The sequence below is a fragment of the Schistocerca gregaria genome, chromosome 4 (genome assembly GCF_023897955.1).
Source record: "Schistocerca gregaria isolate iqSchGreg1 chromosome 4, iqSchGreg1.2, whole genome shotgun sequence".
Lineage (NCBI taxonomy): Eukaryota > Metazoa > Arthropoda > Insecta > Orthoptera > Acrididae > Schistocerca > Schistocerca gregaria.
Window position 1 is genome coordinate 304,414,486 of NC_064923.1, and position 72,089 is coordinate 304,486,574.

The 72,089-nt window shown below is 40.9% G+C and overlaps 1 protein-coding gene across 1 annotated transcript; it reads left to right on the plus strand.

Moving 5' to 3' along the window:
* Nucleotides 1–2,042: 2,042 nt before the first annotated feature.
* Nucleotides 2,043–51,869, plus strand: LOC126266640 (abl interactor 2). The gene is made up of 8 exons (XM_049971030.1): nucleotides 2,043–2,397; nucleotides 21,153–21,319; nucleotides 27,860–28,027; nucleotides 28,630–28,777; nucleotides 39,306–39,556; nucleotides 45,421–45,607; nucleotides 46,537–46,722; nucleotides 46,853–51,869. The coding sequence occupies exons 1-8, from the start codon at nucleotides 2,376–2,378 to the stop codon at nucleotides 47,014–47,016; spliced, it is 1,293 nt and encodes a 430-aa protein (XP_049826987.1). The 5' UTR covers nucleotides 2,043–2,375; the 3' UTR covers nucleotides 47,017–51,869.
* Nucleotides 51,870–72,089: the final 20,220 nt, after the last annotated feature.

The window sequence follows — 72,089 nt, forward strand, 5'->3', positions numbered from 1 at the left end:
GGGAAATGTCCAATTCCAATTTTCGTAGATTTAGTTGTAGATATTAGTGTTTCGGTATTGTCACTTATGGTTGACCTATATAGTGTCTGTTTCCCTATGATTTTGTTGGTGTAATTTTTTTTCTTTTTGTGCGTCATTTTGTGTTTTGGGATCGTGGTGTGGCGTTGGTTCTTTTTTTTTTTTTTTTTTTTTTTTGCTGTCATGTTTATCTTGTCGTCAGCCTAAAACCCCCAACTTCACGCAGTTGACCTGTTAGTTTGATTGTATTTTTGGAGGGAGATGTCATTGTCTTATTTATATGTACTGTATCTTCGTGTCTGTTGCTGTGTGTATGTAGTGACGTCATAGACACACTTAAAATAGCTATACCCGCCATATTGAGGACGTCATGGGTCAAAGCAGTGGGGTGGAATCGGACACTTCTGTATCAAAAGGTCTTTCAAACACTCTGTAAACCGTGATTTATCTGAAACCAAGTTTTTAATTGCTGGCAGTTTATTCAGTATTCAGTTTCCTGAATATTGGATCCCTTTTTGGACCAAGGTAAGTGATTTTAGATCTTTATGTAAATTGCTGTTCCTATTTTTAGTATTTATATTATGTATTGAGCTATTGCTTGGAAATACTTGCAATAAATTTCAATAAGCAATAAATATACTAGGAAGCAGTGGTTAGAATACAAAGTTCCTCATACAGGTTCCTACATGATATTCTTGAATTTATACCACAAACGATTTTTATTACACTCTTTTACATGCTACAAATTTTTGCTCTGTTTGATGAATTACTCCGGAATATGATCCCTTATGAAATAAAGAATGAAAGTATGTGAGCTTTTTATATTTATGTCTCCTATATCTTACATCATTCTCACTGCAAATACAGACTGGTTTAGATGCTTCATTAGTTCTCTGGTATGCCCTTCCCAACTTAATTTAGTATCGAGTTGTAGTCTCAGATATGTAACACTGTCAAACTTTTCGATCTGCATGTCTTCATATGTTATACACATGCTGTAGCTAGAGAAGTCGAGCAGTTTTCTAAAGCTCACATAAAACTTGGATTAGCATACTCCCACTTTCCCCAGTAGGCCTATCTTGTACAGGACAGGAGTAAACGAATCTGTCACATTACGTATATTTTTTGTTTATTACAAGTCTGTAAACTTATTCTATTAAGTGAGCAGCACAAGAAATTAAGCTTCGTATTTAACCTACAGTATTCAGTTTACATATTATTTCGCCATTAAAAACGTACGTTATTAACATTTTACTTAAACAGTGCTGTGGCGAAGTTCCGCGTACTTTCTATTGCAGCTGCGAATATAATTTCTAACAAGCGACCGATAACCTACACACATATAATATGAAACACTAATAATCGTTCTAACATCAACTGAAATGTACCTGCAGTTAATTTGATAAGGTTATGACACGATTCATACGACATTCCTACCATTTCGCACTACTCTCAGTTACACTATAATTAAACTGATGGATTCCAACTATGTCGTTACTTAACTGTAACCCTATCGGAGTATTCGCCAGTGAAAAATAACTTAACATTTATTGATAACAGTTAAAAATAACGGTTATCAAAGAATAATTGGAACCGCGATAACGGTTACTCCAGAAAAACCGTTTGGCCCACCACTAGTGGTTAGCTATCCCCAATAATACTTCCTGGCAGATTAAAACTGTGTGCCGGACCGAGACTCGTATCTTGCAGGAGAGCTTTTGTTAAGTTTGGAAGGTAGGAGACGAGATACTGGCAGAAGTAAAGCTGTGAGGACGGAGCATGAGTCGTGCTTGGGTAGCTCAGTTTGTAGAGCACTTGCCCGCGAAAGGCAAAGGTCCCGAGTTCGAGTCTCGGTCCTGCACACAGTTTTAATGTGCCAGGAAGTTTCACATCAGCGCACACTCCGCTGCAGAGTGAAAATCTCATTCGATCCCCAATGCCAGTGATCTCTATACTAATCACACAGATCACTGAGCTAACACCCTTGATATCATCCTTGCCTAGGCTCAACAGTGCCTAAGACCTTTGCTTTTGTATCACTTGACAACAGGAGTATCGTTGAAATGGATGTTGTTGATGGCTGTCAGGTGGTTGCGATGTGTAGAAAAACATTGTGATTGTTAACACACTGTGATTACAGTGAGAAGTACGCTGAGTTATGAAAGTGATGGCTAGTAGTGTGCTATTAGGAATAATGTTATTGTGAAAGTGAATGTTTTTCACGTGTGATAATTGTATGCTGTGTACGTGACAGGGAAGGGCGGGGTTTCAATTGGTCATACTTCCGCTGTTGGCTTTATCTATCCATTATTAGTGTCCATTTGATGTAGTAACCAGTCAACAAAGCAATCGACAAGATGTGTTCTGTAATACATCCTGGTAAGTGTCCAAAGTTTTTCTGTCGCTTTTATGTTTGTATTATACGTAGGCGTTCGGAGGGAGGCACTGCTTGTTTATGAGGTTGAAATGAATACCGTTAGACAGTATTGTTAGTGAATGCTGACTTTTTATTTAATATCGTATCTACTACTGCTCACCTATAATGAGCTTTGAGGGAGAATAAAAGCCTTGTTTGTCCAGAAAGGGACGGATATTGAAAGATTCGTTAACGAAGGAGAGTTTGGTTCCTTGTATTTTTAAGATCCTTTCAGTCATTTGCAGAAGTGCCTATACTTTTGTTGTAACCAAAGATGATCGAAGGAAAGTTGTTTAAAGTTTAACATCCCGCCGAGGGTGACGCCTCACAGAGGGTGATGCCTGTAGAGACGGAATCCAAGTTCAAATATATTCCCTAAAGTATGTTTCCATAATCAGTATTAGCAAAATGTCCAAAAAATCGGTTGTTGTATTGTTGCAAGTTTAACGCATCGATTCAATTTCTATCAGTAGATACTGACAATTTACAGTCCTTCTGAAGTTCTCTCCTGCTCTCATATACATTATAAGTTTATATTATTAATCAGTCTCAACCAGAGCTGGGTATGCCCCTATTATTTTAATGATATTTACATTGATTTATGTACTGTTGAAGCAAAAACGTTCATGTTCTTGCAGAAATACCCGCCAGATTTTCTTGAAAGGTGTTTCATCTTTGCTCAGATGGATGTAGATAAGTTGGGTGTAGACGATAGTCAAGGAACTTCTGCTCACTTGTGGTACCTTACAGAGTAACATCAGTAATCCAGATTTTGAACCTTTTACATGTCTCCATAGTGTTTCCAACAAGCTCGTATCAATTGAAAGTATTACAGATATAAGAGAAAAAGGTGGCATTGTGTCATACCTTTCTTTGGTTATGACATTCATGATGATATCAGAACTAACAGTTATTATGATATCAGAACTAACAGTTATTTTTCACTTCCTGTGCTTTATATTCCAATGACTCTGTACCCAGTAGAACATTTATCAACCAGTTATACCTTTCAGACATATTTTGTGCAAATAGGGCCCATATAATTCTCATCTGCTACATGATCAGTAACTTAAAGTAATAATTCATACTTGCACATTTGTAGCTTGTGGAGTTCCTTTGGTTGTCTTTTAAGAATTACTTCTACCTCATTTTAATTCCATGAAAAGTGTTTACATTTAACTAATTTTTCGTCTCTTTCCATATTGCCTGACTAACTTCACTTATTAAATAATTACATTTCTTCACTCTTTTTCTTGTAAAAGAAGGTAGTGCCACTTTATGTAATATTTGTGTTATGTCCCCTGTCTGTTCAAATCTGCTACAACTAATTTTTGTATTGATCAGTGTGCAGTGTTGTTTAATCTTTCTAATTTATCTCAAAAGGTTTTAATTTTTAATTTGTTTCTTGAATAGAACACATTCCCTGTCAAGTTTTCTTGCAGTGACACAGAATTTGGCATGGACATCATTAAAACAAAGGTGTTTCTTGTTGTGGTGGGATCTTCTCATGAAATTTCAATCACCAACTTTCTCCTCCAAATATGAAAATATTTTGTTGATTCTGAACTACGTAGGGAGAAATGATCAGGGCTTGCATGCAAAGATATATGTGCTCTTTTTTTTTCACATGCTGTTCTAGAGTGGACCAATAGAGGTGGTTAAGTAAATACCCTGCTAGGCACTTAAGTGTTATTTGCAGAGTATCAATGTGGATGCAGATATTTCACTTCTTTTCCAGGGATATCCACTAGGCTGTGTTGCTTTTTTCCTATTTCATCTTCGCCATCATCTCGAAGCTAGCCATTCATCTTCTACTGTATTCATTTCCTCATTCTCAATTCCTGCTTTTCTCCAGTTTTAATCTGCAGACATTATGGTCAGAAACCACATGTGCACCTGGAAACATTTAAGCAGTTAAGAATCTGGTTTTGAAATATTAATGTTATAATTATGTTAGTACTAAGCTCTCTCTCTCTCTCTCCCCCTCCCTCCCTCCCCCCCCCCCCCCCCCCCAAATCCAATAAATACCCCTATCAGGGATCAAACATGCTATTGACAATATGAAAAAAGGAACTGCTCTAGGTAGAGGTGATCTGTCATTCGATATTTTAAAACTGATGGATCAGGAATCTGTAAAGCATTTAAAACCAAACTGAGCGAGGTGGCATAACGGTTAGCACACTGGAGTCACATTTGGGAGGACAACAGTTCAAAAACAGTATCCGGCCATCCTGATTTAAGTTTTCATGAGTTTCCTGAAATCGCTTTAAGCAAATGTCAGGATGTTTCCTTTGAAAGGGCACGGCCGACTTCCTTTTCCATCCTTCCCTAATCTGATGGGACTGATGACCTCACTGTTTGGTCCACTTGTCCAAATCAACCAACCATTTAGCTCAAATATTTTAAAGTTGTTTGCACTGTGGAACATTATCAAGAGATTGGAATAAAGCCAAAATAGTCATAACACATTCTAAAGATATGAAGAACTACTTTGCCCCTATCAGTCTCCTGTACACACTGTACAAAGTTTTTACTAGAATTTTGATTACTGGAATGAGCGTCACATTTGATTTGGCTCAATGTATTGAGCAAGCTGTGTTTCACACAAGATTTAGCACAGTTTATTGTATCCTCACTCTCTGTGAAACAATTAACAGTTGGAACAAATGAGTTAGTGCCATCAACCTCTTTGCCTTGCCTTTTTTAGATTTTGAAAATGCATTAAATTGAATCAGTCATCCAGCTGTGTCTGAGGCTCTAAGGAATAGAACAGGTTAATTATTAAAATCTTTTATTTTCTTTATTGTTGCACACTGATTCAGAGAGAGTTATTTAATTGACTGAGATGACTGTGAACATATCTGAAACCTTCTGGCGCCTCTAGGCCTCTCCCATATGTTCAGCCTTCATATTTGTCAGCCATAAGCTTTTGTATCTCAGAAGTACACCTTTAAGCTAATGGTCAATATTTTTGTTACTTAAATAGTTCGCTTCCAATCATGAACTGCATAAACCTCCCATCACCCAGTTGATGAATGCTGGAACAGTTCCATCATTGAGGCCATGGCCAGTTCATAGTGTGCCTTAAAACTCCCTCACTGTTCATGCGTTAGGTGCTTGTCCTAACAGGCATGTCCCAAATGATATAGATTAAAAAGAAGGAATTTACTGTTGTGGTCTCAGTCCAAAGACCAATTTGATGCATATCTCCATGCTACTTTAGTCTGTGCAAGCCTCTCCAACTCTGTGTAACCACTACAACCTAGATCCAGTTGAACAAGCTTACTATATTCAAAGGGTGGTCTCCCTCGACAGTTTTTACCAGACACACTTCCTTCCATTACGAAGTTGACAATTCAGTTGTACCTCAGGATGTGGCCTGTTAACCAATCCATTCTTGTAGTCGTGTTGAGCCATCAGTTTCTTTTTCTCTATTCAGACCAGTACTTCATTTGTTATTTGATATACTTAGATCTATTCTTCACAATTATTTTTCAGCACCACATCTTGAAAGTTTCTGTTCTCCTGTTATCTGAACAGCGTATGGGTCATTCCATTGCAACTCATGTTACAAAGTGATGTTTATATTATAAGTTTTGGACAATTAACAGAAATAAATGTTTCTATTAAATATTTTTTATACCTCAAAACATACTTTATATGGAATTCTCTATAAACCTAGAACACATACCATATTTATAAAAAAAATCTTCTAATTATTCTTGTAACTCCAAGAAATGGCTTTTGCATATGATAAAGAAAATACAGAAGTTGTCTGCTCTGTTTTATGTGATCATTTCTTGTAAGTTTTACACACAGTACCAGAAGATCTTATAAGTATTTTTAACAAAGTTCCTAACATTTAATCTCCAATAAAATAAATATTAAAACATAATGAACAGGTAACTTGCATTACAACATATGGCAACTCATGTTACATTGTCACAGATCACAGCCAAACTCGAAATAACCACGGGAATTTACAACACTTGGAGGGCTCACTTTTATGACGAGTTTGTCTTTAGTGTGGTATATGTCATCTTTAATTTCAGGCCACTTCCAAAACTTCCCACCTTTCATCATAACATCAACTTTATTAACTCATCATTTTCAATTTCAGTAACATTACCAGAAAAATATGAATTGTCATATTTTACCATCACCCAGTCATCTACTTGTAGGCCTATATCTAGTGATTGTTCTGTTCTGTTAGTGCTTTCCTCTGCATCTGATGTAGTAGTGTGTCCTACAACTTCATTATGATAGAGTTCCTAGTGATGGATTTTAGAAATGTTCAAGAAAGGCTTGCAGTTCTTGATTAAAGCCGAGAGATGTAGTGTTTTGCTTCTTTGGCTAAAGTCTCCTTCACCCTTAAGAACTGCTGTCACATTAGAAGAAGAATTCAACAATGCTTTTACAAAATCTGTAGCATTGTTTACAACACATTTCCTGCTTTTCACACGAGACCAAACTTGGCGTTTAGCAGCCCCACCAATTTCATCCACTGCCCCATCCCATGAAAAGTCGCAAAGTACTTCCATGTAATTCTTGTGGCATGACTCTCACTTAGAACTTTTATAGCCTCTGCAATATATCTGTTTTTTAACTGAGAAGCAGGACCATCTGACCAGATTGTAACTTCTCTAATATTTTTTGGTAGTTCTTCAAGAAGTCTTATCAACATAGGGAATGACAGTGTTTTGTGTGGTCCAGATTATCAGATACCAACACATAGGGGTGAGAAGTACCTGAATGCCGAATCATGGCAGTAAAAATACTAATTTGATTCTGCTGCTAATGTGCTCTTTGAATTTCATCTTGACTTACTCATGTAAAATTTTCAGAAAAATCGATTTGCATCATGGCAGTTAGCATCGTAGAAGGCAGCGATTCCTTATCACTCAGATAGTTCTTTGATTGTTCTCTCTTAAAGTAGCAGTGCTATAAAAATTCAAGTCGCATGGTAAGAATATGATTAATAAGATTCTGTAACATACCTTCTTCCTCTACTTTCAAAATTCTGCCATCACTCTCCTGCCACACATGCCATTTCACGTTGTACTCTTGTACACCAGTACATAAGTCAAGAAGTTTAATTGCCAATAAATCATTACATTTCATGCACTTTCCCAACCAACAATCAGCTGTAGGCTCTGCACATAGAAAAAATTCTGGCCAGTTATTGGTGTACTTTGATATTTGAGGCACTACACTATGAAGAGAGTTAATAGCACAGATGAAATTCTAGTGATACCAGCAGAGACACACATGTGGAGGTTTATTGGCAAGCGTGACATGTTTGGGTCTTAATTCGGTGAGTTTACTGGAACTACGGAAGCGTCCGATCCCGCCCGTCTGCTTTGACCCATGACGTCACAAATATGGTGGAAACGACCATAAACCACAATTCCAATATGGCGCATATAAAATCGTTACATACACATTATGGAGACGAAAATACATTGAAAAACAAACACACACACATTCCACATAAAGCCGAATGACATTAACGGGACAAGCGCGAGAAATTGGGGGCTTTTGGGTGGGGACAAAGTAAATATAAACAAATTTAGACACCCACCCCCATACAAAACCACACAAAATGATGCAAAAAACCGACATCACAAAACTCCCCAAATACCACTAAACATAGTATCATCTGGAATTGGACACTTCCCTTGACCTACATAGCTCACGATTCCATAAACTGGGACCAAACACTTTCCTTGTCCTATATAGCTCAAAAACATCTCCTGATACCAATACCAACATTCACAGCCACACATTGGGATCGAACACTTACCTTGGCCTATGTAGCTCAACAGCAGCTCCCAATCCCATAAATTGGGATCGAACACTTGACCTATACAGCTCAACAGCAGCTCACGATCGCATAAATTAGGATCAAACACTTCCCTTGACCTATATATCTCAAAAACATCTCCTGAACCCATACCAACATTCACAACCACACATTTCAATAAAACACTTCCCTCAACAGCAACACACAACACATACACTAAAAACAAAAATAGAAACTTACCACAAAAAAGTTCTGGTGCCACAAACTAGGTTGGCCACCACAATCACACAAAGGCACGTGCGCGCCCACACATATGCGCACACATACCAACGAAAAAATACTCAACCAAAAGAAAGACCCGCCCCACCCACGGACGCTTCTGTCGACCCAGTTTACTTTTACCATTCAGTTTCCCATTTTCTTCACAAAACATTGCATGGGCTTCTTTCAAAGAAAACATCAAGTGTTGTACTTGCAACTTACTCTTACCTTTCTCATCCTTTACAGTTACAACGTCTTTGCGTCCAGGGGCCTGTCTGCTAATGTCATCCCTTTCATAGAATTTGCTCTCTGCGCTTATTATTTCATCACATATTTTTTGTTCAGAGATTCTTTCTACTTCTAAAGGTTCAACAAATTTATGATACAACTTTCCAATAACACATTTTTGTTTTCTGGCTGATGCTGGAAGTACATATTTCACTTTTGATATGGCTTTTCTCAATGAAGACCTATTATTATATGGTGGGGAGGCAGAACTACTTGGTGTAGCTGAAGATGCTTCCTTTAACCGCTTCCTGTACTTGGCGACTGTTTCTCTAACATTCCATTTCCTGTCTGCAGCAATCCTTTCTCGTTCTCAGTTACTAAAACATTTTTTCCTGTTCCTGCTTCTTTTCCTGAATTTTTTCATAGTTTCCTTGTGTTTGATTTTACGCTCTTCATATCTGCCTTCTTCTTCTCATCTTTTCAGCTGCACTTAAGGGGATACGGAACGATGAAAATGACAAAATTAATGTTTTTTTATTACTATAATAAAATTATTTGGAATTTCCTGAATAAAATAAATGAAGTTTCATCCTCCCAAGTGAATTCTAAGTGTGCTTTTTATCGCTACAAAGTTGACATGCCGCGTAAATGGTTTTAGCGACTTGGTGTGTCACCTCTGATGGCGCCGCTAGATGGCTGCAAGGAGGGTATCTTTGCGGAATTAGACAGTGTTTTATTTTCCAACGTTGTATGGCTTTATCTCTGTGACAAATGACTGTTCATATCGGTAAACATATATGCTACACCATGTGTGTTGACTTGTGGAGTTTGCTTTGTGTTGTTTAGCTGTTCAATTTTGCGTATTTGACAAATTTTATTCGTACCTGTTTTACGTATTTGGTTTGTGGATATCAATATGCCCTGTTTCAGCTATCAAGTGTTTGAGAAAAGGCACAATGAGTGGAAGAAGAAATCTTTTGTTGTTTTGAAAGGAGATGCTGCTCAGGCTGCTTCACCGATTACTTCAAATGAATGTGATAGAACTTCTTCGAGCAAGAAACTTTGTGACAGCAAAGAAAAATTTGAAAACTATGAAAGTGATAGTAATGATGTGAATGAAATAATTAACATTTCCTTGCTCTCTAATATTTTGAAACATAATGTTTTATGCCAAGTTTGCAAAGAAAGAGGACTGGAATTGAAAATAACTTCACACATTGGTTTGGCATGTAAAATGTTATTGAAGTGTAACAGATGTGCTGCAGAAGTTTTGTTTTCTAATTCTAACAGTATTCCTCGTAGTAGTAATAGTGGAAAGAAGGTGTATGATTATAAATGTTAGGCTAGTGTATGGATTGCGTTGCATTGGCAAGGGCAGTGCAGCAGGGACAATGTTATGAGGAATTATGAACTTGCCAAAACCACCAACCAAGTTTGGATTTTATAATGAATTGGTGGGATCTTCTGCTGAAGATATTGCTCAAGCAACAATGAAGAAAACTGCCGGAGAAGCTGTGACAGATAATGGGAATTGTAGAGATTTAACTATTGCTTTAGATGGATCATGCCAACGTAGAGGTCATAAATCTCTAAATGGAGCTGTGACAGCTATCAGTGGAGACAGTTACAAAGTAATTGTTGTTGGTATTCTCTCAAAACATTGTAGATGTAAGGGCAATACCAAGGACCAACATAGTGAAAGTTGTGAAGCAAATTTTCACGCCACGGGTGGAGCGATGGAAGTAGAGGGAGTGAAAGCAATATTTTCCACATCACAGGAGTGGTATAATGTATGCTACACTAACTATTTAGGAGATGGTGATTCTAAGGGATATACCTTATGGCAATGAAATTCACATTAAAAAACAGGGAGTGCATTGGACATGTGCAGAAGCGCATGGGGGCTCGCTTGAGCAAACTAAAGCAGACATTAGGATTCCAGAAGCTTAGTGATGGTAAGACCCTTGGAGGAAGAGGAAGATTGGCAGATGAAACAATTGACAGGCTGCAGATGTATTATGGGTGTGCAATTAGGCAAAACACAAGAAGCATTGAGCATATAAGGAGAGCAGTATGGGCATTATTTGTTCATACTGCATCAACAAATGAGCACCCACAACATGCACTGTGCCCCACAGGTGAAGACTCATGGTGCAAGTACCAATCAGGAAAGGAATATTCCCATAAAAATAGTTTTCCAAATGCTGTAATTGATGTAATGAAGCCCATATTCAGAGATTTATGACAGCCAAGTTTATTGGAAAAGTTTTTACATGGGAAAACACAAAAATCCAAATGAAAGAGTAAATAATTTAATTTGGAATAGGGTTCCCAAAGAGTGTTTGTACAGATAAAAACATTGCATTTTGGAGTGTATGATGCAATGGCAACATACAATGAAGGAAACATTATCAAATGTGATGTGCTGAAACGTTTAGGTTTCCAACCAGGACACAACACCATTTCCACAATGCGCCTAATTGATGAAGAAAGACCAAGAGGTGCAGGAAGAATAGACAAAAGCCTACAACATGCAGCAAAAGGGAAAAAACAGACCAGTGGAAAGGAAACTAACACTGGAAAAAAATGAGGATGCTGATAATCCATCATATGGGGCAGGAATGTATTAAAAAACTGTGGAAGCCATTTCCCATAACTTTAAAATTTTCATCTTTGAGGAACATTTTCTCAAAAGATTATGCTTATCCATTACGGATATTTTAGAACCGTGACTGTATATTGAATATAAATAAGTTATACACAACTGCAATCAGTCACTTTTTTTGAATAATAATGTTTTATTACATGAACCGGTTTTCGAACCTTTTCAGGTTCATCTTCAGATGGTTTTGGGTGGATCAACTGATCAATTGACTTCATGGCAGCTGAGGAGAGCTCCGCCTACCATCCTCCAAGGCAGCCATAGGTTTGAAGATGGTTATATAAAGATAACCAAAACCGGTCACCTATGTTATTGAGACATAAGTGTTGTGGTCAAGACTGACCTTTTCCCAATTCCACACCACTACAATCGCCCCAATGAAAAAAGTTACTACATCCATCACACCAGGTCCCGGAGCTAACGATTCTACGGATTGTCAGGCACTTTACACTCATGGTACAAATCGATCTTAGTGACGGAAAGACAATTAAGTTACCGGAAAACAATGAAAATACGTGTACGAAAAATTAGGCCTACTCGCGACAATGTAAATAGTGGTACAGAAGTTTATTACTGGAAATTACTTAAGAGATGACGATACTCTACAGACATAAAGGGACAGCAAACGTATTTAGCACACTAAACTATAAGTAAATACGCTTAAAATTGCGGTATGAAGTTTAATCTGAAAGCTCCAAAGTTCGGCCTGGCCGCGATATGTAAACAGAACGAACTTTACGTGATTACTGTGAAAATACGCGAGTGAGACAAAAACCTTTAATGGTACGCTTGAAGAGCACTATAGTTAACGTAATAAATTAGTTTAAAGTGTTAAAAACAATTTATTACTACTTGAATTACTTATCTTGTATGAGAGCTGTGACTCAGACGTCCGCATAGCAGGCGCAGGCCTACTGTCGTCTAAATGAGACTGAAGGCTAGAAGAGCGCATCTTCCCCCTCTCAATAACTGACTTAATGGCCGCCCAAAACCACTCTGGTATTTGTACAAGCCCTGGTATCATAATTTTTAAACTCAACACTGTGGTTCACTACTAAATGATTGTACCCCTGCTGACCCAACTATAAGCAGAAAATGCGTCTGAAATTATAGAACTACCCTCTTCTATGAAATCCTCAATCAATCTCACTAATTCCCTTTTTGTCTGCCCCTCCAAAACCCTAAATACACATTCTGAACACCCCCCCCCCTCGATACCACAGCCCCCACACCCATAAACCAACCACAGACTTACTCCTCCCATTGTTTCTCTTCCCAAACTGCGCTTCAACTTCCACAACCACCTCAGGCCCACCCAACTTGCCCCTGCACTTAAGATATTCCGAACACACCTCACAACAAAAGAAAACCAATCAAGCACCATCCTCTCGCTCACACCCACCTCGTGCGCACAGAAACTGTGAGAGGATTTATAACAAAAAATGATAAGTTATTAACACAATTTCTCACATGCCCAACCTAGACTTCTCGAACCAGGAACCTCACCTAATGGAGCACCATAGGTTAACTTCCCTACAACACCTCCACATATAGCCGTCCCTGGTCCGAGATGCCGGAGCTTTAGTAAGTCGCATTTCTTCCCGGCACGCAGAACACTTTTGACCACTTCAGCCAACAGACTAAATAGTTGAAGCACTGTCCCCCATCAGCGCACACAAACACAAACTTTTGATTTTGTCAGTCAATCCATACCTACCAAAGACATAAACAAAGTAATTTTAAAAAATCACACACGATGAACAGAAAACAACACTGCAATAACTTAGGCATAAGAAAAACTAAATAGTTAACTCACTGAAAAATATTCCTCTAACCGCACAGTCAACACCAAAACCACACATGTCAAAGGCTACAACGCAACTGAACCCAATATGTCACATAAAAAAACGTGACCCATATACACACCACCAGAGAGCACTACCAACCGCAACAAAATGCCATCTATACACACACTACACATGCAAATTAAACCCAAAACACCACATAACATGCAACCCATAAACACACCACCAGAGAGAACCACAGACCACATCAAAACGACACCTACAAACACGCCACTCTCACAAACTAAACTCCACGCCGTCGTGACGTCACATACCACAACAGGATTACATCACGTGTCAAAGCCGATGGGTGGAATTGGACACTTCTGTTGACCCTAATCTCTCTTACCTATCTCAATAATTTCCTGTATTTCATACAATAGATAATCCAGGATGGAATAATGACAATGTTATGAAAAGGACAGTTGCTACTCAGCATATAGTGGAGAAACTGAGCTGCAGCTAGGTAAAATGAATATATTGTCAAACAAAGCTGTCAGCCATACAGGCCTTCGTCAGAATTAAACACACACACAACCACAACCACAGAGACTGGCTGCCAAGACCAGACTGCAAGCAGCAGCACATGATGGGAGAAACAAGAAGCTGGATGGTGAGGGTGAGGAGGAGGCTGGGGCAGAGTGTGGGAGGGTTAGCAGGGTAGGGGTGGGGAACAGAAAGTGCTGCTTGTGGGAGCATGAGAGACGTAAACAGACTGTGGGTGCGTTGGTGGAATAGAGGGCTGTGTAGTGTTGGAATAGGAACAGGGAAACCCCCGGGTTCCCGGGTTCGATTCCCACCGGTGTCAGGGATTTTCTCTGTCTCGTGATGACTGGGCATTGTGTGATGTCCTTAGTTTAGTTAGGTTTAAGTAGCTTTAAGTTCTAGGGGACTGATGACCATAGATGTTAAGTCCCATAGTGCTCAGAGCCATTTGAGCCATTAGGAACAGGGAAGTTGATAGGTGGGTGTGGACAATGACTAATGAAGGTCGAGGCCAGGAGGGTTACGGGAACATAGGATACATTGTAGGGGGAGTTCCAACATGCAAAATTCAGAAAAGCGGGTGTTGGTGGGAACAGTCCAAATGGCACAGGCTCTGAAGCAGTCATTGAAATCAAGAATGTCATGTTGGGTGATGTGCTCAGCAACTGAGTGGGCCACCTGCTTCTTAGACACAGTTTGTCGGTGGCCATTAATGCGGAGGGACAGCTTGTTTGTTGTCATATCCACATAGAATGCCAAACAGTGGTTGCAGATAAGCTTGTAGATCACATAACTGGTGTCACAGGTAGCCGTGCCTTTGAGAAAGTCAATGCTTGTGACTGGACTGGAGTAGGTGGTGGTTGGAGGATGTCTATTGCAGAGATGTGAACTATGAGACAAGGAGTTGAGTGTGGGGGTTTTGTAGGGATAGACAAGAATATTGTGTGGGTTTGATGTATGGCAGAATACCACTGTGGGTTGGGTGGGCAGGATAGTGGGTAGGACATACCTCATTTCAAGGTGCGACGACAGTAGCCGAGCTGGAGAATGTGATTCAGTTGCTCCAGTCTGGGGTGATATTGAGTCGCAAAGGGAATATCCCACTGTTGCTGGAAGGTAGGACTTCAGGATGTAGCCTGAGACTGGAGTGATAAGGCAAGGGAGATCTGTTTTGTACAAGGTTGGGAGGATAATTACGGTCTCTAAAGGCCAGAGTGAGACCCTCGGTTTATTTCGAGAGGGACTGCTCATCAGTATGGATGCAACGGCCACATGTAGCTAGGCTGTATGGAAGGGACTTCTCGGTATGGAATGGGCGGCGGCTGTCACAGTGGAGCTATTGGTAGTGGTTGGCAGGTTTGATATGAATGCAGGCACTGATTTAGCCATCTTTGAGGTAGAGGTCGACGTGGAGGTAGGTGGCTTGTTGGGTTAAGGAGGACCAAGTGAAGCAAATGGGGGAGAAGGTGTTGAGAATTTTACAGGTGGAAATGAGGTATTGCTAGGATGTTTGTGCCTGATTGAGGTGGTTCTGCAAGACCGTGTTATTGAAGTTTAAGGATGGGGGCAGCTGAACAGATGGAGATCATTGTGGAAGGAAGAGTGGCAGCTGGAGATGGGTACTTTTATTGTAAGGCCATTTGGGGGGATTTGATGAACCAAGCAATAATGCAAGAACAGTATGTAAGAATGGGTTCCAGCTAGGGATAAGGAAACTTCTATAGACGCAAATGGAAGGAGCATGGATTCATGGTGGGGGATAAAAATACATAAATACATCCAAAAAGTTCCCAAAAATAGACGAAAATCACAAAAAGGGTGAAGTGGATAAAGTATGGAGCAGCAGATGAAATCTGAGATAGTGGGCCTATAGTGAAATGCGAAAACCAACTGCAATTGATGTGAAAACACTATGTGATCAAAGGAAAAAAAAAAAAAAGATAGTAAAGTGGGTTGCAGGTCTATGGGTGGGTAAGTGTGAAGAAGGGGGACGACAGATGGGATTGGCCTGTGTGAAGTTAGTATGTAAGGATTGGAATTGAGAGGAGAAGGAGTAAGGGGGAGGGAGGGGAGGGGGAAGGGTTTGGTAGGGTGAGATACAAGTTCATGTGGCCTTGGAAGGTACAGAAAATAACATGTGAAAATAGGTGAAAGTGCCACAGGAAGAGTGAGTTAAAGGTCTAGGATTAATGACATTGGTGAGAGTAATATGGGGCATGAGATGCTGCAACAATAATCAGCGCAGTCCAGTAGCCATCCGGTGCACGCTCATGAGACAGTTGATACAGTGTGGCTCGTAAGTAGTGGTGTGCAGTGCAGTTTGGATGGTGACAAATGACACATGGGAAAGGAGAAAAAGGAGGACAGACACCGAGTATAGTAAAGCATTAGAAAATAGCAATAAGGAAAAACAGCACTGGGTTACAAGATGGAAGGAAAGCTGCCAGGCAAAATCAAATAATGGAGAATACCGGTTGGAATAATGTCAATGTTCTGAAAAGGATAGCTGCTACTCACCATGTAAAAGAAATGCAGAGTCACAGATAGACTCACAATATTAAAACACACACACACTCAAATGTAATTCATACATACATGACCACAGTCTCTGACAGCCAAGGCCAGATTGCAAGCAGCAGCGCATGATGGGAGAGGCAAAGTGAGTGGTGGGGATAAGGAGGAGGCTGGGACAGAGAATAGGGGGCATAGCAGGATAGTAGTGGCAGATCGTAAATTGCTGCTTGTGAGAGCATACAGTATGAGGAGGGGAGAGGGTAGGGCAGGTAGGCAGTTGGGAGGCTAGATGGTGGGCAGGAGGGGGAGGGGCAGCGGAAAAGGAAAGAAATAGAAAGGCAGTGAGTGCGTTAGTGGAGTAGAGGGCTGTGTAGTGATGGAATGGGGACAGGGAAGGACATAGGTGGATAAATGACAATGACTGATGAAGATTTAGACCAGGATGGTTGCGGGAAGACAGGATATATTGTAGGGAGAGTTCCTACCTGTGCAGTTCAGAAAACCCTGTGTTGGTGGGAAGCATACACATGGCACAGGTTGTGCAATCCCAGATTCCTGGATCCCATATCGCACATTGTAACTCTTGCCCTCCAGGAACTAGAGCAGCATGCAGAACGCCACCTCAAAAAACTCTCCACTCTGTTCTCTTCCTACTCCCGCATTGGACCACCACCTCTACCACAACCGCCAAACCTCCCACACAACCCGTCATAGCTGACAAACTCTGCCTTGCAGAACCACTACATTTACCCCACCCTCAAAAACTCCCTTCTATTGCCATACAGAATCCAAAACCTTAACAGACCTTAAAACAGTGATGAACCTTCCCTCCAAAAGCCTTAGATCCACAAAAGTATCAGTCCATTCCAAAGGCATCAGCTCTTGCCCCACTCCCAAATTCAGTCACATAGCACATGTTTAAAACCTTCTGTCCTCCTCCCAGTCCCTAGAAACACTCCAACAACCCTATCTATCAGTCTCAAACAAAGACCAGGGTTGCTCCCTGCCTGACTCGGTTCACTCCCACATCCAACTGTAAGCCACCCCCAACACCCTAAATTACCTGCTATTAACTTCCAAGAATTTCGTAATCTCATACCTTGCATCACCATCATTCTCCAAATACCACAACATGTGAGCTATACTTACATCCGCAGAAAGAACAGCAATCCATCATCTAAAAACTGACCCCGATCTTATAATAATACATCACTGTTGTTTTGAACTGCAAGGATTACCAGGCAGAAGGACTCCACCAGCTGTCACATTCATCCACCTACAAACCCTGGCACAGAGACCCCATTGCAGAAATCTAACAGGATCTCCTGTCTCTCCTCAAATCCTTAGGTTCATTGTTGAACCTCCCCTTGGAGTCCATCTGTCTCCTCACCCTAGCACTCGCACCTTCTAAATGTTTCCTGAAGTCCTTAAATCCAAACATCCAGCGTGTCCCTTTGAGGTCGGTTACTGTGTCCCCACTAAGAGAATCTCTGCTCTCCTAGGCCAACACCTTCAGCTTGTTAACTGCAACCTAGCCACCTATATACCAACCATTTGCTCCACCGACTCTCCGCAGTTCCTGTTCATTAACTACATGATGCCCTATTTGTCACTATTGATGCCCTCCCTTTACACTAACATCCCTAATGCCCATGGACTTGCTACTATTGAAAACTATCTTACCCAATTCCCCCTAGTCTCCATGACTTACTACATCCTCAATCACAATTACTTCTCTCTTGAAGGCATCACCTACAAACAAATCTGTGGTACAGCATGGCACCATTCTATGCCTACCTACTCATGAATCATCTAGAGGAATCTTTTCTAACCATCCAAACCCCTCACCTGGTTCAGATTCACTGATGACATCTTTATGATCTGGTTAGAGTATGAGGACACACTACTCACATTCCTCCAGAACCTCAACACCAAATCCCCCATTTGCTTCACTCGTTCCTCCTCAACCCAACAAGCCACCTTCCTCAATGTTGACCTCCAGCTCAAAGATGGCTACATCAGTACCTACCAACCACCAGCAGTACCTCCACTGTGACAGCTGCCACCCGATCCATACCAATAAGTCGCTTTCATTCAGCCTAGCTACCTGTGGGCGTTGCATCCATAGTGATGCGCAGTCCCTCTCGAAATAAACCAAGGGTCTCACTGAGGCCTTCACAGGCTGTATTTATCCTCCAAACCTCGTACAAAAACAGATCTCCCATGCCTTATCTTTCCAGTCGCCCACCACCTCCCAAAGTCCCACCTTCCAGCCACAGAAGAGCATTCCCCTTGTGACTCAGCACCACTAAGGACTGGAGCAACTGAATCACATTGTCCACCAGTGCTTTTGCTACCTGTTGTCAAATTCTGAAATGATGAATGTCCTAGCCACTACCCTGCCCACTCAACCCACAATGGTATTCCGATGCATAACGAACCCGCACAATATCCTATCCCTATGCAACCATTGCTCCCAAATCCTAGCCTCATGGACAATCTCTCTTTAATAGACATAGATGCTGTTCCATACTTCCTCACCATTGCCTACTCCAGTCCAGTCACAAGCATTACTGATCCCATGAAAGGCACGGCTACTGATGATACCAGTTGTGTGATCTACAAGTTAAGCTGCAGCCAGTGGTTGCTGTATTCTATGCGGATATGACAACCAACACGCTGTGTGCCTGCATGAATGTTTACTGACAGATTGTGGCTAAGAAGCAGCTGGATCACTCAAGTTCTGAGCACGCTGCTGAAGACGATGTTCTTGATTGTAGTGACTGCTTCAGAGTCTGTGCCACCTGGATCCATCCCACCAACTCCAGTTTTTCTGAGTTACTTAGGGGGGAACTCTCCCTACAATGTGTCCTATGTTCCCGTAACTTTCCTGGCCTCAATCTTCATTAGTCTTTCTCCTTTATCCGCCTATCCCCTTCCCTGTTCCCATTCCATCTCTTACTCATTATATTCTGCCTCCTGTATTACTCCAAAATGAGTTTTTGTTGATAACACTGTACCAACCTGATCGCAAGTCCTGTCCTTCCTGCCACTGCACTTCACTAATTCTCACTATATCGAACTTCACCTATCCATTTACCTTTTTACACTGTCAAACCTGCCAATCTCATTAAGACCTCAAATATTCCACTCATTGAATGATAGAATGCTAGCTTTGTTTTTCTGATGATGACATCCTCCTGACCAGTCCCCACCCAGAGACTGGAATTGGGGACTATTTTACTTGCAGAATGTTATACCATAGCAGATTCCATCATCATTAAGCCATACATTAGAGTTGCATGCCTTCAGGTCGAAAGAAGCTATAATTTTTTCTTGCTTTGAACCATTTGCAGTACCAGCAGAATGAACCAGATCAGTAAGTCAGCAATCCGGTTGTGTCTGTAGCTATTGAAAGGCTGTTGCACCTCTTCAGGAACTGTGGGTTATTCTGGCCTCTCCATAGATGCACCTCCACTGTGCCTACAGTACAGTATTGTTGAGTAAGCAAGCCACCCACTCCAGCAAGGTCGGTGGTGCACAGGAAGGAAGAAGTAGTTTAGAGAAACTACAGAATTCTAAGATGCTAGGGTTGATATTAAATCTGTCGCTTTTTTGTATGTGTTTAATATTAACTAACGGTGCCTCAGAAATTTGAAGTGTGTAATTTTTTGTATTATAGAGTCATTCTTATCTTGTCTTCATAATGGAATGTTAATTAAGAAAATTATTATTATTTTGTAATAAAACATTTTTGATTAGGGTTCAACTTAGCCTAAATAGAAGGATTGTTTTTGTTCAATGGATGAAATATTATATTTAGCACTTTCTCTTCTTTCACAACAAAAAATGGAAGAAAACAGACATATTAAATTCTCTTTCAGTGTTTTACTGGGTTAGTATATATACAGGGTGGAACATTTTAATCCATAATGGGGAATAACCTGGGACATAAATGAGATACAGCAAAATGTATCATGTAAAAGTTGTAGGTGGCAAAGAGGGTCATACATTGCTGCTAATGGCCATGACCTTGAACATGATATCTGAGGGGATTTGAAGGTTGAAGCTATTTTTTTAAGTCAGAGCCCTAGTATTTGATTTAAAATTTGAAAAGAACGGCAAATTTTACATATAAAATTATGCTTTATTCAAGGTCAAGGCAAGTTTCTGTGAATGGGAAATAAGCAAAGAATGTTTTTAGTTCTAGAAGCGTTAATTCAAGAATAGATGCAGCAAAATACAATATTACATACAAATTGGAGGGGCATAAGGAGTCACATACCATTAGTAGTAACCATGATCTCAAGTTAATTATTGAAGGTCATTCGAAGATTGAGTTTTGTTTAATGGAAACCTCTATTTGTGAAGTTGAAGTTGGATCTGGAAAGAGCAAAGAGAGGTTTGAAGTTTTAGTTGTAATTAACATGTTTATTGGCAAAAATAAATTCATGGCAACATGTAAATGTTGTTTTGACATTTGCAAGACAGAACATACAAAAATAAAACATAGATCATTGATTTATAAGTCCTTGAGTGAGTCCCCTCACTTCTCATTCCTTGGGATGCCCCTTGCAATTTGGGTCTAACATTGTATTGTGCTGTATCCCTCCTTTATTCTGAGTTAGTCCCTACTAGAAGTAAAAACTCATTTCCTTATTTGACCTTCATGAAACCTTGCCATGACCTTGAATAATACATTTTTTAATATGTAAAATTTGGTGCTCTTTTGAAGTCTTAAATCAAATATTAGGGTTCCTATCTTCAAACTATTTTTTTTTTTTTAAAAAAAACCTCCAAATCACATTGTAGGTCAGAGCCATTCGTAGCAATGTGTGACCTTCTTAATTTTACAAGTGTTTTGTTCCATTTTATTATTATTGTTTTGTTTTATCACATGTTTTCATATTTCCTGCCCAGTAAATATGGATGCCAACCGAGAATCTGGATTAGGTAGTGACTCCGACAACATGGCTGATCTTGCAGCCTTACTGCAAACGGAAATTCCAGAGGGCCGCAGTAGCCTTGCTGATAGCCACACAAATCTGGAGAGAGTTGCTGAATATTGTGAGGCTAACTACTTTCAGGTACTTGTAATTGTCCTCTAAGATCAGAAAATATTTTTTGACACTACATGTAAATACTTAGTCATCAAATATTCCCAATTTTAATTTATTGTTTACATTAAATATTCATTATTTAGGAAGTAAGTCATTCATTAGGTTTTTTGAAAGCATGATACACTTACAGTTTTATCAACTGCTGTTTCCATTGTGGACAGAGCTGTTGGTATTCATTTGATTTACAGAATAGAAGCATGCTAAAATTGATTAATTGCTAGATATTCTCTTGCTAATGAGAAAGTGGTTGAATTACCGATCTTGAACCACTGGAGTTCTTCCACAATTATTGATCCACGTTTCTTGGATTAAAATGCTCTGGTCACTAGTTAAGTAGTAATTTCACTGACACATTTCTCAATATTAATTATCTGTGGGAACATTTGCTGAGTTCTAGTCAGTAACAGATTAAGAAAAATATTAGCATATTGTTACATAACAAATGAAAAAACATACAGATATGGTTTATGCATATACATCACGTGGTTCAACAGGTGGTGACATTTGACCAAGATAAAGATCAGAAATAATGAAAAGTACATGTGTGAGTTATTGCAATGTCAGCACAGAAAGGTATTAAAAACAGGATAAAGGAAAATGGCTATTCGTAGTGTAAAGCTCTGTAAAAAGTACCCAGATATAAATATAATACTGTGTGTGGATTGCAATATAAAATAGGAACTTCAGTGGCTATTCTGAAAGATAGCACACTCACATAATAAAATGTATAAAATTGAACATCATTCATCTTTCATCATTCTGGATCAGTGGTGCTCTAAGAAATTTGAAGAAGAGAAAAAGTCATGTGAACACTGAACCAAAAACTGAGCAGAGACTGGGGATATGCCATTACCAATTTATGAATATACACTCCTGGAAATAGAAATAAGAACACCGTGAATTCATTGTCTCAGGAAGGGGAAACTTTATTGACACATTCCTGGGGTCAGATACATCACACGATCACACTGACAGAACCACAGACACATAGACACAGGCAACAGAGCATGCACAATGTCGGCACTAGTACAGTGTATATCTACCTTTCGCAGCAATGCAGGCTGCTATTCTCCCATGGAGACGATCGTAGAGATGCTGGATGTAGTCCTGTGGAACGGCTTGCCATGCCATTTCCACCTGGCGCCTCAGTTGGACCAGCGTTCGTGCTGGACGTGCTGACCGCGTGAGACGATGCTTCATCCAGTCCCAAATATGCTCAATGGGGGACAGATCCGGAGATCTTGCTGGCCAGGGTAATTGACTTAAACCTTCTAGAGCACGTTGGATGGCACGGGATACATGCGGACGTTCATTGTCCTGTTGGAACAGCAAGTTCTCTTGCCGGTTTAGGAATGGTAGAACGATGGGTTCGATGACGGTTTGGATGTACCGTGCACTATTCAGTGTCCCCTCGATGATCACCAGAGGTGTACGGCCAGTGTAGGAGATCGCTCCCCACACCATGATGCCGGGTGTTGGCCCTGTGTGCCTCGGTCGTATTCAGTCCTGATTGTGGCGCTCACCTGCACGGCGCCAAACACGCATATGACCATCATTGGCACCAAGGCAGAAGCGACTCTCATCGCTGAAGACGACACGTCTCCATTCGTCCCTCCATTCACGCCTGTCGCGACACCACTGGAGACGGGCTGCACGATGGTGGGGCGTGAGCGGAAGACGGCCTAACGTTGTGCGGGACCGTAGCCCAGCTTCATGGAGACGGTTGCGAATGGTCCTCGCCGATACCCCAGGAGCAACAGTGTCCCTAATTTGCTGGGACGTGACGGTGTGGTCCCCTACGGCACTGCGTAGGATCCTACGGTCTTGGCGTGCATCCGTGTGTCGCTGCGGTCCGGTCCCAGGTCGACGGGCACGTGCACCTTCTGCCGACCACTGGCGACAACATCTATGTACTGTGGAGACCTCACGTGCCACGTGTTGAGTAATTCGGCGGTACGTCCACCCGGCCTCCCGCATGCCCACTATACGCCCTCTCTCAAAGTCCGTCAACTGCACATACGGTTCACGTCCACGCTGTCACGGCATGCTACCAGTGTTAAAGACTGCGATGGAGCTCCGTATGCCACGGCAAACTGGCTGACACTGATGGCGGCGGTGCACAAATGCTGCGCAGCTAGCGCCATTCAACGGCCAACACCGCGGTTCCTGGTGTGTCTGCTGTGCCTTGCGTGTGATCATTGCTTGTACAGCCCTCTCGCAGTGTCTGGAGCAAGTATGGTAGGTCTGACACACCGGTGTCAATGTGTTCTTTTTTCCATTTCCAGGAGTGTAATTTAATGGTCTAACAAAGAAAACCAATTTTTGGTAATACATTGTAATTGGATAGATAAAAAATCTACTCGTCAAGCAGCGCTGTCTTGCATAAAAAATGATCCCATCCACACATCCACACTGTTAGAGAGCTGGAATGATGTGGTTGCACAAAAGACACTCATAGCGCTTACCAGTGACTATTCAGCTAACAGGACCAGAAGCCTCTGTCTCTTCGAAAAAATACGGACCTGTGATAAATGATGCCGTAAACCTGCACGACACACTGACCTTTTCAGGATGAAGTGGTACTGGTTGATTTGTGTGTTGATTTTCTGTTGCCCATATTCAGCATCCTGTCAGATGGAAGTGGGCTTCATCTGTTCACAAAATCTTTCTCTGCCAATCATTGTCCTTTTCCATGTGAGCAAGGAATTCTAAAGCAAAGGTCTCTCATGCTGGCAGGTGGACAGGAAGCAACTTGGGCACATTAGTAATTTTGAATGAATATCAAAGGATGATGTTTAGGATTTTACGCGCCGTGCTCGTGGGTATGTCCAATGTTTGGACAATTCTCTGTGCACTACATGTTTGCACACCACCACTCGTCTCCTCCTGCATTGCTGTGGCCACTGATTCCACTGACGATGAATCAATTCGTTTCCTCCCTCTACCAAGCTGCACAGCAAAAGAACCCGTCTTTTCAAATTTCTCAATCATTTCTCCAGACCCACGGCAGTCATAGGGCCAATGCCCTTCTTTTTTTTTCCCTCCCCAAACCCTTCAGTTTCCTGAAAATCAGATATCTTTATGCTACACCCACATATCAACTTGTATTAACTGTACATGGCCCTGTTAAATGTTTGCTTGCAGTCATATTGATGTCATCATTCTCTCAATCAAAAGATCTGTTTTTGGAGCATCTAGTTCCTTTGCGGCTTACTTTTCTTGGTAATTTGCATGTCTGTTCCCAGAGTGAGATTTTCAGTCTGTAGTGAGATTTTCATTCTGTAGTGGAGTGTGTGCTGATATGAAACTTCCTTAAAGCTGCATGCCACACTGAAACTCGAACTTGGGACCATCTCCTTTTGTGGGCAAGTGCTGTGCCAACTAATGACTCACAATCCATCCAGACAGGTTTACTTTTCTGTGAGCATTTAAAATAGGTTCAACATAGTTCATGTTTACACTGCACACACAAGCCGATTCCTGCACAGTAAACAACCAACTCCAGAAATTAGGTGCCATGTCTACCAACATGGTCACTTGACTGGACAATAAATGAGGCGCTCAGATCTGCAAGGCCTACAGCATACTGCCATCTATCCCACACTTAAGTTAACACCAGAGAAACCAGTGATATAGATTTTTTGTGAATTATCTTGTTTACAATGTTGGGATTACAGCACAGATGAACCTGACTCACCATAAGATCACTAGTTTTCAGAAGTATGAATAAATGCTGCAGTCTCACATTTTGATGGTGATGTGCTTTAGGCCATTATGATTCTCACAAGGGAAACTCCCCATCACCTCCCTCCCCCCCCCCCCCCCCCCCCCACACACACACACACAGATTTAGGTAGTAAGAGGGCCCAGTGGACCAGTGGACAGCCTGTCAAAAACTGAACACAGATAAAGCATGAAAACAGAAAGAAACTGTATGGAACCATGAAAGTGAAATGGAAACATTGAATGGTTCAAGCTTAAGAACAACATCGAGCACAGACGAACAGGCATGACATTGTGGTTACGTGGTGTCAGAGTTGGACTACAAACTGGACGAGCCTGTGTTCAAAGCTCCATCACTTCATTTTTCTTTTGTTTTTCTTCACAAAATTATGAACTGTCTGTTCATTCATTGCCGTGTCTGTTTGTTGTGCTCAAATTTACGTCTGTGTCGTATTTAATATTCACTTGCAACAGCAAATGGCATTTGAATGGGAACAACAAACATTTGATGACAAGGTGACAAGTCAACCAAATCGTCCACTGGAAAACACACATGGTGTGTAATACACGCCATTAGTGACGGTACATGTGTCATATGGTAGGAATCTCTTATCGACGCACCTATCTTGTACGTCTGATGAGTTAGTGAAATTTGCCTCCTTGTCCGATTTAGGTGTTTGTATGAATGTGAATCTGATACTCGCAAGGAAATGATGAAAATATAATAGTTTGTCACATAAGCTGCAACAAATGTACACAACAGTTTCACAATCACAGAGTTTTCTTTGTGATATATCAAAACGTATGTTTTTAAAATTTTTGAAAGTTTTGTTTCTTGAATTCCGTTGTCGTAACATTGTTCACACTCTTTTATTTGTTGTTTTCATTTAAGTGAGATATCTGTGTGGTATCTCGCCTGCTCTCACCATACATCACATTTCTTTGCAAAGTAATCTATTCTTACCACATGACTCATATTCTATCACCAATCTATACTATGACAATTGCCAATACTACAGAAAGAGAATCAATGTATACAAAGACAACTGCCAAGACTACAGAAAGTGAATAAACATTTACAGTCGCCGGATGGACAGTGGGTAATTACGTGAAAAAAGTAAACAAAAAAAGTGAAAAAAAGTTTAAAAAATATTAAAAAATTGAACACTGCTCATCCACTTTGCAGTCCAAAACTGTGACCACTTAACCATGACGCCATAGCTATCTAAGGACACTTGAAGTTGTACTTGTTAAGCTTGGACCATTCGTTATTTCTATTTTACTTTGCTTTCTCACAGTTCTGTACACCTTCTTCCTGTTTCCATGATTGATCTGTGCTCAGTTTTTGATGGGCTTTCTGCTGGACCGTCTTACCACTAAATCTGAGAGGGGGGGAGGGGGGGGGGGCAATGGAGAATTTCCCTTGTCGGCACCTCAAATGGTATGCTGTTTGATAAACTTCATAACTTAATATACTATAACTCATTCAGATCCCCACAAAATAGGTTTACTGTCAGTACAACATTAGCATACTCTGATGTCTGATCTAATTTTACTACAGTACACAATGAGTGAACTAGCATATCTGAGGAGTGGTCTATCCTCTAGCAGGATTTATGCTGAGTTAATGGGGTAGAGGTGTGCTTGCAATCCTGATGCGAGTTTCATGGAGTCCAGTAGTGTGGCAGATTTAAGTGCCGTATCTTTCAAATTGCAGTATCTATTTTATGCCTAACAGCCTTCAAAGAAAAGTAACCAATTAATCCACAAGGTGTCACAAGTTAAGGTGTTCATATGCTCTTGTGCTCCTTTACAGTAGCTGACACTGGTACCGATATCGTAGCATAATGTGAAAGGAGAAGTAAAACTGATTGCAGAATAATATTGTGTTTGAGTCCTTAGTTTACACTTGCTTACACTTAGTTTACTTGTCACTCTAAGAAGACTCTTGTCATTGTGGTTTATAGGAGCAGCTGTTTTGATAGATGTCAGAAGGTGGTATGTTTCTGTGGACAGATATTCACTCATTTTCAGTTTGATTGTAAGGAACTGTTGTGGTCTAGCTTTGTACAAGATATGCGAAAAAATTGAGTGGTGTCTCATTCCCAAATCTGAAACTGGTGCAGTTATTATGAGAGTAATTTAGGTTCGTTTCTACAGATATCATGCTGCATGTGTAATATTTCTGATTTCTTCTTTGTAGCTGTAGATTTTAACAAATTTCTCTCTCACCAATGTTGTACAAAATGTAATCGTGAGGTTACATACAATTTTTATAGGAAACAGTAAGGTAACATCAGCTGCTGCCTTTTACCATTATGAAGACATAACACTTTATTTTTGTCTAGAAATGAACTTTAAATTCTGAATATGCCCTTGTTTTTTATAAATGGAAGTAGTCCCCAACTTGAAGGTTGGTTTGGACACCAAGTGCTTTACTAGACACAGTGGAGACACGGAAAATGCCTTTGCATTCCTCCAACCTGTGAACTGACTTACCACCCAGCAACAAGAGGACCTACAGTTCAATATGGATTCCAAACCACTATGGCAGTAAATAGGGTTGTATGTGTAAATCATTGGCAGAGCCGAAATAAATGATAACTGTCAGAAACATTTGAATGACCAACTGAGGATTTAGCCTAAACCTTCAGTTTTAGATTTCCCAACAATCCACATTATGCTTGTTCTTTAATATCTTTATTTTTTATTATAAACATTCATATTTGTAAATGTTTTCTGTGTTCCATGCTTCAATGTTTGTAAAGATATTACTATTTTCAGTCTGATAACAAGCGTGCTGCTTTGGAGGAGACAAAGAACTACACCACCCAAAGCCTGGCAAGTGTGGCGTATCAGATCAACACATTAGCGTACAATTTTCTGCATCTTCTTGATTTGCAGACTGCACAGCTGGCAGAAATGGAAAGTCAGATGAATCACATTGCTCAGGTAAAATGCTAGTTCCTCTGAATAATTAGTTATCTGAGAATATTTGAAATTTTGGCAAATAGATAAGTCCTGATAATTAAGGAAAGTATTTCGAAAGTTGGAACAGTAAAGGGGATTTTATGATCATTTGTAAATGAGATTAATTGTATGAAAAGCTTCCTGAGTACTGAATATCTTACTTCATTTAAATGTCATATTAATGTAAATAATTTTTTACAAAATCTTGTATATATCTCTGCTTCTCTAATCTTGTTACTCTTGTGAAATAACCTCCCATAGAACAGTGTGACATGCTATTATTCTGTAGAAATACAGCAAAATATTTGAACTAATAATCAAGCAGAAGTATTTTCTCATATTCTGACATGTTTTTTCTCCTTTTACCTGGTTCCTTATTGACATTTTACCTTAAATCCTGAATAGTTTAATTTTTTTAAATATTCTTCCTCTAGTTTGTTGCATGCTTTTTGTTTTTATGCGCATCTTTTGCTGCTTGATAATTTTTCTCTGTGTGTATTTGATTGCAGTTCTATTTTGCAAATTTTATTTGTAGATGGAGAAGCTTCATTTATTACATAATAGAGTATATATTTTTATTTCAGACTGTAATGATTCACAAAGAGAAAGTAGCTCGCCGTGAGATTGGTGTTTTGACAGCCAATAAAACATCAGCGCGACAGTACAAAATCATTGCTCCTGCCAATCCAGAAAAGCCTATAAAATATGTTCGCAAACCTATTGATTACACAGGTAAGATATACTGTAGTGCCTACAGCAATTTCATTGTCTTGTACATTAGAGACCTAGGACATGCAGTAGAACTGGGAGTCAATGACTTTCAAACTTAATACCTTCATTTATTGAAATAATGTGCCTTTCGTTGACATCAGATTGTTTCTTAATTTCAACTGTTAATTGCATATTTTATAGAGCTTTAACAGAAACTAATACCTCTCCTTTTATTCTATCTTCTAGCTTTCTGTGTAGTAACTTCCTGACGAAAATAGTAATGTAAACTGCAAGACTTAGTTTATTACATTTGTCTATTGTCTCTGTCAGTTGTAATCTACAGTAGCAGCTGCATTAAACTTCTGGTGGACACGTCTGCTGATTTTACGTGAGTGGGTGTGCCACGACATTTACACTACAGTTTTGTCTTTACACAATAATTGTTGTTAGACAAACCAGATTGTTAAACATGAAAGAAAACAGCTTGTCATTGCATTATTTATTTGTTATTCATTTACATAAGGTATAAATAAGTAAAAAAAAAACAGTCACATTGTTAAAGTAGTTTACATCAGTAGACAGAACAAATCCACAGCAACAATTATTGCACATTGGCTTTGTCCTGACATTTCTTTGTCATCCACATTGGTGATATATTGCAGGTTCGGGTTTATCAAGAATTGGTTCTCCTTAACAGGGATGGCTAGAGGACAAATGTAAGGATGTAGAAGCTTATCTCACTAGGGGTAAGATAGATACTGCCTACAGGAAAATTAAAGAGACCTTTGGAGAGAAGAGAACCACGTGTATGAATATCAAGAGCTCAGATGGCAACCGAGTTCTAAGAAAAGAAGGGAAGGCAGAAAAGTGGAAGGAGTATATAGAAGGTTTATATAAGGGTGATGTACTTGAGGACAATATTATGGAAATGGAAGAGGATGTAGATGAAGACGAAATGGGAGATACGATACTGCGTAAAGAATTTGACAGAGCACTGAAAGACCTGAGTCGAAACAAGGCCCCGGAGTAGACAACATTCCATTAGAACTACTGACGGCCTTGGGAGAGCCAGTCATGACAAAACTCTACCAGCTGGTGAGCAAGATGTATGAGACAGGCGAAATACCCTCAGACTTCAAGAAGAATATAATAATTCCAATCCCAAAGAAAGCAGGTGCTGACAGATGTGAAAATTACCGAACTATCAGTTTAATAAGTCACAGCTGCAAAATACTAACGCGAATTCTTTACAGACGAATGGAAAAACTGGTAGATGCGGACCTCGGGGAGGATCAGTTTGGATTCCGTCGAAATGTTGGAACACGTGAGGCAATACTGACCTTAAGACTTATCTTAGAAGAAAGATTAAGAAAAGGCAAACCTACGTTTCTAGTATTTGTAGACTTAGAGAAAGCTTTTGACAATGTTGACTGGAATACTCTTTTTCAAATTCTAAAGGTGGCAGGGGTAAAATACAGGGAGCGAAAGGCTATTTACAATTTGTACAGAAACCAGGTGGCAGTCATAAGAGTCGAGGGGCATGAAAGGGAAGCAGTGGTTGGGAAAGGAGTGAGACAGGGTTGTAGCCTCTCCCCGATATTATTCAATCTGTATATTGAGCAAGCAGTAAAGGAAACAAAAGAGAAATTTGGAGTAGGTATTAAAATTCATAGAGACGAAGTAAAAACTTTGAGGTTCGCCGATGACATTGTAATTGTATCAGAGACGGCAAAGGACTTGGAAGAGCAGTTGAATGGAATGGACAGTGTCTTGAAAGGAGGATATAAGATGAACATCAACAAAAGCAAAACGAGGATAATGGAATGTAGTCAAATTAAATTGGGTGATGCTGAGGGAATTAGATTAGGAAAAGAGACACTTAAAGTAGTAAAGGAGTTTTGCTATTTAGGAAGTAAAATAACTGATGATGGTCGAAGTAGAGAGGATATAAAATGTAGACTAGCAATGGCAAGGAAAGCGTTTCTGAAGAAGAGAAATTTGTTAACATCGAATATAGATTTAAGTGTCAGGAAATCATTTCTGAAAATATTTGTTTGGAGTGTAGCCATGTATGGAAGTGAAACATGGACGATAACTAGTTTGGACAAGAAGAGAATAGAAGCTTTCGAAATGTGGTGCTACAGAAGAATACTGAAGATAAGGTGGATAGATCATGTAACTAATGAGGAGGTATTGAATAGGATTGGGGAGAAGAGAAGTTTGTGGCACAACTTGACTAGAAGAAGGGATCGGTTGGTAGGACATGTTTTGAGACATCAAGGGATCACAAATTTAGCATTGGAGGGCAGTGTGGAGGGTAAAAATCGTAGAGGGAGACCGAGAGATGAGTACACTAAGCAGATTCAGAAGGATGTAGGTTGTAGTAGGTACTGGGAGATGAAGCAGCTTGCACAGGATAGAGTAGCATGGAGAGCTGCATCAAACCAGTCTCAGGACTGAAGACAACAACAACAACATCTGACTCTTTCTAGAAGTTTTTGTATGTCCTTCGGAAGGTTTGTTAGTTTTGCTCTTAGTTCTAGGTGAGCGTTCGTAAGACTATACAATAGTTTTTCTGAAACAGCTGTCACCTATCTTCATTATCTGGATTGTTGCTTCTAAAAATGATGATTAGATTAAGTCCTGCAATATGAAGATGTCGGTAGAATAATGCATGTGGCCATCATCTGGTTATTCTGGCTGTTGTATAGATGCACACATCTGACCCACACTATCCACCACTCCATTGATTCTATTGTAGTCTAAATTTACTGCTGATTTTCCAGTATAGACATCATTTGCATTTGCATTATGCATTGTAGAGAGGAGAATAATGGTTTTTTGTGTGACAATCAGAGGTTTGTAGAAATCATACTGAAAGCCATTGAGTGTAATTTTGATATTCTTAGTGCTACTAGCCTGATATTTAGGGGTTTTCCTTCTTTTTCCAAAAGTGCTGATGCCAGATAACTTGTTATCCAGCGGATTCTGAGCTAGGCTATAGCTTTGTAATAGGTATCAGTCGTAACATTCCTATTCGTGCTGTCCATGAGAATTAGCAGTCTTATATAAGTCTGCAAGCTTTCATGGCTGTTGTCATTGAAGTTAAAATCTTCTGGGTTGTTAGGCTGCAGCATGTTTCTTGAAACAATAGACATTTTGGCACCTCTGCTGGGATCTTCTTCAGGATCTTGTGATGTCCGCTCTCTATAGTGGACATCACAAGATCATGAGAAGATCCGAACAGAGAGTTCAAAATGTCGATCATTTGAAGAAATATATGGCCTAACAACACAGAGAATTTTAGCTTCGATCTTCAGCTTAATTTGACTTTAGGTGTAGCCCAGCCAACTGCCGTGTGCCCTTCGAAATTAGCAAGTAAAATGTATTTGCATCACTAAGGACGTATATTTTGATAGTGTACTTCACCCACTTATGTGGAATGTAGTGTACAAACCCAGTGGCCTCTAAAAGTCTGCAATATTTTATCAGTTGCAACAGATTTGCTGACGGTACAGTGGGAAATCCAGTTATTTATAAATTTTTGGTGAAACTCACAGAGAGATGCCAAATTATCTGTAGATTTTCATTCAGTTGTTTCTTCTATATTGTCAAACCTAACTGTTTTAAGAAGAAAACTAAAATGTTTGTAACTGAAAAGTGATTGTAAGATAGACATACCAGTGCCCATGGATGCCCACAGTTCCCTGCAGCTCGCAGGTTAAAAACAGTGCTCCAAAAGAAACATGATTTTCTTCTAATATATGTATCTGCAGTCTCAAGCTCGAGAACAGTTCAGGTAAAATTCTGATCATATTTTAGCTCTTGTTTTTCCTGCAGCTAGGGGCTGATTACTACGAATAGTTTCGCTGTCTTTCAGTATAAAATGTGTAGTTACCTGCTGTACCCATAATGTGCAGCACTCTTCTGTCTGTCATCTCACACCTGCGACTGTTCAGATTCACTACTGTGGTAGGATTCAGTATCTTCCATATCGAAATAACTACACACTACACACATTGTAACTTCTTCATCCATGCACCTGCCATTCAAAAACAAGTAATGGGCTGCCTGTAACACCCTTTGAAATCCCACACCATTTGCCAGAGAGTAGCTGGAGCCAGACTAGGGAATTAGTGCCCAACGTGTATGTTGCCATTAACAACACAGCACGAACAGCTGCATTTGCCAGTGATCTGGGGAGGGATCCTATTTTTCCAATGTTTTGAATAGGCACAGTGTTATTATTTCTGGTGTTATTGTTTGGGGAGCCATTGGGTATAACTTCATGTCACAGCTGGTAGAGATTGAGGGAGCTCTGACAGCACAGTGCTAGGTCATGGGCATCTTCCATCCTGATGTGTTACCTCTCATGTGATAGTGTTGTGGTGTCAAGTTTCAACTTGGACATTGCTCATTCGCACATGGCATATGTCTCTATGAACTGTGTGCATGTTGAAGTACTCCCATGGCCAGCAGTAGTCCCGTGTCTGTCCCTGGCAGAATGTGTAGGACCAGCTCAGATGTCAGCTCTGTCCCAGTGCCAGTATCCAGGATATCAAGAATCAGTTATGACATTTGTGGGCCACCTTGCCTCAGGAGAGGATACAATCCCACCCTTCCCATCTGAATCAGTGCGTGTGTGCAGGATAGAGCGCATGCAACATCATACTGATGTATGGAATCATATCGCCAATTCTTTGTAAATTTCATGCAATTTTGTAATCAGTGAAATAACATTTATACACCCTTGGAGTAAGTTTCGTTACATTTTCTTGCCCCCCTTCTGGATGCTTCACTTTTTTTCTGAGGCAGTATATTTCACTGGTGAAAAGTAAAGTCATATGACATTGTTGCATGGGAGTCACCAAAGGGCAAGCTCAACCACCTAACAGGAAAGGTTTTTCTTTACTTCAAGTACAATGGCACCTTTTCTTGAGGAAGTGTAACGGTTTTGTGTTCTAAGTGTGTGTGATAAATGTAGGTGACCGTATATGGTTGTATATTCTAGTTTCATGACTGTGTTGGAGGGAAGGGAAAGGATGAAACCTTGTGCCATCACACAGTCTTCTTATCTCAAATAGCACCAAGGGAGCCACCAGGCTTAAAACACGCATTTGGCGAATGGATCACCATCAACTGTGTCACATTCTCCCATTTCATGGGACACTGCAGAGAGGTTTCGAATTTAATTCACGAACTATATGCCACCAGGAACTTTATGCCACCACCCCTTCTCCCCTTTTTGCTGGGAAGGCAGAGGGAAAGCGGCCAACAGTATGTTATGTGGTGAATGCAGGCAGTTATCCATCCAAGTACTGCCTACGTCGAACACTGCTTACCTTCAGTTATTGGATGATGACCACTATATGCAATGAGGCTAGGCAGTTGGCTGTAGGAAGCTGCAACTTTCATCTAGAGTGCAACTTGTGGGCCCAGCACTTTGGGCCTAGTCATGAAACTGATTAGCAAAATGTTTAGCTAGCCACCTGGTACTTTGTAGCCCTGCTCATATGTAGTCTTCTGCAACAGAGAAGTATGAATGTTTTATGTGCCAGTCAGAATTATTAACATTAATGATGCTGAACTCAACAATCTGAATTGGCTTCTGAGTTTTCCGTATCCCTGCTCTTCTTTATTGCATTTGAAAGGCCAGCCTAGACACTTTTCAGTAAGTGGTACCCAAGACTAAAAATGCTTGTAATAAACATCACACTTAATTTTTGAGAGATGTACATATCCAAATAGTTCCATCACACCTTCCCTTGGCTAGGCTGCTCAACAGTTTCTAGAAAGCTTTAAGTCAAACTGAAATGAGATACAGTAAACTAAATGTTATACAGATTTTGTTTTTCATAAAATTCCCTATTTGTTTATGTTATAACTACAAATCATAACTGAGTCCGAGTCTAGCGGCTGCTGGCTGGCTGGCCACTTAGGTGGCGCTGCTTCTGCATGGCTGGCAGACAGCGCCGCATGTAGAGCACATGCGCAACTGCGTGGTGTCACTTTTCCCCCTTTGAAGTTTTTGCACAGGTCTTGATGGAGGCGGCCTATAGATTGCTAAAGTCCATAGGTGTTGTTTGACTGCCCGTAAAGTCTCGAGGAGGCGGCTTCCCTTATGGACGGAAGTGTCCCTGATGATAACAGGTCGAGATGACAGGAGATGTGGGGGTCGAATCTGCTGGGGCCCCAGTCACCAATCTGCCCATTGCAGCACGTCTGGTTGCTATAACAGGAGACATGAGCAATGTGTCCACGTCCGTAGGAGAAGGAGGCAAGGAGAGTTGCTCCACAGATGATGGTCATTTGGTTCGTGCATGGGCACGTCTCCTGATGGCGTCAGTTCTTGCGCTGGCACCGATATGATGGTGAGAGGACTGCGTGGTGAGTAATGAGAGATTCCAGGATCCCGAGCATCAGGTAGAGCCAACGGTGGTGTAGCGGCATCCGTAACAGGCGTTGCCGGCACACGAGGCCGAAGCTGGTCCGAATGACATACTGCAGCACCCAAGTCCGTCTGGTTTTCATACAGGCGTTGTCCACGGTGTCGTAAGATGCGGCCAGGACTCCATTTTGGCTGCGTACCATATCCCCGTACCCATACAAGATCACCGGCTGTGAACTGGCCAAGCGAAGGCACCCGTGGCCGTGAGATGGAAGGCCGCAGAAGATGAAGTAGTATGCGGGGCTGTTGGGCATGGAAGAGCTCAGCCAGGCTGCGGTCGCCCATGGGGGTGAAACGGTAAGAAGCCAGAAATTGGAGAAGCGCAAAGCGTAGTAGTTCTGCAACAGATCAGAAGTCTTAGCGGACGGACGATCTGGCCAACCATTCTGAATACAGTGTAAAACACAGGAGAGGGTAGGGGCAGAACCCATAGCAGTCGCCAGCCGGTCCCCGGTGATGGAGAAACCGTCCACAACCCGCTGCTCGGCAACATCCAGGTGGAAACACAAAAGTTCGTCCCTATTGAATGCCAGATCAGGACCCATGGGAAGGCGAGACATTGCATCAGCATTTGATGTTGAACTGTCGGCCGGAAATTAATCTCATAATTGAAACGACACAAGTAAAGAGCCCAACACTGGAGTTGGTGTGCAGCCTTGTCGGGAAGTGACATTGATGGATGAAACAAGGAAACAAGCGGTTTGTGATCTGTAACAAGATGAAATTTGGATCCATAGAGAAAAACACCAAACTTATGAAGAGCACAACTAATGGCCAAAGCTTCTTTTTCAATTTGAGAATACTTTTGTTGGGCATCCGTGAGCATTTTGGAGGCATAAGCATTGGGTTGTTCAGAACCGTCAGAAAAACTGTGTGCAAGGACTGCACCGACCCCGTATTGAGAGGCGTCCGTGGCAAGAACAAGATGTTGGCCAGGTCGATAAGTAGCCAGGCACGGGGCCTGTTTCAGTATAGTCTTCAATTTCTGGAAAGCCATATCGCAGGACGCGGACCAGTGAAAAGGCACGTTTTTATGCAGCAGGCAATGCAACGGTTGAGCTACCGAAGTAGCAGACAGTAAAAACTTGTGATAGTATGCTATTTTCCCGAAGAAGGCCTGCAGTTCCTAAACAGATGTAGGGCAAGGAAGGGCATCGATCGCAGCAACAGTTTGCTGAAGTGGACGAATACCATCCCAAGAGAGTTGAAACCCCAAATACGTGATAGATGCCTGAAAAAAATTTTGATTTCTGAAGATTACACTTAAGACCGGCAGTCTGTAAGACATGAGAAAGGGTGCGGAGATTTTGAAGATGTTCATCAGTGGTGGAGCCAGTGACAACAATGTCGTCCATGTAATTTATAAACCCAGGGACAGTGAGCAATAATTGTTCCAAGAATCGCTGAAAGAGAGCAGGGGCACTGGCAACCCCGAATGGCAATCGTGTTGGTATTGATAGAGGCCGAAATGCGTGTTAAGGACCAGGAACTGCCGGGAAGCAGCGTCGAGAGTAAGTTGATAATAAGCTTCTGACAGGTCAAGTTTAGAAAAATACTGGCCTCCAGCAAGTTTAGTGAACAATTCTTCAGGTCGAGGCATAGGGTGGGTGTTGATGAGGCATTGAACATTTACAGTGGCTTTGAAATCGCCACAGAGATGAATATGACCATTTGGCTTAGCAATGACAACAGGAGAGGAGCACTCACTGGAAGTGACAGGAAGCAAGACCCCTGAAGCAGTGAGACGATCCAGCTCCCATTTGACCTGATCACGAAGGGCCGCAGGAATGGGCCGAGCCCGAAAAAACTTAGGCCGAGCAGTGGGTTTGAGCGTGATATGAGCTTCAAAGTCGTTTGCACGGCCTAACCCAGGAGGAAAAAAAGAGACAAAAATGTCATCGACAAGGAATCTAATTGAGCATAAGGAATAGCATCAGAGACGATATTGGCAGTGTCATCTATGGAGAACCCAAAAATGCGAAAGGCATCGAAACTGAAAGATTCTCTGCATTACTATGGTCAACCACAAATACGGGATCAGCGCGGAACGACTTATTTGTAAGATACCTCAGCATCAAATTGTCCCAAGAGAGAAATCTTCTATTTATTTTAAGTCTGTAATTGCCTAGTGACAGGTGACAGGATTGGAGAACCCAACTGAAAATACGTCTGAGAATTGATGATAGTGGCAGCAGAACCAGTATCCACCTGCATGAGAACATCCCATCCTCATCGCCAATCGTTACAACTTCAAGTTGAACAAATATATTTCAAGGACGACGCAATACATGAAATTCACAGATCAAGTACACAAAGTGAGACACGTGTACACTTTAACAGTCAAATCATAACTGAGTCCGAGTCTAGCAGCCGCTGGTTGGCTGGCCGCTTTGGTGGCGCTGCTGCTGCTGCATGGCTGGCAGACAGCGCCACATGTAGAGGACGCGCATAACTGCGTGGCGGCACTTTGAAAGATCGGCGAGTCACAACAGTTCACTTACAGATGTCCAACAAAATACAAGATAAGTGTTTAGTTTCCCATTTTGAAGCAACAAGACTGGCACATTTTATCCTACCTAGCTCGAGCCTACTGAAACCTTAATTATGTGGCAGATATAGCATGGTGTTAAACATCTCTCATTTGTGTAGCAATTCAAAGGAAGAATCATTGTACGGTCTTAGTTGATGAAACAATATCAGAAGTTCAAATTAAATATTTTGCCTTCTGTGTTAGTTCTGTGTTTCAGCATAAATATGATAACTGAGTGACTGACTTTTACATGTTTTAATGTTTGAAATTTCACGTTTTATATTACAGGAGATATTTGCTTGCTACTGCCAGCTCAGGTAATATGCACTCGTTTCTTTACACACTTGATAAGCGGAAATAATTTCCTACTTGTGTTATCATATTTTTAAGCAGCTGCAGTAATTGCTGTTGCAATAGAATTGCGGGAACTTGTTCCCCTCTATGTTTATCTGTTTCTTGTAGTCTATGTACTCTTATACACTTTTAGGCTTACGAACTTTTGCCAGTAAATTGTTTCTAGGCTGTATAAAACATGTATATGGGAGCATATGTTACTAAAATTGCTGATTCACTGCACCGAATTCTTGTTAATTTGTGCAAATTCTCAGCATCTAATAATTTTGCTGTTAGTGAGATACTGAACTATTCAATCTTATAACTTCTATCTTTCTACACATACTGGTCTGTGAGTAATAATTGTATTGCTATATGAGTGGGCTAAAATATTTTGAATGAAAAGTTACTTCTCAGCACAATATTTCTTCTGCTTTCTTTTGAGTTGAAAGTTGTAATACTGTCTCACTTTTGTAACACTGCCCCCCAAGAAGCCTGGTTTCAGAAACTGAAAATTACACTCAACACTTTGTTTGGGCATTTGAAGATGCCTGTGAATTACTAGGAAAAATTGGATGACACAAATTAATTATTAATATAAAAAAATTCATCTTTTTTTGGGCTTTTATGCTGCTTGGTGCCTTGTATGTTTGTTATCAAGTGATGCACCGTTATATAGATAATTAAATTCGTAAGGTAATATAGACCAAGATTTGTGCTGTATATGAAGGGGTTACATGAACAAGAGGATCCAGTTGTGACCATAGTTCTTTTCTCTCTCTCTCTCTCTCTCTCTCTCTCTCTCTCTCTCTCTCTCTCTCTTTTTTTTTGCACAGACTTGTACGCAGTGAATTCAGTGTTGATAAGTCAGACTGAGTAACAGTGTTAAGATTTCTTTATTCATTGGTAGTGTTTCCTAATGCTTTCATGTTACGTTTGATAGGACTAGATGAGTTACACTAAAAAAATTAATATGTTGACTTTTGTTGAATATGTGGTCATTTATTATGAACAACTATAAAGTTAAAAGCTGATCAGTTTAGCAAGGGTGCCAGTTAAAATCTCTTGCTGCTCAAAATTTTAAATACAAGGATATGGTGAACTTCTTTTTCCTTTCATTAAAATAATTAACCTTTTGTTCTATGTGGGATGGATGCAGAACTTACTTTGACAGCTGGTTGTGTTATATTTCGTACCTTTTTTTGTTTCCACCTAAAATCTGACTTCTTGTCATACAGCACTAGACGACATAGGACATGGAGTACGCACAAGCATCACTCCTCGCTCAAAGCAGCGAGGCCCTACTGGCAGTGGGGGCAGTGCTTCGTCTCTTGGAGTATTAGTTGGGCCTGCTCCAACTACCAAACCACCTACACCTCCACAAACATCACGACCTGGTGGTGGATCCACATTGGGACCTGGGGCTTGTGGCAGCCTTGGAAAGGGATCCCGGGAATATCGTACCCCACCAGCTGTTGCACCACCTCAGGTAGATGATATTATAGGTTAACACTTTTTTATAACATGTAATAGTGTTGAAACCTACCAGTTTCTGAAGGTGGTGACATAGGACATTTAACATATCACCTGTCATGTTGAAATTTATGTCAGTTCATTACCTGGTAAGAGAGACAACAGTCATCAGTCTGAAGTGGAAGGACTCATTTTTGTTATTTGTAAGAAGAAAATTGCCCCAGTGTTAGGGTTAACTGTTGACCAAAATTATGAAAGCTCTCCAAACTTGCAACCAGATTAGCTTGGAGTTTGAGAAAATTTGTTTTAATCATATCACTGTGAGACTTTGTATACATATAACCTTTGAACAATCTCTCAAAGAACTTGAAAAAAGTTTGTGTGTCACATATTTGCATACTTGTGTTAGCACTGCTTAAACATTTCAGTAATGTGGTAATACCAGTATGGAAACTGTCTCTACATGAATTACTGCTAGGTTTGTGTTTTCTTTCCAATACTCATGGTGAATTCTAATTCTCCTTGACAACTTACATGAAATGTTAATTCACATCCACTTTTACATTATTACAGTTATAAATTTCCTGCCATTTATGCTTAATGAAACTATGTTTGTAATGAAGTACTGCTTACAGGCATTAAGCAGTTAACTTTCTTGAGCCTTGGTCTCTCAGTTCCCAAATTCTGAATCGGTAGAGGTCTGAACAATACACACCACTATAAGAATAAACATGATGTGTACATTACGCCATATATTCTTCCACGTTTGCTTGAATCGCATGGGATTTCATTTCACGTAGAGCAGAAGCCAAGCTGTGTCGAGTACGGTCATGTACAATCATAAGGATACATTTTATGCAATGTTACATGCACATAAACTGAACGATAATGTGCGACAACTGCTTTACCAGCGCATTTAACATGGACAGCTCTGGCCAGCCAACTGGTCCAACTGATCTGCAATGATATGAGCAGTTGCAGTTCAGATGTAAACAGAGAGGAGCAGAGAAACAATATAGCTTTGAATGTCATTTAATTTTTAAAGAGAATGAAATAATATTCAGCAAAACTTCAGCACGACCACATGCTTCTTAGATGACCAGACAGAAAGCATAAAATGCTCTCATTCTCACCTAACATAGTTTTCTAATTACAAGAAAGAGTGATGAAAATTCCTAAATTAAACACAGTGCAATTTTCCGAAGTGAGCAGTATGTGATACTGCAGGGATTTCACCGGGAGTCAGCCGTCTGGTAATCTCTTAGCTCCTCCTGTATCCAAATCCAAGAAATACATTTCAGTTCTGGAACTGTCATCTGCTACGTTGATAAGGAGTCGATCAAAAGTGGATTCCATGAAGCCACCCAGGTGCCGCTTTCCCAACTCTTCTTTTATGACGTGCTGTTCTATATCCCACCAGCATTTAGCAGTGACGTGTGAAAAAGCTGCATGCGCTAGTTCCAGTACGTCTGGCAGCTTAACAGTCTTGTTATTTCTTGCGAGAAATCCCTTAACTTGTCTCCAAATCAATTCTGTTGGGCTCATATTGCAATGGTACAGAGGCAAATGTAAAAATGCAGCATTTAAATGGTGTACTTGAAGCTGTGAAAATGATTGTTTTTTTTCAACACTTATCACTCTGGTTCATGTGGGACTTCATTTGTTGTATAAAACATTAAAAAAATTAAATTGTTGTGTTTCTATAATTTAAGCAAGCTTTATTAACAATTTTTCCATAAAATATTGATAATTAAGAATTTATATTTGCAATGGAAATGAATTTTGCACGCATTAAGTAATTAAAACAAGAAGGTGTGCATTATTCATAATAAATGTTGATGAATTTTACAAGATGTAGATATTTCAAATTAAATGAAAAGACAGGATGACCAACAGGAGACTCTAATCAGTAATCCATGAAGTGCATCAAATTGTTGATCTACTATGCTACCAGTTCTGCTATACATCCACTTTGTGTTAGTATCTCAACTGTTTTAAATATAGTCCCGCAAAAAACTTCAAAGCCGATTTTTTTCCTTGATATTTATAAAGAATGTTAAGAACAATCTATTTGTCAGCACTTTTTAAACATGTTCCACATGCATGTTTCACTACAGAGCAGGAAGTAGCCTCAGCCATTTTTGTACTGCTTATTAACAGTGCAACAATCAGAGCACAGCAGTAGAGAGATTGTGACTGTACACGATTTTTAAAGTAAAAATTGCATAGCTGAAATGTGATTAAGAAAAACATTGAGGGCTCGTAATACATTGGATTATCTTAAAGTTTCATTTAACATAATTTAGTAATAATGTATCTAACACACAAGTATAACCTATTTCTGAAAGTGTAACAACTCCAGTGTATGTGTGCTATGGCTTCTGACCAGTCGTCAAGTTTGTGTTTGTTTACATTAGGTTTATTCTTATGATGAACACAGTACAATACCTTGCCTCCTAACAATAACTGTATTGTGTGTAGTGTTGTTCATAGTTGGATTGTTGAGCAAAGTCCTGGGTTGAGTTAAAAAAAGTCTGAATGGAAGGACAGTTGACAATGATAAACAAGTGCTAAGGTAGTGCCTTACAAATAATATATGAACTAGCTTCGAAATGTAGCTGGGGAAAAAAGTCATGGGAATTGTTGGCTTATTGTTTTGTAGAAAGAAATTGCATAAATTTTGGTTTTCAGGGAGACATTATCAAGTTGTACATGGCTTACATTTTTTCCCTGGAATATGTAAAGATTTCTGAGATGGTGGTTAGATTTTGACTTAATATCACAGCTTAAATAGCTGTAGTGGTATGAGCAGCAGTGGTAATTAAATGAAGTCATAACTGTCACACACTTCTTGGACTTCTTTTGAAATACATCCTGATTTTCTATGGGTTGGTTAGGTTAAGACATGACAGCACAAGTAAAATTCAACTGAACAGTCTGGTCTGTACCATGTCCAACAGCATTACACTTCATTATGCCATCTTATATCTACATAGTTAATGTAATAATGATGATGTTACAGAAATGTGATCGTCTCATTGGGTCAGTCATTTAAGTAATTAGTCATCACCCCTATCACCAGCTGATGTCCTGTATTTTGCATACTTTTCCTAAAATATCATTTTTAGCATATGGTGTAGCAAGTTTTATGATTTGAAGTTAGATTTACTTCTTGCCCTTAGTTTGACACCACAAATATGTCCAAGTCTTGTAACTGCTTTTGGACCTACCGAAGTTCTGATGTAGACATTAGAACTTTAAAATAAAACTGAAACAAATTATTATTCTGGATTTTTTTTGTAAATAAAAGTATGAACTACCAGTGCATTCACAAAATATAGAAGTGCTGTAATACTGGGGTTCCAAATTAAAGACCTGTATAGTTCTTAAATTGCTTAAGCTACAGCCTTAAAAGTAAGTGCCCACTATTTATTTTTTCCTGTTTTTACACCTTGAAAAATCTGATAGAGGAGTTTCATTGCATTCATTTGTCTGTACTATTATGATTTTATTGATTTGTAATTTTTGGTTAAAGTATTCAAAGTGTATCACATATTGAAGAAAGTGTTGATGGTAGAAATTTTTACTGCAAGCCATTTGATCCTTTTGTATTGGTGCTTAAATTTTCTTGCCAAATGGTTGTGGTAGTAAAAATTCTATTGGTCACTGATGATCATGTAATGTAATAATTCTAATTGCACATTTGCACTTTATTTGAAAGTGTGTTGATCGACATACAGTTCCCTTTCTTCTCATAAAATTATTCCAATTATTATAACATTCCCTGGTTTTAAATATCTGTTTCTTCATTGGTCTTGCAGTCTGCATTTAAAAGTGTATGTTTGCAATAACATAAGTGACTTGTAGATCATTGTTAATAATGGCACATAGTTAGTTTTTCTCATTATTTTAGTGAAACACGGGACTATTTCCATTCAACAAGTTATCTTCCATTAGTAATGTGGGTGCACTCAACTGTGATATGACTTTCAAATGATAGAGCACAGCAGTCAGTCGTCCTTTTCTTTCAGATTTTATTGGGCAAATCTAGATTTCGACTAGTGCCTAGGCATTATCAATGCATTATTTCACAGACTTCGCAGTCTTCAACGAACTGTGACAGAAGCCTCAACAACAGGAGCTGATGTACTAGGACATGCAATGATACTATGAAATAGTGCATTGATAGTTGCTAGGCACTAGCCAAAATCTAGATTTGCCAAATAAAACCCGAAAGAAAAGGACAACTGATTGCTGTGCTCTATCATTTGAAAGTGATATTCCCATTCAGGTTTTCCATAGATTTCCTCTGTAAAACTGATGTATGCTGGATAATTGTTGTAAAATGTATATTGCCTATTTCTTTCTTAATTTATGTAAGACTAAGCTTGATGTTCCAGATCCATAGGTGAGGAACTGCCAGACACCATCTGTCATTGTAGTTCTTTATTATCATTAGGTGTCTCTCAGGGCTGAAGCAAAGCCATCCAGTTACATGTTATTAAAGTAAAGGATAACATAAATGTTAATGCATAATTTTCCTTTGACTTGTCATGTCAGTGAAAAGCTGAAGCTGATAAGTTGTGCCTCAATTTGAGAGACATTATCAAAAATTTATTTTGAGGTATATGTAGTTTGCTTCTGGCTTGTGTGGTATATACATAGAACAGGGCCCATCTCTTTTAACGAAGTGGATCAATGCCATATGATGAACAATGTGTCAGGTGACCAAATTTCTTAATTCATCTAGTACTTTTCATCATGTGTTTATCATTTACACCAAATAAAGAAACTGAAGTTCACATTCTTCATCTGGTCCACTTAGTCCACTTTTCTTGTTGATTTTCTGTAATGTTGCAATTAAGCTGCAAGAATTCTTCTCCTCGATTTCTATAATATTTTGTTTCTACTGTAACACTTTCAGATTTAAGCAAATAAGGGGAATGTTCACTATTCTGTTCATTTCAGAGAATTGTAGTTCCTCCCAAGGAACTAGGAGGTTGTTGGAAGAAAAGCTTGTGGCTTTGGGACACACACACACACACACACACACACACACACACACACACACACACACACAGGGTGTTTATAAATGAATATCGGGATTTTAACTCTTAATAATATTTATTATATTAAACTTACAGTTATAAATGATATGTGAAATGAAAGAGCAACTTAAACAGTTTTACCAAGAACCTTATAAATGTTCAATGTGAGCACGATTCGTCACATGGCACGCATCAAGTCTATAGCTGAGTTCTTCCCAAAAGTTTATAAGTGTTCTTCAGTGATTGTAGAAATAGCTGCTTCAATCTGGTTTCTCAATTGAGGAAGGTCTGCTGGTAGCGGAGGCACTTACACACGATCCTTGATGAAGCCCCAAAGGAAAAAATCACATGGGGTTAGGTCAGGTGAATGTGGTGGCCATGCAAAGCAAGCCCTGTCATTGGGGCCCTTGAGACCTATCCAGTGCTCGGCTATGGACTTGATGTGTGCCATGTGACAAACGATGCTCACATTGAACATTTATAAGGTTCTTGGTAAAACTGTTTGAGTTGCTCTGTCATTTGAAATATCATTTATAACTGTAAAATTAATGTAAGTGCTTGGGTATGGGTTTATATTAAGGACATGCTTGAAACAGAAAGCTAATACATCTGTCTTGTAGTTACTGAATTAATACTGCTGTTGATTTTAATCTAGTTCTGGTATCAGTGAATTTGTTTCATATGCCAGTGTTGTAACTAATTTAACTCAATTGCATTACTGTTGAGGTGTTTGGTGCGAGTAGTCACTATGTGAAATGAAGATTATTAGAGCATTTTCTTTATGGAACTGACAGAAGAATTATGGAATAATTGCATAATTTTTTCTTCGCAGGTTCCTAGTCATTATGCACCAAATTACCCTCTAGGGCACCCACGAAGGGGTGAGAGAGGTGCTGGTTATAGTACATTACCAATGCCACCACCACAGGTTGGCACTGTGCACCCACAACCACATACAAACACACTGAGTGCTGCAACTGCTGGGGGCTATGGACAGCGATCCACTGATCATTTACCACGTAAGTAAACTATTTGTTGGTGCATTATATTTTTCCTGTGTTTTTTCCTAATTTAGTTTCATTGTTTATTGCGCTCGTGTATGAAGTTTCAAAAATAGTTCTAAATATATATCTTTACTTCGATTTTCTTTTCTTGTCCAATAAACTTCTAACAGCAGCTCAGTTTGGCTTCTGTAAAGGCTTATCTATTGAGAAAGATAGGTGACCATAGAAACTTAATTCTGATAGAAATAAACAAACAAAAAATAACCTTGTTAGCATTTTGTATGCTCTTACCAAGACTTTTGATTGTATAGATCTTAAAATTCTTGTAGAAAAACCTAAATGATATGATGTAGGAGTCATTCCTCACACATGAATCTTTTCATATCTTGCCATCTGAGGAGGCCACATTAACAAGCGATAGAACAGCAATATAGGAATATATTTGAAATGAGGAAACCTTAAATACAATGTCCCAAAAAGTTTAGTGCTTAATGTTCCTCTGTTCTTTGCAAACATAAATAATTTACTTGGAACATTAGAGAAATCATCAAAAACTATGATGTTTGCTGATGATGTTTGCTGATGCTGCAGGAATACTGCACTTGTTGATTTTGTTCTCTCACTCCATGTTCACGATAGTGCTGTGATCTATGAATGAACTAATACGCCTATTAAACAATGGAAATTCCATGTAGAAATATCAACAATGTAGGGAAAGACAAATTACTACCATAAAGCAGAGATTTAAGTTTCACTTAGGTACCTTTTTGTAATGCCTATCTGCAACTTAACATGTCTTCTTTAGGGTAAGTAGCATTGCTAATGTGCGGCACCTTTTTATAATGCCTGTCTGCAACTTAACATGTCTTCTTTAGGGTAAGTAGCATTGCTAATATGCCTATTGTTATATGTGGGAATTATCTTGAGCTCATACACTTTTGCAGCTCATCACACACTTCCACACCCACATCAACACCACCCGCATCAGGTACAGGCAACTCGTCACTTACCAGGCAATGTGTCACCACCATTGCCACCACCACCTCCACCAGAGCAGGAAGCACGGCTCCGCATTGTACCTGATGAAGATGATTTGCCAGGATGGGTACCAAAGAATTATATTGAAAAAGGTAAGAACAGTAATGTTAAAGGATTTATTGAAACAAAATGTTAAACATTATTGTTAAATCTCAAGGATTAATTATTTTTTAACCTATGGATTTGAGTTTGCTCTTTTTTGATGAATTTATTCTGTTGCAGTGGTAGCCATTTATGATTACAATGCTGACAAAGAGGATGAACTGAGCTTCCAAGAGAGTTCCATCATATATGTGCTGAAGAAAAATGATGATGGTTGGTGGGAAGGGGTCATGGATGGTATCACAGGATTGTTTCCTGGAAATTATGTTGAGCCTTGTGTTTGAAAAGCTTTTTATGTCCTCATTGTTACATTAAGAATGGTGGATATATTACTACTACTACTACTACTACTACTACTACTACCACCACCACCACCATTACTACTACTACTACTACTACTACTTTCATCGCTATTATTTTTGCATCAAAATATGACTTTCAATGTTATTTATTGTGACAGTAGTAAGTCCTTAAGTTTGAATTGCATGTGCAGTTTTGTTGGGTGTAGCATTGGTAAACTGCTCTAATATGGCTACTCTGTTTATAACAAATTTTTTAAGACTGTAAGTCTTTTATTTGATAATGATGGCCAGTGTTATTTTAAAATGATGGCCAGTTGTTAATACAAAAGTTTGCAATGAATATAATAATAGATAGGCACATTTGCACTGATAGTAGGGTGTAGTGAAGATCTGTGTGTTTGCAAAGATTGAAAAACTTTAACATAAAACTGATCACTGGTGGTTGCACATAAATTTATTGCCTAATATTTTGCACTAGTAGCAGAGTCGTCTTTTGTGATCATGTAATTATCTACTAGTTGATAGATTTTGAGGACTGCTGTTGTTTTATTAGAATTAGAAGAGCTGACAAACGCCACCACTATTGCCCATGAGCAGTGTGCAGTTACATAATTTAAACTATATAGGATGAAAGTATTCATGAATATCTGTGCTCATTGTCATACCATAAGACTTTTCTATGATTCTTGTTGTTTGTTATTCCTGTAGTTGCAGCTAAACTCCGACAAAATATTGTAACTGGAAGAAGTAATTTTGTGAAACTTGACATGCCAAATTTTGATAAGTTTTGCATTCTGAAATAAAGAAATGATGTTAAGCAAATAATGTTATTACATTCCAGTTATGTAACTCAAGCTGTTTCCTAACTGGAATGTCAGCATTGCATTGTCATTTTGACAAAATGTGTCCTTAATGTGTTTGGTTGACTTGTTATTGTTGATGTATTTGAACCTCAGTTTTGTTTGTGTTTTTATAAAGGTATGCACAGGTTCTTGGCATTGTGTCACTGTTGTACAGAAAAATGTAAAACTTACATTTAGATGACTATGTATTGTGCTGCATCAGTATCATGATTTCAAAACAAAATTTCTTGTATGAGGATATTACATTTTAGATATGTTGCACAACCCTGCAAATTCCAGACAAGATTTTTTTCAAACAATGGAAAATCCAGGATGGAATGTAGCAATATTATGGAAAGAAAAGTTGCAACTCACCATATAGCAGAGATGCCGAGTCGCAGATACACACAACAAAAAGAACTGTCACAAATAAGCAAGCTTTTGGTCACACACACACACACACACACACACACACACGACTCTCCAAACTACAGCAGATCAAGTAGTTCCATTCAGCTTGTTTCGAGCTCGGGAGCGTCTCCCATTGTATTGACCTAAAGATGAAAGTGATGACTGACTTAGCATATTTTCACTCCCTGTTGTCTTATGGAGCTGTGTTCTGGGGAAATGACCTAATGTGAATAAAGTGTTTATTCAGCAAAAGCAAGCAGTAAGAATATTGTGTAAAATAGTTAACTGTGCATCTTGAAGTAGTTGTTTTAAGTATCATGAAATTCTTACACTTGCTTCCTGATATGTTACTCCTCAGTGGTTTTTGATGCTGGGATGATAATAAGTTTCAACTAAACTGTGTTACACATAGTCAGAATACAAGAAGAAAATAATTATTTTTGGACTTTGCCTCCTTCCCAAAAGAGAATTAAAAACATGTCTGAGGCACTCTTTCTACAAATTATCTGAATATCAGGAATCAAGAATTGAAAAATTCTATTAACAACGTAGAAAGTGGCAGTGTTTGTTATAAAGGTACATGATGAACACTAATTTACTGCAAACTGGAATCTCTATTTGAAGGTGTCATTAGCTATTTTCTTCAAGAAATATCATTGTAATCTAGTAATTACAAATCCACCTGTAGGAAACAAACAATAGCTATACAGGATGAGTCAAAAAGGACTTTACAACTTCGGAGTGACATGGAATTTTATTGAGAATTTACAGAATCAGTAGATGTGTCATTTTGTGGCAAACAACCTGAAATTTCACTTAAAAGTGTTTAGTGTCATTTGGTTTAATGTGACTTGCTTGTGTTGTGATGCAGCAAAAATCTAACCTGTAATCAATTTCTTTCATCACTTGTCGCAACAAATCAGGTGTAACTTGTGCAATGGAAGTATAGATTTCATTTTTTGTGTTGGCTAAATTGTTTGTTAGGGGAGGAACATACAAATGGTCTTTAATGAAACCCCAGAAAAAGAAATCCAGTAGCGTCAAGTTTGGGAGCGAGGTGGCAATGAGAATACCCATTCATGGTCAGTCCACCGACCTGGGAAGCAGTTATCAGGAAACCATCTTGCTGATAGTAAGCTATCCTATCTTGCTTATATTTATTGATCTGTGGAATAAATAGTTTTCAATCATATCCAGATACACAATACCAGTGACAGTTTTCTCCATGAAGAGGAAAGGGCCATACACTTTCAGTTTGCTAAGGGCACTAAACACATTAACTTTGGGGCCATCATGAACCTGTTCTAAGGTTGCATGTGGATTTTCACTGCCCCATATTCTGCAGTAGTGGATGTGCCATTGATATGAAATGTTGACTCTTTGCTGAAGATTATTATGTTCAGAAATGTCTTGTCATCGTATATCTGATCCAACACTTCCGCACAGAATTCCCAATGAGCAGTCTTCACTGCATCGCTAATGTGCTGTGACATTGTGAATATGTGTGGTTTTAAATGTACACATCTATTCAGTACTCGCCAAACAATCTTGTGTGGAATGCCAGTCTCACAAGATGCATGTCGTGTTGATTTTTGTGGAGTACGGGCAAAGCTCTGCCTAACATACACACATCAAAAAAAGTTTTGCATCATCTACAGAAGATACATGTTGACTGTGGATGTTGTATCACGGACCCAGTCCCTTTGACTGTTCAGAGAAAGGTGTAAACAACCATGCATCAGCAGCGCCTATTAGACGGAGGGGGTCTGACAGCAAATCAGTTCCAGTCATTTCACCAGGTAGGAGGTACATGGCTCGTGTTGTCTGTAGTTCAACCATGCCTAGACATTCAATATTGCAGTTTGATCACGTCTGCATTGTTACTTTGTGCCAGGAAGGGCTCTCGACAAGGAAAGTGTCCAGGCATCTTTCAGTGAACCAAAGCGATGTTGTTCGGACATGGAGGAGATACAGAGAGACAGGAACTGTCGATGACATGCCTCACTCAGGCCGCCCAAGGGCAAGTACCGCAGTGGATGGCTGCTACCTACATATCATGGCTCAGAGGAACTCTGACAGCAACACCACCTTGTTGAATAATGCTTTTTGTGCAGCCACAGGACGTCATGTTATGATTCAAACTGAGCATAATAGGCTGCGTGATGCGCAACTTCACTTCCAACGTCCATGGTGAGGCCCATCTTTGCAACTCCGACACCATGCAGCGTGGTACAGATGGGCCCAACAACATGCCGAATGGACTGCTCAGGATTGGCATCACGTTCTCTTCACTGGTGAATGTCGCATATGCATTCAGGCAGACAATTGTCGGAAACAGGCTGAACACCTGAGGCACACTGTCCAGTGAGTGCAGCAATGTGGAGGTTCTGTGCTGTTTTGGGGTGGCATTATGTGGGGCTGACGTAAGCCGCAGGTGTTCATGGAAGGTACCGCAGGTGTTCTTGGAAGGTACCGTAACGGCAGTATGATACGTGAATGCTATCCTCCAACCGATAATGCAACTATATCGGCACCATATTGGTGAGTCATTCGTCTTCATGGACGATAATTTGCACCCCCATCGTGCACATCTGTTGAATGACTTCCTTCAGGATAACGACATCACTCGACTAGAGTGGCCAGCATGTTCTTCAGACAGGAACCCTATTGAACATACTTGGTATAGATTAAAAAGGGCTATTTATGGATGACGTGACCCAGCGACCACTGTGAGGGATCTATGCTGAATCGCTGTTGAGGAGTGGGACAATCTGGACTAACAGTGCCTTGATGAAGTTGTGTATAGTATGCCATGACAAATACAGGAATGCATCAATGCGAGAGGACGTGCTACATGATATTAGAAGTACCGGTGTGTACAACAATCTGGACCACCAACTCTGAAGGTCTTGCTATATGGTGGCATGACTTGCAATGTGTTGTTTTCATGAGCAATAAAAATGGCGGAAATGATGTTTGTGTTAATCTGTATTCCAATTTTCTGTACAGGTTCCGGAACTCTCAGAGCCGAGGTGATGGAAAACTTATTTCGATGTGTGTATTCAACATAATTACATGGTGACTTGATGATTCATCATGTTGCAATGAACAACATGCCTCAACAAAGTTCTTCTGCCAAGAGTAAATTATAAGTCTGCTTGAAGGTCCTTCAGCGTATTTGGTGTGAAATTTATGCCGAGCAGTTGCAGAGTTTGTTTCATGAAACCAAAACACACAGCGAGTACGCTCTGTACCAATGAAAGTATCCTTTTAACTGCAGTATGCTTGTCACTCCTGGTGTCAGGATGGGGTACTGATGCACTATGTGATTCGAACTTGAGGTCCTTTGCTACAAAATGACAGCTACCAATACTGTAAATTACTTCAATAATTTTTTATATAATTCCAAAGTTGTAAACTCCTCCTTGAGTTGCCATTTATATATAATTGAGGAGCCAGCAGCTTTTTTGAGAGTACCAGTTTTCCCTTTAATCTACTTGATTACATTTGTTTAGTGTTAACCCGAACAGCATTAAGTAATGTAATGACAGTTTTTTAATACAGTCTGTAGTTTTAAGTTCATGTGATCTGCTTGTCTTTTGTTAATGTATACTTTGATTTGTCCCACATCTCGGAAGGTTCTCCGTCGTGTTGGGCTCTATGGAACATAATGAATGAATGACGGATTTCAGCAGTGAACTGTTGGCGACTGCTCCTCCGTCATTTTTTACTTGACTTCTTCAATATTGACAAATCGGTGTCCTTTCATGCCGCTTTTCGTGCGTGGAAATAAGAAAAAGTCACGTGGAGCCAGGTCAGGTGAGTAAGGTGTGCAGGGCAGCGTAACCTAGCCATTCTTAGCCAAACACTGTCTAACAGAGATGGCTGTGTGTGGTGTGGTGAAAGAACCAGTCTCCTGTCTGCCACAAATCTGGTCTTTCTTGACGAACACTGTTGCACAATCTTCTCAAAACTTACAAATAAAAGGTTTGATTGACGTTCTGACCTGGAGGAACAAACTCTGAACTACGCTCTTCGTATCAAAAAAGCAAATCAGTATTATTTTGATATTTGATTTCACTTGACGACATTTATTTTTTACGGGGCGACGTTGACATCTTCCACTGACTTGACTGTTGCTTTGTTTCTGGGTCTTAACCATAGTACCATGACTCATCACAGTAATGATCTTTGACAGAAAATCTGGATCAGTTTCAAGCTGTTGTTTTAAAGCAAGACATGTTTCAACTCAACGTTCCTTTTCATTGTCTGTCAGAACCTGAAGAACAAACTCAGCAGCAATCCTTTTCATTCCCAAATCTTCCATTAAAATTTGTTGAACCAAGCTCCAAGATAACCCATTAATCTCAGACAGTTGATCAATTGTCTGTTGACAGTCTGTGAGCACAAGCTCTTGAATTTTTTCAATATTTTCACCGATTCGAGCATTTGATGGACATTCAGAATGATGTTTGTCATCACCCGACATGTCGGTATTTTTAAATTGATCAGACCACTCGTACATGTCAGTTTTTCTCATAGTATCATCTTGGTAAGGTGTTTTCAATGTTGAAATGGTTTCAGTGGCATTTTTACTGAGTAGAAAACAAAATTGCTCAGCTACATGTTGTTCACTTAACTTGCCATCATAAAAAACGAAATAAGAACAAAACAGCACTAGCAAAAACAATCACTGCAGGTCAACAGACAAAGCGAGATCGACAACACAGGCGCCACTGAACGGACAATGAGTTGCGCTACACACGCCAAGCGGGAGAATGTGTATTATACAAGCTCTGCCCATAGCAATGTAATTTTGGTTTCTTTTTTGGGTACCTCTTCGTACTGACCTCCACACCATGGCAAAGTGGATCCCACCACACCTAACAGAATTTCACACAGATATATTTCATGAATAAGAAGGCTGTGATCATCCTAAATGTGTATGATAGTCCTGTAGAGCCAGAACAGTGCAGGAAAATATGTTATTCTGTATGAGAGAGCCAAGATAATGAATGTTATATGGCTGTTATGTGTAATCTGTTTTGTATTGCTGGATAAAAGTTGTATAATCCCAGACAGCTTCCCCATATAGCCTCCCGGAAGAAAGCCATATTACGTAAATTGAAGGTGGAGGGAGAAGAAAGGACAGGAAAAGGAATAAACTAATGACACCAGCTGCATCAGGACTTTGTGAGGAATCATCAATGATGATTGAAAATGAGTGCTGGACTGAGCCCGGACCCTGGGTCTCCTGCTTAGTAGACAGTTGCGTTAACCACTGTGCCATCCAGACACATTGTTTATTGCAAATGTAGGGACTATCTTGGCATGTTCACCAGCCAACTTCACATTCCACCTAGCACCACCTGTCCATGCCCTTTATGCTCTAATTTTAGATTCTCACTGTAGGCCAGATGTAAAAATGTGCATCTGCACTGGAGGTTATGGATTCATTGCTCATCAAGGCAAATTAATTGTGTGAATGTAGGGTATCTGTTCTTTTGGACGTTTCCAAAAGAATACACGTCACATGTTAATATAAGAAAGGAATATGTCATTCCTGCAAAACTTTTAGGTTAATAAACGGTTCTCATTCCAATAGTTGAAAATCGTGTAATCCAAAAGTTGCATCTTGAGCTGTGCAAAATAATGTGACGGGGCACATGAGTTTTTGCTGCTTGTTGAAAAACTGTGTAGAATGACTGGCACCTGTTTAACAAGTGCATCTTTATACAGTAAATGCAATGAAATCACGTTATGTAATTGTTGATTATCACTACGACTGTTGTAAACATCATCATGTAAATCTAAATGCTTCGGATAAAAGACTACTTGAATGGCCTGGCTTCCAGTCTAACCAAAGCAGTATCCATACCATCTCAGTGATTTCCAATGTGTTCCGAAGGCCTTATTTTAGGGCAAATTCTTCGTTAAGACAGAGCTGAAGAATAAATGTAGCAAAAATTGAAACAACTACTAGTAAAACAGTAAATCGGTTTGCAGACTAGATATGGGGTTAGTTCCTGTCTGTGAAGGCCTTTGTGAGACCTTCAGCCTACTGGGCAACGAAATTCTCGTCAATGCAGCTGTGCTGTCTGTGGGTGGCCAGGCTGTACAGGAGGGATTTTTTGGTGTGAAAGAGATGGCAACTGTTGAAACACAGGTACTGTTGGTGATTGGTGGGTTCACTGTGACCAGAGGTGTGGATGGAGCCATCAGAGAGGAGGAGGTTAACATCGAAGAATGTGTCAGGATAGGCTGAGGAGGCCCAGGTGAAGCAGACGGGACAGAAGGTGTTGATGTTGTGAAGGATGAGGATAAGGTCTCTTGGTCCTGAGTTCAGATCGTGAAGATATCATCAATGAACCCAAACCAGATCAGTTGTTTTGGGTTTTGGGGGTCTATAAAGGTGTCCTCTAAATGGCCCATACACAAGTTGGCACATGAGGGTGCAATGCAGGTGCCCATGGGTGCACCACAGATTTGCTTGTATGTCTTGTCCTCAAAGGAGAAGTGGTTGTGTATTAGAATAAAGTTAGTAAGGTGTATGAAGAACAAGATAGTGGATTGGAGTCTGAAGAACATTGGGAGAGATAGTGTTCAATAGCGGCAAGACTATAGGTATGGGGGATGTTGGTAGGATGTTCAAATCAGGATCTGTTTTGAGACTGTAGGGCTGTCCTTCTGTAGAAAGGTTGGTGTTCATAAGAAGGGAGTTCGGGAAGGACAGTGAGGCTAAGTTGGAGGTAAGGTATTCCTAGCAGGTGACAAGTGGGTGGTTAGGTGGAAGGGGTTGAGGATCATGTTTGGATGGTATATGAACTGGGAGAGACAGAGTTCAGTGTTGGGATTAGGTTGACTTTGGTTTGGGGGATTGATGGTAAAGAAGTGTTTCCATTGCAGAGCTCACGAGGAGAGAATGCCTTTAACAAGTCCAACATGGTTAAATTTGGGTGCAAGACTGCAGTTGAGGCCTCTGATTAGAACTGAAACTTCTCTGGGGTTGATTTTGGTGGAAAGATTAACAAAAGTGTTCTGGAATTGTTTCGGCTTTGGCTCCAGAGAAAAGAATTTTTACAGTTAGGCCATTGGGATGTGGGTGGGGGGAACACCAGACAGCATTTAAGGAACAGGATGTGGGACAGGGTTTCAGCCATGGAAAGGGCTACTTTTCCTAACTGGTGCAGAAATATGGGGATACATGGATATCTGGATTCCACCTCTCCTTTCACAGTGACCTTCACCTTTTCACATTCCACCAGTCACTGTCCTCACAATCTAGTACTGCAAAAAAAGTTTCTGTGGTACATCCATCCCAGAACCACCTGTGCTCCCTCCACAAGACTTCTACTGTGCAATCCCTGTTACATACATAACATCTCTGGAATTGAATCCCTTGCTCTCCACCAGCTGGAAGAGCATTCTAGACACCAAACTGCTGATATACTACTAGCCTTGTCAACCCTTCACTGCATCCAGATCCAGCCTAGCTGACTGTTCAGCATGTCACATCCCCCAAAACTCCCTACCAACAACCCACTAAATCCAAAGCTGAAACAGTTCCAGAACACTGTTGTTAGCCTTTCCACCAAAATTCTCAGCCCTTGCAGAGGTATCAGTCCTATCTGTTAGCCCTACACCCAAATTTAACTATGTTGGACTTGTCGAAGGCATAGTCTCCTTCTCCTGATCCCTGCAATACAAACACCTCTTCACCACCAATCTCTCCAACCAAGCCAACCTAATCCCAACTCTGAACCTTGTCTCTCCCATTTCATACCACCATCCAAACATGATCCTCCTCCTCCCCCCCTCCCCCCCTCTCACCTAGACACCCCCTAGTCACCTTCTAGGAACTCCTTAGCTCCAACGTGGCATCACTGTCTTTCCTCAGAGCCCTTCCTAAGAACGCCAACCTTTCAGTAGAAGAAATGACAACCATATACAGCCCAAAAACGCATCTTACATTCAGACAATGGTTCCACCACTGTCATTGTGAATCACAGTGACTACTTGCTGGAAGGCCTCTGCCAGTTATTTGACTACTCCACCCATAAACTCTGCCAGAGTGATCCCATTCCAGAAACCCAACATAACTTCCAGTTCCTGCTTAAAGCCTTAAGTCCTTTCCAGAACATTTTCCTTGCATCAGTTTCACTCCTCATCCTTATGATGTCCCTTAAACACACCTCCCACATGTTCCCCAAAATCAACAAACCCAGCAATCCTGGATGTCTCTTTGGAAGTGGTTGGTGGGCTTTCACTGAAACAGTTTCATCCCTCATTGACCAACATCTCCAACCAATTGCCTGAAATCTAGCCTCCCACATCAAGGATACCAGCTACTTCTGTCACTGGTTCTCCACCGTCACCACCCCTTTACCTCTTGGATCTCTACTTGTTATGACATTACTTCCCTACACACCAACATCCCTTGTGACCAAAGACTTTCTGATATTGAACACAACCTCTCCCAATCTCCTTCATCTTCTGACCCACTACCTCATCCTCATATACACTACTACCTTTATCCTAACACACAGATACTTCTCCTTAAGGAAGGTATACATGCCCCGTTGTGTGCCAACTTGTTATGGGCCATCCAGAGGAAACTTTCCTAGCCACCCCAGATTCCTGGTCTGGTTAAGGTACATTGGTGATATCTTCATGATCTGGACTCAGAACCTCTTCACAACCTCAACATCTTATTTCCCATCTGCTTCACCTGGTCCTCCTCAACCCAGTGTGCTACCTTCCTGGACATGCTGCATCCAAAACACAGTATGATCAACAGTTGCTTGCAGTATATCCAGTGTAATCAGAGCAATATGTCATTGTATACTGTCCTTCAGATCAGGAAGAGTCGGGATACATCCCTGACAGACACTGTCTTTCAGATATCCCTAAAAGCAGAAGCCAAATGGACTTATACTGGAGAATCTGGGAGCCCACACATCTTTAGAAATTGGCTAGAGATGATGTGGTCATTACCACAGGTTTCTTGAAGTAAATATTTCACCTAGGAAGCAACATGTGGTACATGAAAATAGTGGTGTGGACACATATGGGTTCTTTCAAATATGGCACTGTGTGTTGTACAAGAACATCCTTACAATCTGCAGATGTCACTGTATACCTAAGAGGCCCATGAAGTGTCATCTCCTTGAAGAAAAACGAACCAAAAATGAAGGAATGTGTGAAAACACACCACACAGTCACATAAGCTGAGTGCAGTGGATGTTCCCGCACAACATGTGGTGGAGTAGAACCTTATATCTGTTCGTTCATGCCACCATGCAGAGTAAAATGTGCCTCGCTCATCGAAAGAATATTCCCTGGCCTCATTTCATCCATTTCCATGAGGACCAAAAAATGAAAGACTAATTCACAGTGTTGTTACCTATCTTGGTGCACAGTCTGAATCTTGTAGGGACACCAGTGTAAAATGCACCACAGAATCTTTTGAACTGTTGACTAGAGGAGAGAGAATTCCCCTGATGCAGCTCCAACACTGACTGTGAAATTTGAGGCCTGTGTTGCATGATTGGCTATAGCTGCAGCAACTTCATCAACAACTGTAAGGGAACGGGCTGCCTCCCTTTTCCTGTTGCACCACGTAATTCATCTGTTTCTTCAAATTTCTTGATCATATTCTATAGCCCATTTGTTTACATGCGGCCTCTTTGCAGCTGTTTTTGTTGGCAATATTCCCACAATGCAGTGCTGTTATTGCTGCCGTTTTGATAAAACAACTTTACCAGCAGTACACTGTCTTCCTTCTTAATAAATATTGCATATTTCTCTGAAAACTTCAATCTTCTTAACCCTTGCACCAACAAGCACTTTACAAAATTATTCAATATGCATTGGCAAATAACATACTGACGTCAAAACAGGAAATATTTTATTTTCTGACTGCTTACAGCACCATATCTTCACAGAAAGTGGATCTATTATTTTTACAGCATACTCCATGAGTGCACAAATTAATAAACTTATCTATAATGTTCCAGCATCCTGCAATGTTACAGCCTGCACTGCATCATTTGGAACACTTGTCAATTTCATTATAACCGCCTGGTATCTTGTGCTAGAAAGTGAGAGCTCCTCCTGATTGAGGGCAAGCTGTAGTGCCTTCAGGGACACAGCATTTGTTTACTGGATATGGGCTTGGTGAATCAAGGGTTCCTGCGCTGGGAGCTGATGAGTGCCACCAGTCCTCTGTGACTGTAAGCTTGGGAATTCTTCACCTACCACTGTGCGGCACAGTGGCAGAACATTGTGTGCCAAAGGGAATGAGGATCTTGGCTTGACCACCTGGACAGTGAGGATGGTAAAAACAGCTATAAAAAAACCGTCAGTCTCAAGGTGTGCTGCATACTGAAGAGATCCATGGCTGCTGAGGTGGAACTATCATTGGTGGGCAACCTCTAGGGGAAACTGCTGCACCTGAGGTGTATAAGGTTTATCTAGATACATGGAGCTCCATCTAGGAGGGCTTTTATTTCCCTACCTGCTCATGGGACCAGATGGAACCCTCAGAATTTTCTCCTCCTTGTCCCAGCAGAAAATGTAAATCACTGGCAGGACCAACACCCATTATAACAAGATGAATTAATTCAAAGACTGTTGTTGCTAGTGACAGCAAGCATGTTGCTAGTCAAAATGTGTTTTAATAGGAGAGAGGGCAACTTTGACAAAGTTTCAGCTTTATACATCCAAAAAGGGAATTGCTGTACCTTAAAATCGGTCAAGCAATTGCACAGTGGGACACTGTTGTGTTACACCTGTAGTTTACAACAAGTGACAAGCCTTCACAAGGTGAAAACACTTGGGGAATATGCCATTGAAACTGAGATACATACCACCCTGAACTACAGCAAAGGTGTTGTGACCCACAGGGATCTGGTGGACATCCCAAAAATGAGCTTAAGCTGAGAGGACCAAAAAAAAAAAAAAACACTATTGACGTGCAAAATATAATGAAACGAATGGAAACAATCTGGTCAAATCAGAGTCATTTATACTTATTTCTTCGACAGCACATAACTTCCACAGCACATCATGATAGGTTTCCTTCGCCTAAATGTGTGGCCTTATGTCCCAAACACAATGCATTGTTTTTAATGTAAGCACTTTCGGCGTACTACTCTTGGGCATAAGGGAGAAGCTACTTGTGGCAAACACAGTAAGGCTGCCCATGAAGGAGTTGTTGTTCATTCCCTCTGAAGTGTGTTAATTGCTCTGTGGATCACCCTGTCTGGAACAGGGGCTGCAGCATATATCTTGAAGAACGAAAGATGCAAGAACTAAAATCTAGGAAGTGCACCCATTTGGTGAGGTCAAAAATTTATATAAAGCCATGCTGTTCTACAAAAATATGGGAAACCTTCAGGAGGATTTGTGGTCAACACTGTTGTTTACTAATAGCAGCAGTGCTGAAACCAGAATGTCTCCAAACAATGCTCAGAGACATAATCCAGATGATGACAGAGCATTTTGCAATGACTTCTGCCAATGCTAGCCAGGATCCAGCATCCTGGCATTACTGCACGCCCATAGAAAGGAGTCAGTTGAACTTTAGACTCAACAAGTCTGAGTCTTACAACTGCCCTTTCTCCATATGAGAGCTGGATTATGGACTATCTGATATTCAAGATACTGCACCTGTTCACAACCAAATATGATACAGCATTCTTCAACATTTGCCAAAAGTGTCAAAGGAAAACCTTCTCAAATATTTTAATTTGATGTGTCAGACACATCACTTTCCCACCTTGTGGAGAGAAGCAATTTTGGTACCTCTCCTCAAACAAGCAAGCACTGAATGTTTCCCAGTAGCTACCAGTGGGGTCATTTTAATGAGCTGCGTAGGGAAGACCCTGGAACATATGGTTAATCACCATCTAGTCTGAATGTTAGGGATCTGGCAACTCCTTAGCTGCTGTCAGTGTGGATTCCTGAGATTTTAATCCACCACCAACAACCTGGCCCTGCTAGAGGTGGATATCCAGCAGGCACTGTATCAGTATATTCTTTGACATCAGTAAGGCATACAACACTACTTGGAGACACAACATTCAAGGGCAACTCCACTAATGGGGCTTTCATGGCCACCTCACCATCTTCCTACAGTACTTCCTATCTAAGCATATTTTTAGGTTCCAAGTTAGTGATGTGCTGTCAGATCATTTTGAGCAGGAGAGTGGTGTTTCTCAGGACAGTGTTTTAAGTGTTACTCTCTTTGCCATAGTTATAAACAGTATCACATCAATGATAAGGAGTCCTGTACATCAATGGTAAGGGGTCCTGATGATTCTGCAGTTTTCTGTTCCTCCTCCAGCATAGCAACAGTGACTCACCACTTGCAGCTTGCAGTGCAGAGGTTAGAGGAGTGGGCTGCAAGGACAGGTTTTCAGTTTTCTGCAAATAAGTGCTTGTGTGTTTAGTTGTTCTTGTAGTATTTTTAATTTACCCAACTTGCATGCAAAGGACACCATTCTCCCTTTTAAAGACTGTGTGGGGTTTCGGCCCTCAGTTTTGACTTCAAACTGTTGTTGTTACCACACCTAAAGAACCTCTAGGCAAGGGCCAGAAAGCACTGACCGTCTTGAAGTGTCTTATCCTCATATCCTGGGGAGCAGACAGGTCACATTTGCTCTAGTTTTATAGGGCTTTTGTGTGAACCCAGCTAGACTATGGGTGTGCAGTGTATGGATCAGCAATCTCTTCTTATCTGAAGATTATTGATGCTATTCTCCCCGTGGGGATTAGGCTGGCCATGGGCACTTAGATGGCTAATCCCATATCCAGTTTCTGTGCCCAGGCTGGGGAACTGCCGCTTATCATTCGGGGCAGCTCCTCATGAAGCATCAGACATGTAAGTCCCTCACTACTCATAATTCATTAGAATACTGTACTATTGCTTGTCTAACTATGGAATGCCATTTTACTAGTCATGGGCAACAAGGGCATTATGGAACCGCTTGAAGTGTGAACTTGTGTCACTTGACGTGGAGCAAATTCAACTCACAAATCCAAGGTTTTTACCGCCTGCCACACTAATTACTGCAAAGGCCCAGAGTGATTTTAGATTTAGAACAGTACAGGAGAGGTTGTACTCCTGCATATGTTTTTAATACATTGTTTTATGACATTTTAACTGAGTACCACAACTCTGTAGCTGTATTTATGGATGGTTCTAAACCAGGGGACTCTGTTGGCTGCTCTGTTGTTTTCCTTGATTGTGTCACCAGGTTCTGATTGCCTCACAAGTTTATTGTATTCGACATGGAATTATACATGTTCTTGTGGGCACTGGAGCAGATGAGACTTACTGAGGCTGTTAATTCCTTGTCTCTTCTGATTCCCTGAGTGCTCTTCACTCTGTTCAATGTGGGTACCAGCAGATAAAGTTGTCCAGCATAACACCAACCTCTGATTACAGAAGTTGGGGATGGAGGCATTTTTTTACTTAGTTCCAGGGCACATAAGAATTGTGGGGATGCGGGGAATGAAAGGGCAGCTGTAACAGGCAATGTGGCATGTCAAGATCCTCAGTTAGTCCCCTGCATGCTATTGCCTTGCTGTTGAGGTACAGAGTCATGCATCAATGGGAGGGAGAGCAGATGGAAGTGACAGACAATAAGTTGTGTTTAGCAAAGTCCACAGCATGGCAGTGGCGTACTTACTTTCAGCCATGCAGGCAGGATGATGAGGTCATCCTTACATGTCGTTGCATTGGCTACAGCCCCATGACGCATGTATGCTTGCCCTGGTGAGAGGACCTTTCCTTGTGTGGTGCTTGTGGCATAAAGTTCACTGTGCACCACATTTTATTAGACTAAATTTTATTCTCAGAGAAGAGGGCAGGGGCAGATTTTCCAACAGGTCTGCCCTCTATTGTAAGTGATGTTCAAATGAATGTGGTGAGAATTTTAAGGTTTTGCGTTATGTCCAACTTGTTTCCTAAAATTTTAGGGTGATGTTCTTAATGTGTTAACAAAGTGAATGGCTCACCCAACCTTTTATAAGTACTCAGCCACTCACATTTCCATGTGCCATTATTTTAGCACCTCTTCTGTTTTACTTCCGTTTTAATCCCAGGTATACTGCCTTTCACTCTTTCTCCATTGTCTTAAGACATGTGAGATGAGTTACTGTGTGTGTCAACATGAGTGAGTGAGCGAGTGAGTGCTGTTTTATAGGTTCACTCCTGTGGTCATTTTATGCACATTAATTTCTGTTAATATTTGTAAGGGCACTGATAACCTTGCCGTTGAGCACCTATAAACTTCAAAACCCACCCACCCACCCACCAACCCCCCCCCCCCCCCCCCCCACACACACATATGTAAGCCTTAGTCAGAAGCTGAAACTCCATTACAACTTCTTACAGCCATCCCACCAATGCAGGTGTACTTTTTAGGCTTCCAGTTGATCCAGAGCTGACCTTGATTTGCGTTAGAAGAATTTCTCATCATCTCATCCACAATTGCATTAGAGTTATCGGTGGCTCTACTGCTCTACTACCATCTGAGTTCTGCTTCAGTACAATTACCATCAATGCCCCCTCCCCTCCTCCCTCCTTCCCCCCAATGTCTGGTACTCTCTTCTATTCTGCTGTCATGGAGCAGCTTGTTTAGGAGCACAGTCTGAATATGGGAAGGGCAAATGCTCAGTCTCCTCATATGTTGCTACTCAACAGATGTCGCAATGGTTGAAGATCTTGATCCAAGTGCCCTGCAAGTAATGCACCACAGTGTAGAGAGTGGACAGAACATAGGCTTGGTGGGACTCACTTTCTGTAACAAGTAATATCAAGCCATCTTAAGCTATTAACCAATGCCTTAATGCAAAATAACCTTTCATGTTGGATTGATCCTTGATCATAGGCAGTTGGCCATTCCCTGTACCATGCGTCAATTCGCTGCAGATCTTCTTGCACTTCAGTACAATTTTTCCCTGTTACAACCTCTCGATACACCACAGCATCATCTGCAAAAAGCCTCAGTGAACTTCCGATGTCATCCACCAGGTCATTTATGTATATTGTGAATAGCAACGGTCCTATGACACTCCCTTGCGGCACACCTGAAATCACTCTTACTTCGGAAGACTTCTCTCCATTGAGAATGACATGCTGCATTCTCTTATCTAGGAACTCCTCAATCCAATCACACAATTGGTCTGATAGTCCGTAAGCTCTTACTTTGTTCATTAAACGACTGTGGGGAACTGTGTCAAACGCCTTGCGGAAGTCAAGAAACACGGCATCTACCTGTGAACCCGTGTCTATGGCCCTCTGAGTCTCGTAGACGAATAGCGCGAGATAGGTTTCACACGACCGTCTTTTTCAAAACCCATGCTGATTCCTACAGAGTAGGTTTCTAGTCTCCAGAAAAGTCATTATACTCGAACATAATACGTGTTCCAAAGTTCTGCAACTGAGCGACTTTAGAGATATAGGTCTATAGCTCTGCAGATCCTTTCGACGTCCCTTCTTGAAAACGGGGATGACCTGTGCCCTTTTCCAATCCTTTGGAACACTTCGCTCTTCTAGAGACCTACGGTACACCGCTGCAAGAAGACGGGCACGTTCCTTCGCGTACTCTGTGTAAAATCGAATTGGTATCCCATCAGGTCCAGCAGCCTTTCCTCTTCTGAGTGATTTTAATTGTTTCTCTATCCCTCTCTCGTCTATTTTGATATCTACCATTTTGTCATCTGTGCTACAATCTAGAGAAGGAACTACAGTGCAGTCTTCCTCTGTGAAACAGCTTTGGAAAAAGACATTTAGTATTTCGGCCTTTAGTCTGTCATCCTCTGTTTCAGTACCATTTTGGTCACAGAGTGTCTAGACATTTTGTTTTGATCCACCTACCGCTTTGACATAGGACCAAAATTTCTTAGGATGTTCTGCCAAGTCAGTACATAGAACTTTACTTTCGAATTAATTGAACGCCTCTCGCATAGCCCTCCTCACACTACATTTCGCTTCGCGTAATTTTTGTTTGTCTGCAAGGCTTTGGCTATGTTTATGTTTGCTGTGAAGTTCCCTTTGCTTCCGCAGGAGTTCTCTAACTCGATTGTTGTACCACGGTGGCTCTTTTCCATCTCTTACGATCTTGCTTGGCACATTCTCATCTAACGCATATTGTACGATGGTTTTGAACTTTGTCCACTGATCCTCAACACTATCTGTACTTGAGACAAAACTTTTGTGTTGAGCCGTCAGGTACTCTGTAATCTGCTTTTTGTCACTTTTGCTAAACAGAAAAATCTTCCTACCTTTTTTAATATTTCTATTTACGGCTGAAATCATCAATGCAGTAACCGCTTTATGATCGCTGATTCCCTGTTCTGCATTAACTGATTCAAATAGTTCGGGTCTGTTTGTCACCAGAAGGTCTAATATGTTATTGCCACGAGTCGGTCTTCTGTTTAACTGCTCAAGGTAGTTTTCAGATAAAGCACTTAAAAATATTTCACTGGATTCTTTGTCCCTGCCACCCGTTATGAACGTTTGAGTCTCCCAGTCTATATCCGGCAAATTAAAATCTCCACCCAGAACTATAACATGGTGGGGAAATCTACTCGAAATATTTTCCAAATTATTCTTCAGGTGCTGAGCCACAACAGCTGCTGAGCCCGGGGGCCTATAGAGACATCCAATTACCATGTCTGAGCCTGCTTTAACCGTGACCTTCACCCAAATCATTTCACAATTCCAATCTCCGTCAATTTCCTTCGATACTATTGCACTTCTTATCGCTATAAACATGCCTCCCCCTTCACTGTCCAGCCTATCTCTGCGGTGTACATTCCAATCAGAGTTTAGGATTTCATTACTGTTTACGTCTGGTTTCAGCCAACTTTCTGTTCCTAGTTCTATATGGACGTTGTGACCGTTTATTAATGAGAGCAGTTCTGGGACCTTTCTATAGACGCTCCTGCAGTTTACTATTAGCACATTAATATTGTTATTCCTTGTTGCATTTTGCCTACTGCCTTGCCGCGTCTCAGGAGGCGTCTTGTCGGGCCTAGGGAGGGAATTCTCTAACCTAAAAAAACCCCATGTGCACTCCACATGTACTCCGCTACCCTCGTAGCCGCTTCCGGCATGTAGTGCACGCCTGACCTATTCAGGGGGACCCTACATTTCTCCACCCGATAGCGGAGGTCGAGAAATTTGCACCCCAGCTCTCCGCAGAATCGTCTGAGCCTCTGGTTTCACATCCACCACACTGCATTGGAATTTAATCCAGGACATTGGCCCAAAGATTACTGATCAAGTACTTTTTGCCCCATCCTCTCCTCCCCTATCCAGCCAAATATTGGATGTTCCATGGTGTACCTCTGAGTCAAGTGCACCACACAAACATGGCATAATTAGTCTAACCTTATCTCTACAGGCCTTACTGGAGGGGTACAAATGGGACTGCAAGACATTACTAGATTCCTCCCTTAATTCTGGTTCTTTAAACTTTGTATGTAGACTGTCATGAGATACTTGATGTTTACCTTCAGGTGTCTGCCAGTTCAGATTTTCCAGCATATCTACCATGAGTCAAACAAAATGTACGCTGACCTTGCTTTTAGTTCAGTTTAACCCTTAATCATATTTAGCATGGGCTCCATACACTTGAGAAATATTCTAAGGTGGGTCACATGAAAGAGTTGTAAATGATCAACTTTGTATACTGGTAACATTTTCCAACTATACTACCAATGAACTGAAGTGTGCCAACAGATATACTAAAGAGACTGCCTACACTATGCGAGTTCATTCTCTTTTGGAGTACTGGTCTGCAGTGTTCAAAGAAGAACAGCACATTTTGTGTTACCGAGAAATAGGGGAGAGAGTGTCATTGACATGCTACAGGATGTCAGATGGACATAATTGAAACAAAGGCATTTTTAATTGCAGTGGAATCTTCTCATGAAATTGCAATCACCAACTTTCTCCTCTGAACATGAAAATATTTTGTTGATGCTCACCTACATTGGGAGAAATGATCATCATAATAAAATAAGGCAAATCAGTCTGTGCAGAAAGATATAGATGTTCATTTTTTCTGTGAACTATTCAAGATTGCAATAATAGAGATTTATTGTGAATGTGGTTTGATGAACTCTCTGCCAGGCACTTAAGTGTGATTTGAAGGGTATGCATGTAGATGTAGATTCATCAATGATTGAGTCTATGTGATCTGTGATCATTCCACCTGACTGATTCCCGTTGTTACTTATTGATATTGTAGTCATGTTATGAAATGCACAATTTTAGATTTTTTAACATTTAAATCTAGCTATGAATCTTTATATCTTTGAAATCTTATCAAGTTTTGATTGAATATTTGTGTAGGTTCTTTTTCAGACAGTATTTCATTACAGATAACTTGCTATTAATATTGTCTGCAAGATCATTAACATAGAACACGAAAAGCAAGGGTCTGTGGGGACATAGAACTACTGGCTCTACTCCCCCCCCCCCCCCCCCCCTCTCCTGCAATAATATCACACTCTGCTGTAACAAGAATAACTGTATCTTTGCCAGATCAGCCTGTATGCTGCGAGAATAAAAGAATTCACAGGTAGTGATAGGAGTGTGAGTAATTATTTATCGTCATAATTACCAAACCCACTCCCCACTACCTACAAGTCCTTGAGATACACCTAAAGCTACATGTGTAGATGACTCTCCATCCTAAATAACATTGTGCATCCTCTCTACCAAAAAGTTCTCAATCCAGTCACAAAATACACTTGATATCCCCAAAGAACATACTTTTGGTAATAAGTGTAGATGTGCTGCAGTGCCAAATGTGTTCAAAAATCAAGAAATGTTACATCGACCTGACTGCTTTGATCCCTGGCAGTCATGTTATTATGTCAGGTAATTGAATGTTGGGTTGCACATGATCAATGTTTATGGTAATCCATGCTCAATGATATGGAGGAGGTCTTCTTCTCTGAGATACTTCATTATGTTTGAACTTGAAATATGCTCTAATACTTTACAATGAAGGATATTGGGTGTCAGTTTTGTGGATCACTCCTGTTACCTTTTTTTTGCAAATGAGTGTGACCTGTGCTTTATTCCTGCTACTGGACAGAGTTTATTGTTCAGTGGATTTACAGTAGATTGTGGTTAAAAGAGGGGCTAACTCAGCTGATAATTTGATATAAAATCTGATAAGGATACCATCGAGCCCTGGAGCTCTGTTCAGTTTGAGTGACTGCAGGTATTTCACAACACCCTGATGTTAATATCTGTGTGGCGTAGAGTGCCATAAATTCAGTGTTCAGTGTATAAGTGTGTGATCTTTGAGGAGAGGGCTTTGGGGAGGATGTTGGCCGCTAACGGACTTGTATCTGTGTAGAAGCGAAGTGCTAATAAATCTGTATCTGAAAGAATTCTAGTTGTTTACCTACAACTATATCCTATCCCCTCCCTGGTGACCCAGTTTTTTGTGTAATACGCGTCCGAGTTACCGCCCGAAGGTTATTTATGTGCATACCACATTGGGTTTCTTCGCGATCGTGAGGGCCAGTTGTTCAGCTTCAGACAATGGCCTTTCAGCACTCACCGCTGCCCGGATTTCAGCAACATCTCTCCATCTCTCCTGCCATTGTAGTGGACATGCCGCAAGACTCTTCGGAATCCTTCAGCCCGAACATGCAGTGGAATTCATCGAGTGCTGCCAGTTTCTTCCAACCGCCAATGGTCGCAGACTCTGACTTTGTTAGCCTAGACCTTTACACGTGTTCTCCACAGAGTGTTGTTCGGAACATTCGTGCTCCTAAGTCGAATGCACAATTCAATACAGTTCGTGGCGTCGAGCAAAGTTTTGCTACTTTGGAAAAATCCTTTAGTAAATTAAAACTCGAATCAGTTCCTGCCACATGTGTATACTTCCGCACTGGCTAGTCAACAGGTGCTCAATGCTCGCCAAACAGCAAATATCACACCTAGTGTGCATCCTAGTGGACATGTGTGGGATCATTATGTCACTTTTAAATCAAGTCAACAATTCTGTGCTGGCTGTAATTACCTGGACATCCACAACCAGCCCCACCCCTCACGATCGAGTGAATACAGTGTGCACAACGGACATTCACTGGCGTACTTAAGTACTTGTGGCTTCTCTCCTGCAGTACGGGACGCGAATAATTTGGACTTACTATCTTCTGCATGCTCTACTTCCGTCCGAAGAAATAGGCACACCTCTGCAGTGCCGAATCTGCTGAAACTACCGGACTTCAACCTGCTCACCCGGAGTTCTGGTTTAACCTGGTTGAGCAAACATTAAATGTATGTGCTTTGGACGACAATGCACGCTTCTCCTGCCTCAAGAACCATCTTCACGACCGCGTCAATTTAATTTATGATCTGGTCAAAGCATGCCCCCCCCCTCCCCCTAGCAGGGAAGTATGCTGTGGCGAAACAGATGATACTGGAGTGCATTTCGATACCAGGAGAGAAAATGTGCAACAGCTCATCTACGAAGAGCATCTCGGTGACAGGTCTCTGTCCCAGCTGTGGCAGTGCATCCATCTTCTCGTCAATGAGCAAGTTATGCCTGATGACACACTCACAGAAATCTGGACAGTAAAGCTGTCTTTGGCTGTCCAGACTGCAGTCTCTGCGTATGAGGATAGGCCAGTAAATGAACGTTTATGCGCCGCCGACAGAGCATACTCCCTCCAGGCAACATGAGCTCCGTGCACTGCGTTCTGGACGTGATCACACTACGAAGCCTTCTGACACCACACCCTTGTCTGGTGCTGCTAATAACAAGTTTGTTAAACTAGCCGCCCTGCCTGCACCTTCAACTCCTGGCAGCGACAGTGCATCGGCCTCTGTGGAAGACTCTGGGTCACATACTACGTCACCTAGCAACTACCCACAGGAGCACAGGCCAGTCCAACCTTACTGTTTCTTCCACGCAAGATTCGGGGAGCAAGCTCACAAATGCCAGTCACTGTGTTCTTACCCAAACTCCAACTCCAACCGCAGGCAGGCTGCGGTGCCACCTCCTGCAATGTAAACAACGTGCACCATCCAATGTTGCATTTCGTTTCGGACAACAACAGTAAGTGTGGTCGAGTCTATGTTCGCGATTTACAATCAGGTGTACATTTTCTGATAGACACTGACGCAGAGGTCTCTTTGCTGCCAGTTCGCCTAGCAACCAATAAAGTGCAACCACACAAAACAGTACTTCATGCAGTGAACTTGTCTATCCTACAGTGTTCAGGTTCTACTCTGTATACAGTGAAACTTTCACCCGAGTGCAAGCTGGAGTGGACGTTTTTAGTGTCAACAATTGAAGAACCTATTCTTGTGATTGATTTCCTCAAGCACTATCAGTTGTCACTAGATTTTGTGCAAAATACTGTGCTTTACCCCCCAGTAAACAAACGCATTCCCTTTGCTCTGCCGAGTGACAGTTCGGCTAACACCAAACATGTGTGCTGTGCTAAGAAATGTTTAAACCTATCCTTGGAGCTGCAATCTTGGACAAACAAGTGACTAGTGGAGTGTGCCAAGTCTTCGAAGTTGCGGATGGAACGTATGGAAATGCTGCTGCATCTCCGCAACATACACCACGAGTTGGCATACACCACGAGTTGGCGTCCACACAACAACGCCTCGCGACACAACAAGCAGATGACTCATCGGCTACAGACAAGGTCAGTCAGTGCCAATCTGGTGTTCCCGTGCCCGCGCACGTTAACGACAATGTTGTGAACTCTGTAAACTGTGTCAGCACCCACTCTTGTAATGACAGCATATGCCCGAGTGCTCATGTTCCTTGCGTTCCGAATGGACAATTAACCTCCCAAGCTCATGGCAATGAACTACAGCCAACTGCTGTTTGGCCATGCCCTCTCATGCCTACAGCACTCGTAGCGGCGTGGCCCGCTACCAAGAATCAGTGTACCAACCTCGCACATGTTAACACGCATGTGGCCTTTACGCAGCCGAATGGTTGGCACACCTGTACTTCCGTGCCGTCAGCGCCACAGCTTTGCCTGTCTGCCACCACCTGCTCCACATCGCAGACATCTGACTGTCATGCCGCGCCACGTATTGCAGTAGTCACTAATGGCACAGTTCATCAGTTACGTCTAACCGATGGGCCGCCCATATCGAAACGCCCATGCTGCCTCCAGCCGGAATTTATGAAAATTGCAAAAGAACAATTAAATGATCTATTACAAAAGGGAATAATTGAACTTTCTTCCGGTTGCTGGGCTAGTCCTATCCTGTTTGACCAAAAGAAAGACGGTACTTGGCGTATGGTCGGAGACTATAGGCGTTTCAATGTCCGCACTATCATTGATAAATACCCGGTCCCACACATTGCAGACTTCAATCATGTGCTCGGAGGTGCAAAGTACTTCTCTGTTTTGGACTGTAAGCACGCATTTCATCTTATGGCTCCAGAGTATATTGAAAAGACTGTTTGGGTTGAAAAACGCCCCTCAATGGCAGCGTTTCATCAGTCAAATTTTATCCCATCCAGACTTTTGTTTCGTCTACATGGACAACATATTGGTTTTTGCTTCGACTTTGGAACAGAGTGAGGAGAGTGTTCAAGTAGATATTTTAGCAGCCGCTGGTATTGAACTGAACATTAAAAAGACTTAATTGCACCAGTCATCCATCACATTCCTAAGTTATGTTGTGTCGTTGGACGGTCTGACACCACCGCAGGATGAGATCAAGCCTGTTCTCAACACGCCACGCCCCCAGACCTATAGGGAATTATGCAGGTTAATCAGAACAGTTAATTATTACCGTAAACATTTGCCAGCCACTTCTGCGGTGCAGGCTCCTCTCACAGATGCTCTTGCTGGCCCACAAACTTCTATCACCTGCCAGGTCCCATGGGCACCAGACATGGGCAAGACATTTAACGAACTCAAACAGCTGTTGGCCTCCACTGCCACTATTGCTCACCCACTTGTGGACGCCACAATGTTTATCACTACTGACGCTAGTGACAATGCTGTTGGTGCAGTACTGAGTCAGACATACAATGATGTTATGACCCCCTGCAATTTTTTCTCAAAAAAGCTAAACAACACGCAGAAGAAATACTCAGCATTTGACAGAGAATTACTTGCAGTTTACACGGCCATAAGACACTTCAGAACTGATGTTGAGGGATGAGATTTCCATGTGCTCGCAGATCACAAGTCGTTGGTTCCTGCCATAAAAAATCCTGCAGCTGATACGCCCCCATGACGCTTTCATCACATCGATTACATCTTGCAATTTACAAATTACATTCGCTACATCCGAGGAGCGGACAATGTGGTTGCTGATTTTCTCACACACGTATGTGCTGTCACAACCTTAATAGAGTTAACAGATCTACCTCGGTTGCAATCGGCAGACCCCGATACCATGCAGTTAATTGCGGACCACAGCTCCTCTCTCCAACCGGTATGCTCTACTTTCCTTGGCATATCTGACTTAGTGTGGTGTGATGAATCAAGTGGTACGTTGCGGCCATTCATTCCTAAGCCCATTCAACGCCAGGTCTTTGACAAATTACACGCATTAGCACACCCCAGTGTGAAAGCTTCCACCCGTCTGGTATCTGAAAAGTTTGTCTGGAGAGACATGCGCCGCGGCTGTCAGTCTTGGGCCAGGGCATGCGTGTTGTATCAACAGAACAAAGTTTCCAGGCACACTTCCCCACCCCTTGGCTGTTTTGTCCAACCGCCAGGCTGGTTTCACCATGTTCATGTGGACCTTGTAGGCCCTTTGCCCCCTCCGAG

Bases quoted from the DNA above. Each gene is read 5' to 3' on its own strand.
- LOC126266640 (XM_049971030.1), top strand. From the start codon at position 2,376: ATGTGTTCTGTAATACATCCTG. The intron at 21,320-27,859 runs GTACTTGTAATT...TACTATTTTCAG, and splicing joins GTGAGGCTAACTACTTTCAG to TCTGATAACAAGCGTGCTGC. The intron at 46,723-46,852 runs GTAAGAACAGTA...ATTCTGTTGCAG, and splicing joins AAAGAATTATATTGAAAAAG to TGGTAGCCATTTATGATTAC.